A 72,089-nucleotide genomic window follows, 5' to 3' on the forward strand; every position below is an offset into this window, starting at 1 on the left:
CGTTTATGGCACTATTAGTCACCCAAGTGAAGTCTTGGACGTAAACCGTGTCGACATAATTGACTCATCAGTAGAAAAAACTTTTGAGTCATCTTATGGAGATAAATCTAAAATGATGTTTGATGATTTTGAATCTGTTAATAAATTATTGGCTCCTATGGATACTAAACTTCTACCTTCTGTTGTGCAGGCATCAGATCCGAAATTAAAACCACTTCTCGAGCGTTTCAAATTCACATTTTTGGAGAATGATGAAACCATTGCTGACTTAAAAGGGATCAACCCCTTGGAGGAAAGTATGAAACCAAGGAAAGATGCACAAGGACGATTAAACCCAAATATGGTGGATGTGATAAAAAAGGAGAATTTCCAAACCCATACAAATGAAAGAATTCATTTGGAACAATTCCAATTCTAGTTGAGGCGTCAAGCTAGCGACTTTAAACAAGCGCTTGTTGAGAGGCAACCCAATTTTTCTTTTTCTTTTTATTTATTATTTTCCTTTCTTTTCTTTTATTATTTATTATTTTATTTTTATTTTATTTTATTTTAGTTAAATATTAATAAATTTCTCTTCTTCCATCTAGGTGAAATGGAGCGAAAATACAAAGAAAAAAAAAAGACAGAAAGTGTACACCAAAACAACCCTATCCATGGTACCAAACAGTTCTATTCTAGCTTAGAATGCCATATCTCTACAGCCAAACAGTCCTATTCTAGCCCTAGAATCCCCAAAACCTGTAGCCAAACACCCCTTTTCAGCAAATAAAACTCACAAACCTTACATTTTTTTCCCCAAATTTCTCCATAACCGCCGACTCCTTTCTCCTCCACCACCCACCGCCGATTTTTTAGCCACCATGGTGAGAACCCGAAGCTGAATAGCCGTTGCACACGTCACCCACCCCGTCTACACCTCTTGCCGCTTCGCCATCTTCTTCTCCACCGTGTGCGCCAACCGACGATAACTACATGGGGAGTTTTTCTAAAAAATTTTTTCTCCACCTATTTGTTTTCACATCGAGGACTATGTGTTTTAAGTGGGGAGGGGCATTCTTCGTTGTTACTATTATTATCTACTATTTTTGCTGTCATATTGTTGTTGCTGCTATTTTGTACTCGTTTCTGCCCATTTATTTTAAGAATATCCTGCCGCTTTTCATGCCCAAGATTTTACTAGGAATTGCCTACTGTTTGACCTACAAGCATGATTCTTACCTTCTAAGGAAGTTATGATTTTTCCCATAATTGATGCCATCTCTACTTTTTTATTTTTATTAGGCTAAAAATAATTGTGATTAATAGGGTTAATTCTATCTTGCTTTTCATAAAATTGATCAAGTTTAATATAAAGTGAACACTTAAAATGATTGCATGCTTAATTAATGTTCATGTCTATTAGGTGATTATTGAAACTTATTTTTGACACTTAAATTTTTTCTTTCCTGAGTTCTCAAGAATTTTAAATATCGTTTAATTTTTAATAAATGTTTTCCATGGTTATGAGTATAGCTTAGATCGTGACTGACTGAGTAACCGAGGTAGGGTACTTGGGTTGTCATTCTACTTCGCGTCAAAAGATTGTGTGAAGTGACAAGTAAAACTCCGCTAGCCAAGGTTATGAGTATGGCTCAAATCGTGACTGACTGAGTAACCGGGGTAGGGTGCTTGGGTTGTCATTCTACTTGCGTCAAAAGGTTGTGTGACGTGTTGGGTAAAACTCCGCTAACCGGAAATAAATAATTTTAGGAGTATGTTAATGAGTAACCGGGTGGGGTGCTTGGGTTGTCATCTCTCTTCGCGTCAAAAGGTTTAATATATTCCTAAGTAAATAAATAATTATAAAATTTAAAAAAATTAAAAAATCAAAAAGGAAAAAGAAGAAGAAAAAATAAGTACTAAAAAGTTGCACTTGGGGACTAAAGGAAGAAATAATTAAGGTGTCTTAGTAGGTTTGGTAATTTACCTAAATAGCATAACTCAAGTCGATCTTAATTTTGTGTGAATTAATTGGAATACTTTTTCTGCTTTTACTTAAAGCAAGCTTAGAGGTCTCTTTATTTTTCATATGCATTTTAACTAATTTTATGAAACTTTGGAGTGGTATTTCTTTTATGGCGAAATCTAGCTTTCACAATCGATAGGAACCATACTTGAGGGCAAGCATGGGCTAAGTAGGGGAATTTGATAATACTCTAAAATGACGTGTTTTTATATATTAATCATGTGTTTATTTTGAGCTTGAGCCTACTAATTTGAGCTATTTACGTCTTTTTATCTTTTAGGGACTAAATTGGAGGCGAAAAGTAAATTTAAGAAAATAAGCGTCAATTTGGAGATTAAATGGGCCAATATGCAACGTGGGACAAATATGGTGCCAAAAGTGCTAACATGGAAGACACAAGGACTTAAAAGCAAATAGAAGAGATTTTATTTTGGAAGACTCTATTTTATTTTATTTTATTTATATTAGGATAATTAATATTAAGATAAATATTAGGATTATTTAATTTTAGGATTTTATTTTAATTATCTTTAATTAAATATATTTATCTTTTTAGAATTTAAGTTCAATTAGACTATCTCCCTAGCACTATAAATAGGGGGTGAAGTGACTCTATTTGGGATTCATCTTTTCTGTAATCACTCTTCCCCCCAAGAGTCTTTTGTTCTTTCCATTTTTTTTTCTTTCAATAAAATTTCTTTTTCTATAATTTTATTTGCTTTCCCACCATTATCATTAGCCACTAAAACCCTTCTAGCCAAAAGTTGTCAATATTTCCCCAAAAAGGGTTCTTGAGGCCTAGAATCAGTACTTAGCTTTCTTGCCAAGTATTCATCGTTTCTCTGCACTACGGGCTGATGCTTCCGTCCATGGCTCTTAAGAAGTAAGCTTTTTAGCATATGCAAAGGCGGCCGCTTTGTATGTTTTTGAAGGATTGTATAGTCGGTTCGTTAACTTACTGCGTCAGAGGTTGGCGACCCAATGAGACAAAATGGCATGGGATTCGCCATTAAGAAGCATTGCTCTAGCATAGATTACTGGCTAGAGTCAGGTTCCCTAAAAATCGTAAGTCTAATCTTTGGAGCTGGTGGTCGTAGGCGTCCTCTTCCACTATAACTGGCTTACTTGAGTTGAGAAGGATAATCCAAAAGCCAAGGATTGAGCCCAAGGTGGAATGAGACAACCAGAGGCTGGAACTTTCCCATAAGAATTTCTTTTCTCTTAAAACTCTCTTTATTATTTTTATTATTTTCTTAATCATAATTTCAGTAAACTTTAAATTCTGTTTTTATTTTATTTTCGCTTCCAAAATCAATTCTTAAATTCTGTTTTTTTTTTTATTTTTTCCAGGAATGCAGGTTTTCTTGGGCACGATTCTGCCCAGGATTTCGAGAAACAAGCATTCGTATAATCCGGTCCCTGAGGATTCGACCCTACTTCCCCTTTACTATTTCTTTTTCGTTATTTTACAGGGAATAGGATATTTTTGGTGCTCTCAACGACCGCATCAATTAGTGATGGAAATGATCATGTTAATGGTATTTGGTTGAGTAGTTGGATTGCATAGTTTATAGCTTAATTTGTAACTAGGTAAGGTGTGATAAAATAGATGTGCAAAAAGTGATTCTTATACCCATATTATGCTTGAAATGGTTTGGTAGTTTTGGTGTAAATGGGATGAAGTTGAATAGGAGTCAACTTGAGATTGTTTCAAATGGTTAGTAATTTGTTGTTAATTGAATCATTGTTTGAGGTGCCTTGGAGGCATATTAAAATGGTATGCACATAATATTTTAGTTTATTTTGGATTATTGATTGAGGTGTCAATTGTGGCATTTTGGTTTGGAACATAGGTTGGTTGTTCTAAATGATTGCTTTTTTTTTTCTTATTTGATGCTTTTGAATTGGTTTGGATGTGATTAAATGGTTGTGTTGCTTAAGTGAATATAGGTTGAATGGATTGAATTGGAAAGTATTTTTCAGGTACACACGGCCTGAGACGTGGCTTGGCACATGGTCGTGTGCCATACATGAGCTTAGGGCATGGTCATGTGGTCTGTAAAATTTTAAGTGATTTTGGTGCACGCGACTTAGAGAGTTACATGGTTTGCTCACGCAGTTGTGTGACCTATCCACATGGCCATGTGACCCACTCACACGGCCATGTAGCCTATCTCACACAGGCATGACTCTTGTACACAGTTTGGCAACAAGGCCGTGTGGTACATCCCACACGGCCTAAGCATTCACACATGGTCGTGTGACCCCTGTATGCAGATTTCTCCTTCTTTTTAAAACTTCCAATTGCCTGCTTAGTTTTGACCTTCCATAGGCTCAATATTAATTCAAAATTAATTGAATCACATGTTAATTTGATTATTATGAATTTCTATAATTATTTGAGATTTTAAATTCTAATGTGCTTGTAAGTGTTGTAATTGCTTGTAGCACCTTATTACTCGGGTTTGGCGACCGGACTGGGTAAGGGGTGTTACAAGTTAAGTTACCAAAACATAATTTAAAGCATATGTAAATGATTAAATATGTATTTTATCCATATATATAATTTTATATTAGAATGTCACATTTGGCATTTGTACTTTCATAAAATATCTAATGTGGTACTTGAACTATTAATATGTGTTTTATTATGGTATCTATACTTTTATAAAATGCTTAATATGGTACATGAACTATTAATATGTGTTTTATTATGGTACCTAGCGTTAACAACATTAGTGAATTATTAAACTAGACAATGAAAATTCAACTTTTTAAAAGGGTTAGTATGTAGTTTATCCCCTAAATTTGTTCAAAAATATTTAATTTGTACTTGGATTTTTTTTACTTAGTTGGTACCTAAACTTGTATTGTGTCAAACATTGCCCGAATTTGTTAACAATCTTAATTTTTTAAGGGTTAACATGTAATTTTCTGCCTAAATTTGTTAAAAAAGTACCTAATTGGTACTTGAACTTGTCCAAAAACTTCTACTTTTTTTAAAAAAAATTAAGGGCTAATATATAGTTTGCCCCCCTAAACTTGTCCAAAAGTACCTAGTTTGTACCTGAACTTGTGTTCCATCGCCTAGGTTGGTACCTTTGCACTAACACTATTAGTTTATACTGACGTGGCATTGATGGTCAATCCTATAGTGACACATGACAGCTCTCAGTATGACATGTAGCAGATATAAATTAAAAAGTATATTAATTTTAAAAAGTATGATCTTTTTGACAAGTTCAAGCACAACTATGTACTTTTAAGATAAATTCAAGTACCAAATAGGTACTTTTAGACAAGTTAGGGGGCAAACTATAGGTTAACACTTAAAAAATTAATGTTGATAACAAATTTGTGATGGGATACAAATTTAAGTACCAACTAGGTACTTTTGGACAATTTCAAGGGGGTAAACTACATATTAACCCATAAACTAATTTATATATATATTTTTAAAGGTTTTTATATATTTTTTTGATTTATGTCTGCCATGTGTCACTATAGGATTGGGCATCACTGCCACACCAGCACACACACTAACATTGTATCAACCTGGGAGATGGAATACAAGTTCAGATACCAACTAAGTAAAAAAAAATTTCAAGTGCAAACTTGATACTTTTGGACAAATTCATGGGGCAAACTACATGTTAACTCTTTTTAAAATAATCAATTCTTTTTCCACATAAAAAATAGACTACCTCTTGTGTCTTCCTCCAAGATTACATACAGGTAAACTACCTTGTTAATCAATCTAAATATGGTCGTTCCTATTTTGGTCACCTTAAATTATTTTTTATTATTTTGGTCACTCAAATAGAAATTAATCAAATTGGTCATTCCACCGTTAAATGGTAACAAAAGCCTAACAGTGAATTTCCACCCAAAATCTTTTCATATAGATACACTATTAATCTTTCATTACCATTTAACAGTGGGGTGACCAATTTGATTAATTTTATGTCTATATCCTACTAGAGTTAAATGGTAAATAGAATATTCATGCCTTTGGGATGCTTATAACTAACTTTTTATTTTTTATGTTAACAAAGAATATAAAAACAAAAAAATTCCAGGGGTGAAGCCAAAAAATTTTTTTAGGGGAGGCCGAAATGAAATTTTAATTTTTAATAGTCTATATTTTTATAATTTTTAAAATATTAAATTAAATTTTTAGAATTTTAGGGGCCAAAGTATAATTTTATATTTACTAATTTAAAATTTTAAAAAAATTTAAAAGGCCTAAATAATAATTTTCTGGGCCAGAACCTTGCTAACCCCTAGATTTACCTCTAAAAAATTCATTATCTAAATTTACCTTACCATGAATTAAACCTGCAGAAAAAATCATAAATTTCATAATCTAATTTTGCCTTTTACCATAAATTACACATGCAGAAAAAATCATTAAATTATTATGATTGAAAAAAAAAGGTAATATGCTTTGTTTTATTATATTTAAATTGCTCTAAACTTATGCAACAATAAAATTTACTTAGAAATAAGGTATTGGTCGAAATTAAAGTTCTTTTGATTATAAAAAAATAGAAATAAGTATAATTTAAATGTTAAGATAAGTGAATATTAAGATTTTTATTTATTTTTCATTACCAATAAAAGTGGATACTTTTTCATGAGAATCAATTATGGAAATTTAAATTTCATATTTGCTAAAAATAAATTGATAATATGTTACCCAAAGTTATTAAATATAAATAAATTATATATTTTATAACTTTATTACTTAAAATTATAAATTTTTGATTCCTTAGATTTCAAACATACTCTAAGTTAAAAGATCTTCACGGTTATATTAAGCTTATACGTTAAGACTTGCAACTCAAATTAAGTATGCTTTAGTTTGAATGGATGGTGAGATTGATTTTGTGAGAATAAAAATAGCAGTGATGGTGAAATTAATTATGATAGTAGAAAAATTAAATTAATAGTGAAATATATGTTTGGATTCGAACGCAACAATAACGATAATGTGAAAGTAGAAAATGATCATTAAAGACATTAAATTAAAAAAAGTGTATAAGTATAATAAAAATTAAAATGACTGAAATCATATTTATATATTAAATTGTATTTCCGTTAAAGATTAGTATTCTGTCCATTATTAGTGGAGGTTTTTAACTCCATAAATAGAATTTAGTACATGACATATGTCTGTTTTAATTTTTTAATATTCCTTTAAAAATTAGTCCCTAAAATGATAAATTTTCTTTATAATCTCTTTAAAAATTATGGAATAGTGTGGTTATTTTTTTCTCAATCATCAATATTCATTAATAGAAGCAATCAAACAAAGTTCACAAATCAGGGCTTAGCCATCCCCACATACAAAAGAACGAATTACGATCGATCAACCCTTGAGCTGGCGAGAGCATCAGCCCAACAATTCAGGCTTTTCGGAGCATACACGAATATAATTTTAGGAATCAAACAAATGAATTGATCAATATTCTTGAAAGTTTCAGCCAACTTCCATGGTCTAAGGGCCGAATTAGAGCACCATGGCATAGACAAAGCAGAATTCGACTCCACAATCTTTTTTTTTGTGCCCAACAAGCTAGTCTTTACGAATGTTTCTAGAGCAATACAAGTTGCCATTAATACGATACAATGATAAATTTATATTATAATCTCCCTGCATAAATTGCTACCTATTTATTTTATTTTTCCTTACCTTGGTACATAAATTTATTTAGTCATAATTAATACATAAATTACTTCTTCTTTTTTTCACGTTGGTATCTCCATTCGTCAAACCGGTGAGTCTAATGATTTTAAAAGAAAATGCTTAACCCATAAATTGATATTTAAAATATGTATTTTTCCCATTTTGACACCTAAACTACATTTTTCAAATTTTATTTTTCTGTTAGTTCAATCATTAGTTAAATCGTTAATTCTATTTTTAAAAAGATAACAAGTAAAAATTAGCATGCGACAAAAAAGTAAAATTAATCATCAACCTCTCAGGAGAGTGAAATTGGAGCATAAAGGAAAACATAAATAATAATAATAATAATAATAATAATAATAATAATAATAATAATAATAAAAAAAGAGGAGAAATAATGTAAAAAAATAAATAAATAAAAGATTTAGTTTTCTTTTTAAGTTTATATAATGTGGCAGTAAATTATTATTGACTAGATTTTTTGACGGATAAAACATTGTGGTGTAAAATGAGTAACAAAAAAATAATTTAAGTATCATTTACGATAAAAAAATTTAGTGGTTTGATTAACGAATATACCAACTTGAAAAAAATTATCCAAATACCATTTGTGACAAAAATATAATTGAAGTATGCAATTTAATTATTTAATTTTTTTGTTTTCTATTTTCTTTATAATTTGATGGATATAAATATTAAATTAATTAGCGAATCAATGTTTAAATCAATCAATTTAAATATATTATTTTAAAATTAAATTAATTAATACAAAAGTTTTCTCTAAGATGGATTACCTAAAAATTGAAATAAATAAGAAACACATTTTTTTTAAATTTTATATCTTTCCTTTTTCTCTTTTCTTTATTTCCTCTTTCCTTCTTGGCCATCCAGCAAACCCTCCTATATAACAAAAAGGGGGAAAAAAAGGCAGGCGTTGGCAGCTGAGGTAAGCACATCTCCATTGCTTTGCTACAGTACAAATGTTTCTTACTTTTATATAATGTTGATAGATATAGCATTATGTGGTTGATTACTAATTTTCAAGAATGATTGCATTTGACTGTTAAAATTAGATTCCAACAATATTTGTTCTTTTCGATACAATATTCATAATTATTCATAATTCTTCTTCAACCCATAAATAGAAAAATAATGCATTTTAATGCGCTCAAACTCAAATCTTCCTACATTAACAACAATACACATACCAATCGAGCCAATACTCTATCAACAAATTTAAAACTATTTTTAAACTTAACATTTCTTTTCTTTCATATCATCTTTATGCATACATTTTTAAATTTTTATTTGAAAGTAACATTTTTTTCATATCTTTATGCATACATTTTTAATTTTTTTTATTTGAAAGTAACATTTCTTTGCTTTTTTTTTTTATATCATCTTTATGTATGCATATTTAAAAGGAAAACGATATGCTGATAATTCGTACTCACAAACAATTGCCAGTTGTAGATTTTTTTTTAATATCTTTAATTAAGCTTACGATTTTTTAGGGTCTAGAATTTAAGATGGTAGGGTCCAGGATTTTAGTGATTTAGAATTTTATAAAAATATTAAATTAACTTTTAAATATGTTAAATCTAAAATAATAATACTAATATTATTATAATCCAAGGGCTTAGGATTGTCTGCGATTGAAGGGACTGTGAGAAAAATTCACATGAACAGTAAACTACACTTTGTGTCTTCCACCACCACCAATGCTACCAGCCCATGGAGGCTTCATTGGAGGGTTATGTAGTCTTTGAGGGAGGTATAAAGGATTTTTAATTTTTTTCTTTTACTAATATATTGAGTTTGATGGTTTTGGAAATCATCAAAATTATTTCTTTTTTAATTTTTAAAAACATATAATCGTAGATAAGAAAGTAAGGTTGATTTCACGGAGATTGAGATTGAATTAGATTGATCAATGTTTTGATATCTTGCAACCAAAATTTGTGGTGAGCAGAATCGTGCCCATGACTTATGCAAACATGTGAAAATAAAGATAAGAGATTTAAAGTATAATGAAAATAAATAAATAGAATCAAAACACGATGAAACAGAATTTAAATAATAATTTGAAATAAGTAGAATAAACTAAATTAATAAAACCTTTAGCCTCAAACTACCAATCCTTCCTTAATGGTAAATTAATTGCGGGAATAACTCTACAATTAACTCTTATCAAATGAATAACTTTAGGAGCAATTCTTGCAATTTAATCCTTTGACAACCTTGCGAAAATAAGAACTCAACTGTCATTAACGATCTCAATTGAACAAATCAACTCAATTAGATTGCTTGATCTCATGGCTTTACTCAATTGAACCACACTAATTTATTCTTCAGTGAAATAAGAAGGCAATTACTAATCAAATTATTTTTACCTATTGTTTATTATCCCAAACAGTGAATAAGGGATCATTCTCAAAACAATCTCGAGAACAATATTAGGAGACGATCTTATCTATTTAGAAATCGGAGAAAAAAATGAACATCAAAGTGAAAAGAAGACAAAATGTGATTTTTTTAAACATTAATCTCATTATAAGTTCTTATCATATCTGTTCTTTTTTATAAGATGCCTAGAACTACCCATAGCCCCTCACCAACTTTTAAGTAGGATAATAATGTGTTTCAACGCACTTGAACTTACGATCTCTACCAATGCCAAAGAAAGAAAAATAACAATAAATACTCACAATTCAAACACTGAATTTCTATCCATCCTAACAAGATTAGAATTTGACTGCTTGTAATAATGGAGAATTAAAAAAATAATAAACAGAAGCCTTTTATTGAAATTGAAAGTAAGGAAACAAAAATAAAGGTAGTCCAAAATCAAAAGCTAAGTCAAAAAAGAAAACGAGAAAAAAAAGAAAACGAAAAAAAAGGTAAAATGAAAAGCCAATTCCCCCTTCTTACGATTACTTTTTTTTTTTAAAGGAAAGTGTTATTTTACAACTATAATTCCACTTAAATAATTAGCAAATAAAAAAACAAAATAAAGATAAAAATAAAAAAGAAATCTAATGTTTGATACAATCTCATCCCACAAGATATTAACTTTAAGTTGTCTTATTCCAAAAAGAGTCCAAGCCATGCAAATGCAAATCACTCTTTATGCGGCCACTTTTTATCTTTCAGGTTGTGCGACACAATGTCTTGCTTTCAGAGTCCCAATTGCCCTGTAATTCAAAAATGATGCATGTAGTGCCTACACATGATAGCATATACACATTTGCTTAGTGACAAACAATTCCAAATGAAGTAAATTTAGCACGGGTATTTGATGAATCGAGTTTTGGGTCTCTTTTAGTGATCTGGGCACAAATAGAGGATTGTGTAGTTAAACCCTTTAATTGTAGTGTTTGGTGAATGAAGGTTTGCAAGAGCTTGTTGAGCTAAAATCTCCAAAACAAAAAAAATAAGAAAAAGACTTTGAGATGATTGAGAATAAGATATGTGGAATGACATATATGATCATATTTGCTCAAAAATTACTCCCTTTGCCACATGTAACTATTTCTTGAATATTTATGTTCTCGTAATTTATTTTCAATTTACTTGTATAAAACGATTTCTTATGCAATTTTATATTAATTGAAATATGCTACTTGACAAATTTATTCAGAGTGTGACATAATTATCACTAAGAATATAGTTTACAATTATATTGATACACTATTAATATTTATCAATTTCCACAAGGTTAATATTTGCGAATAAAGAACTTAAGAAATTTATTTATTTAAATTTTAAATATATTCACTAATTAATTTTCGTAATGAATATTTTAATTCCTTAGTAATAGTGTTTTATTTCAATAATTTCACCCAATAAAAACTAAAGTATGATAAACAAATAAATACATAACAATAACATGTGTCATGCCCTTAATTGTTATTTTACACATATTAACTTACAACTATCAGTTAAGTTTTATCAAATACTTTTATAAAATAATTAATAAAATTAATTGGTCAAATCAATTAATAGAATTAGTTGATCAAACTAGTCACTACAATCAGCAATCAACTATCAAGTATCAATTATTAATCAATTGTTAGTACACACGATTTATAGTTGAGATGAAAAAATTTAACCTGCTAGAATTTTATATCAATGCGTGAAAGTTGATAAGAACAAAATTTATATGAAAAAAAATTAATACATTTGAAGTTAGGGTTAGTTCTCATGCCTTTGGGATGCCTATCACAAACTTTATCAACAGGAAATATAAGAACAAAATTTTCATTATTTAATTTTGCCTGACGATGAATTGCACCAACGGAAAAAAATCATAAAATTATTATGATTGGAAATTATAAAAAGGTGATACGATTTGTTTTATTATATTTAAATTGTTCTTGATGAAAAGAAAGCTTAAGAAATGAGGTATTGGTGGAAATTAAAATTTAAGATTATTATAAAAAAGTTTAAAATTCATTATTTATATTAGTTATAAAGAAGAAAACTTTTGCTCCTTTTTCATGGTCAGAGTGGACACTTTTCATGAGAAAGAGAATCAATTATTGAATTCTTATTTTTAGTAATAATAAATTGGTCATGTGTTATTAACATTACAAAATCAATTATTATTCCTTCGATGCCAAACAAACTCATGTTAACAACCTTTGTATGACCATGTGCACCCTTTAATATTATCGTCATTTATTAACTTTCGATCATGTTTAAATAAATTAATTTTATCGATATCAACTGCTTAAATTCGATTACACTCTTTGACAAGTAGATCCTTATATGGGATGTATTATGATATTTGTATTGGTATTTGTAATAATCAATATTATGAGGTGAGGTTTGCAAATAGACAGTTTAGTTCTTAAATATTTAGTAAATTTAAAGTTAAAAATAAATTGTTAACATTTAATATTTTTAATACTTTGCTTTAATCATAAAATCTAAATGTGAATTTTGAGTCATCATACATCATTGAAGTAAAAGAGATGTGTTGTGCATGTATATGATTTGAAAAATAGATTTGTTATCTCTGTCTCTGTTATGATTGAATCCCTTTATTATTTTCTTGATCATCTAGCACAGGAAGATAAAATGTTGGGAATATTTATTAATTGAAACCTGGAATATTCAATTCAATTCTTAAGCTAAAATCATTAGATTAGATTAGATGTTTATCTAAAATCTCTGCAATCAATTTTCATTTCATATTTAATTCAATTTTCATGTAGCAGAGGTTAATTTCTGATGTTCTTAAATAAAAAAACTGAAAAACTTCCTATCTATTCCTAACAGCTACTTCGATTAGATTTTAGGTCTCACCCCTGATCATCATTCTATAGTGATGAACTTAGGATCTGGATTCTGTATATTGCCTTTAATATTAGCCATTTGCTGGCTGGCTCGTGTCACCGGAATCAACTCAGGTTCTGGATTCTCAATATGACCATTAATTATAGCCATCTGTTGATCAGCTCGCACCACCATGATGTCCGGTGTCGATTGAGGTTGGTCCTTGCTCTTACCCCATAAGACTAGATACAGGCCGATTACAATAACAATGCTTCCTAGTACTCTGCAAAACAACAATACCATAGTTCCAAAAACCTTCAAAATTGCAAAGATTTTAATTGGATTTATATATTTTAGAAGAGAGATTGATTCGAACCTTCCTAGATACATGTCTTCAGCCAAGAAAAAGGAGCCCAAAATTGCAACAATAACCATGCTTAATGGATTAAAAGCACTCACAAAAACTGGTCCTCTTCTCTTCATTACTGACCCCATTGCGTATAATGCGAAGGCAGTCACCAACCCCTGCACATACATCAACTGTTACTCCCTGAAACACCCGTGTTCAACGAATATGTACTCGAAAGTCGAAAGAATTTCTTACGCCATAGAGAGAAGCTATCAATTTGGAGTCGAAGCCAATGAGCCAGACTGAAGGGTTGCGCCATTCGACCGCAAATGCGAGAATGGTGCCTTCAAAGGTGCCCATGATGCATATAAGAGCAGTAAGGGAAAGCTTAGCTGGGTATGATTTTAGGATCCTTGCCTGTTAAAAGGGCCATTTAGCTTTTGATTATTGATTTTATGTGAATACGAGAATAAATTTTAACGAGTTCTTACTTGTGAAATGACGAAACAAGCCCAACAGCAACAACCTGCAAGGAGCAAAAGAGCACCCATCACCATATCTTGTTTGTGAGCTCCACTTGCACCATGTTGACCCAAGTAGTGGTTCCTCCCTTTTGTCCATGGTAATTCTAGGACAGGCCCCTTGATGAGAGTCATTATCATCGCTCCTCCCACCGCCACCGCAGTCCCGGCTACCTTTGCTTGGCTACGAACCTTCCCGGTCTCCACTCTCTCAAGCCTTACAAAATCATCGTCACGACAGTTCGTACAAGAAATAAAAAGAATCTAAACCAAGTAAGAGTAGGAAATTACTTGACGATGCAAGCCAATGCAAAAGTTAAGGCAGGTAGAATGTTGCACATAGCAGTCGTAAACGTTGCCGTCGTATACTTCATCCCGGTGTAAAAGAAGTTATGATCAAGCACCGGCCTATTAACAAGTATTCACCAAATGATTATTTGATCATAATGAAAACTTTTAAAAAGGTGATGGATTCTACATTACTCGAGTAAGCTGATCAACATTATCTTGATAAAGATATTGAATGTCATCTTCGGCCTCGTTTTCCTGCAAAAGAACCAAGCCATGATTCATAAAAACCGGCGACAAAAAGATCCGGAACTGCAAAATAACAAGCATAACAGAGGAAGGGAAAGGGAGACCTTTCTAAAACAATGGCAAACGGCGTAATGATAACAGCGGCAACAGCCAACCGATAAGCTACCAATACATGTGGACTCATCCCTTGATTTAAAGCATATTTCGCGATAATCGACATCACGGCATAACTAGACTGCATTAAAATCATAGCCAAAAATGGTTTCCCATGGTTGAAAAGTTGAGTCCAGGACTCCATTGATTGTGTGTCTCTGTTTTGATATTTCTTTTCATTAAAGCTTTGCTGTTATTGAACATATAAAACTAATGAAAAAATGGAACAGTCATGTGCGTTAGTGTAAATTACGTGGAGAGCATTCTTTACTTTTTTGCAGGTATATGAATCTATCAATCAACTCGACAAATGCCACTTTCTTTGTGGCAAAAATGGATAACGTGAACTGTAAAAACATCCTTCAATATAGTACAAAAACAGTTTCATGCAACATCACAAACTTAAAACTTGCTAAAAGTGTCGGGTAATCATACTTTTGTCATGAATAAGAAATATTGCTTGGTGCTAGTTTGTTTATGTTCTTCCGAATTTTCATTTTCTAAAAAAACGTCTTGTTTGATACATATTTCGATTTGAATTTAAGCATAAACATGTAGACAATCTGATTACGTATTTTGGTATTAAATTTAAAATTTTCGGAAAAATTGAGTTCAAAATTTTTGGAAAGGTTGAAAATATATTTTCAAAATATTGATGAACTAATTAAATTAATATTCCAATTCCATCCATTTCATTTTTAACTTAAAACAGTGAGCCTTTTTATGTAACATATTTTGGGTTTCTAGTTATGGAAGCATGAGTGCACTACAAACAAATCCACGTTAACCCATTTGTAGTCATTTTGCATCATTAAGTGTGTACGACAAATAAAAAAAATTGTTGGTATTAATATCGTCGTAAGTGTAAAAATATATGAATTAAAGCATATTTATCCTCTACAGATTATAAATCGACCATTAAACCAACATTCCAACTAAATTTGACGTTTGTAAGTATTGTATCTAAAAGTGTATATTAAATTAAAATTAAAATAATATAAAATGATATAAAAAAAAATATAAAATACAAAATTTTCTTGTATTCTTTCCTCTCATAACCCTACGACACCAATAACAGAACCACCAAAAACAAAGACGATTGCCATTCTTTAAGGGCAACATATCCACAACACGTCCCTCATGCATTCTCCTTTAATATATGTTATAGATTTTTTGCTTAGAAGAAATAACAAATCTAATCTTCTTTCTTTTTTGTTATTTGTAGTTTGATATTGTTGGTTTTTAGGTACTCCAATTGTTTGAATATAACTATAAAATCTGTGAACCTCTAACAAATATATCTACAATTATGTTACTAAATCAATAATATAAAAACAAGAATCAAATTTTGGTTTGTGAGCTTTTTCTCCAAAAATAGATGTAATTTTTTTTCTTCTTAATATAAACCAAACAATGAGTCTAAAATGACTTCAACTAATACCCCTCGGAGAGGTTATTCAAACAAAACTAAAACGTCCTCATTACTACGACTCACTTTTGCAAGAAGATTTACAACTTTATTTTTTTCTCTGAGTATTTGTTGGATTCGTCATCGTGTCGTCTTATCCAGCAACTGATGTATTCATCTGACCAATACTGAATTCAAGTCTCTTGCTTTGTTGTCTTGAATAATCTGAATTGCTTAAAAATAGATATAATTTTGATTTAATAGATAGAAACTTAAAAATACAAATAATGAAAAGTAATAATAAGTATATAAAAAGTAATTAAGTATTGATTTAACGGTAAGGTTGAGACCTTTCGAGTCCCACCTTATTTTAATGGGTAGTTTTTTTCTAAATTTATTTCGGATAATTAGCTAATCAATGACCAAAATTTGAATAAGTAAATATAAGTATACAAAATTTGATAAGTAAATATAAGTATGCAACTAAGAAATGAATCGTGGAATTAGAATTTTGGGAAGCACGTACAAGTATGCAACAAAATAAGACATTAAAATTTTTAAATGGGTTTGATAATATATTCACTTAATTCAAATTTTTCAATAAAATGTTAAATTCAATAGTTATGTAGATAGCTAATATTAAAAGGATTGTGTTGATTTTATTTTTAAAATTTGCTATATTTAAAATAAATTATCTTTTTTAATTAAAAATTGAAATACTCATGGATTGAGTCTTAATTTGACTGGCGTGGGTATTATTGTTAATGTAGGAAGATCTGGGTTTGAATGTATTGAAGCCGATTATTCTTCTATTTATGGGGATGGGGAGGGGTTATGGGTAGTTCTAGGCATTATGTCAAGAAGAACAGATATGACCAAAACATATAATAAGATTGTTCAAAAAGAATTATCAAAACTATTTAAAATAATATAAAGTATTATATTAATAAAATTATATTTATGAAATAAGTAACTTTTAATAACAAAACAGACAATTTTATAATATAAATTAAGCACTTATATAATTTTGTACTAAAAATTCTATACTGAGGCCATTGTACTAGAAGCTAGATTGCATGTTACTCCCTCTACTCAAAAAATAGATAAATTTCTTTATACATTAGATCAAAGAGCAAACTGGTCTTTTTATTAAAAGATCCTTTCATTTCTACTATTAAAATCTTATCTTTGTACATCAACATGAGGTATATGTAGCACGCTATATGTCGCTACTTAATTATTCCGTTAGCCAATTAGTTTTTAATAATACAAATTGAAGAAAATTTTAACAAAAATGATTGATTTACTCTTTGATCTAACGTAGAAAAACTAATTTACCCAATTTTCAAATAGAGAGTAAAATACAATTTAACTTCTGAAATAAGAACCTTCATAGTACTTTTATCGAAAGTTATCAATTACTTATGGCACACTTTTTTCCTTTTTGAAAGAAACACTTTTTTCTTCCACTTTAGAGAAAAGGAAATCACAAATGAAAATATTAGGGGTATTCAACCTTCATGATTGTCGTGGTGACATATCTATGTTTTCTCAATATTATGTTATAACAAATTATTGCTTTCCACGTCTCCTTCCTGGACATTATGTTTTTCCTTTTAATAATACAATTAAAATAGGAAAGGTTTAATGGTTAAAGAAAGCTTTTAATAAAAAATAAAATATAATTATTGAGCCTAAGAAAAGTACACCATATTAAATCTTTAATGATAAAAAATAATTAAACCTTTCAGTAATTGGTTAAATTGGTAACGGAAATTGTTAATTGACCAATTTGATCATTAATAATACTGATACGATTGACAACAACCACCAAGAGATGACACATGGTGTGCTACATCAGCAATTTTTCTTAATTTTTTTAAATTATAAAAATAGTTAATAAAAATTACATCTGAATTGAATCTGGACCTAGACAACCGATTGTCCATATTTATTTTAGATGAGTTCAAAAATATAAAAAATTAATAATTATTTAAAAATTTAAAATTATAAAAATTATTAATAATTTATAAAATTATAAAATTAATAAAATGCACATATGAACTTAGACAAATATTGTCTAGGTTCATTTGAATGTAACAACCATTTGTCCATATTCATTATGAATGTAAGACTATATAAATTTTAGAAATTATAAAAATAATTCTAAAATTTATAAAAACATAAAATTATAAACTCATTTATCTATTAAATATAGTAAAACTTATTTTTATTTGTATGTCAATATTATCAATTTGCATGTTTGAAATTGGAATTGAAAAAAGCTTTTAGTTCGCACTCAGAAAATAAAACGAACAGAAAGGTTAAATGCAAAGGAGAGATAACATACAACGTTTATTAATGCAGTTTAGACACAAAAGTCCTACACCTGCGTAGCCTTGCTCAGTGAATGATTTTATTCTACAATTGTCCAGATCACCTATTGGTTTAATAATAATACTCTAGAACGACATATTTTATGTCCTAATTGCATGGTTATTTTGAGTATGATCCTACTAATTTGGATTATTTTTTGGTCTTTTATCTTTTAGGGACTAAATTGGAGGCAAGAGGAAATTTAAGGGCAAAAATTGAAAATTTGAATATATAATGGGCCAACATGCAAAGAAAGAGAGAAGTTGTGCCAAAAATGCAAACATGGTAGACCCAAGGACTAAAACGCAAAAGAAGAGATTTTATAGCACAATATTCTATTTAATGTTTAATTATATTAGGATAATTATTAAGGATTTTTATTTAGATTTAATTTTAGGATTTATTTTCATTTATCTTTAATTATCTTTATTTATTGGTATTTATCTTTTAGAATTTCATTAAGAATAGACTAGGTTTTCTAGCACTATAAATAGGGGATGGAGTGGAACATATTTGACATCTCTTTTTCCTGTAAACACTCTCTCTCCCAAAAACTCTGTCTTTTTGTTCTCTCCATATTTTCTTCAATAAAAAACCTATTTATATTATATTTCTTTCTTTTCTAAAAATCATGAGCCACTAAACCAATCTAGCCGAAGGTTGTCAAAATTCCCTAAAAAGGTTCATGAGGCTTAGAATCCGCGCTTAGCCTTCTCAACAGGGTATTCATCACTTTTTCGTGTTACGGGACTGACGCTTCCTTCCATGTCCCTTAATAGGTGATCTTTTCAACTTGTGCAAGGAACAGCCGCTTTGTACTTTTTGGGAAGGTTGCACAGTCGATTCGTTAGCTTTCTGCGTCAGAGGTTGGTGAATCCAAGAGACAAAACGGCATGGTATTCACCGTTGGGAAGAGGTAATCTAGCAGAAGATAGTCCCACAAAAGCGATTATTGGCTAAAGTCAGGCTCCGCCAAATTTTAAGTCTAAATCCTTGGAACTAGTGGTCATAGGAGTCCTCTTCCACTATAACTGGCTTATCCTGCTCGAGAAAGGTTACTTAAAAGTCAAGGATTGAACCCAAGGTGGAACGCGACAACCAGAGGCTGGAATCTCTCCACATAAGAAACTTTCTCTATTTTCAAACTCTGTTTATTTTTTTTTTAATTTCTACAATTTATTTAATTTCACAATTTCAATTCACTTTAAATTCTGTTTTTATTTTTCCAGGTTCTTAATTCTATTTTTATTTTATTTTTCAGGAACGCAGGTTTTCTTGGCCAAGAAATTGTCCAAGATTTCAAGAAACGAGCATTCGTACAATCCGGTCCCTGAGAATTTGACCCTACTTCCCCTTTACTGCTATTTTTACTATTTTGCAGGGAATAGGATATTTTTGGTGCTCTCAACGACCATATCATTTAAGCCCACTCTATCCTTACACAAAAAAGTAATTGTAGCCTAAATCTACCCTTACACAAAGAAGAGATAACACGCAATGTTTATTAATGCAATTCAGACACAATAGTCCTACATTTGTGGAGCCTCGCGCAATGAATGATTTTATTCTAAAATTGTTCAGATCATCTATTAATTTAAGTCCAATCTACCCTCATACAAAAAAGTAATTGTAGCCTCAACACCAATCCCAATTATCACAAATCATTCACCCAAATACCTCACAATACAAACAATAAACTCTTCAAAGAATATCAAAAAAGAGTGTCACAAAATAACCACAAAAGAGAGCAAAATTATTGACAAAGATACTCCAAAACTGCTCTTTAAGTGACGCCACAAGCAGCCTATTTATAGGCTAATACTAAGAGTCCATCCAACAAAGTTTTGCTAAGCTTTAAACTCCTATTTAAAAGTAGAAATTATCTCATTAATTATCTTGAGTATTTATCAAACAAAAGTCTTCATAACTTAGTCTTCCAACTGCTCCAAAACACTGTTAAAAGATAAAGATAAACATTGTCTTCACTTTGAACTTCCAATATGACCAATTAAAGGACTGAAGAATTTTAACCAAAAATCAACTATTGTTTTGTCAAACATGTCACTCCTTAGTCGGCTAGAAAAACATCAAACATGTATGGGTTGAAACAACTCACGGCCAAAGTAGAAAATTTGTTCTCGTTTTAACAAAACATGTAACAAGCAAGTCAACCCCCCCCCAAACAAAAGCTATTTAAAATTATATTTTTAATTTTTAATTTTAATTTCTTTCATATTTTTATTTTTAGAATTTTTAAATAACTATTTTCATGTCAATATTTTTTTATAATGTCATGTGTAATCTTCGTGACTACTATCAGCCATGTCAATATTATTAATAATCAAATTGATCAACTAACGATTTCCATTCACAGAAGGATCTATCTAATTGATTTTCTTATCATTAAGAACTCAATAGTGTGCATTTTTTAAGGGCACAATTGGATTTTTTTTATTTTGTTTTATTAGGAAATAGAAAATAGTAAATAGAAGTATTTCATACTATTTAGAGTTTTAACGAGATAATAAAAATACTAAAAGTTTCAATAAATTTTGCCAAAATCTCCTGGTCCAGTGATAAGGATATTATGTTATAGACATGAGTATTATATTGTTTCATAAGTGCTTGAATTTGATCTTAAGTAACCTCATTCCTAATTATAAAAAAATATTCAAGGCTACCCAAAATCCGAGTAACAGTCATGCAAATAAAATAAAGTTGTTATTCCTAATTCTTAAAATGATATTCAATTTTATTGAAAGTATATCTTAAAATCACTTTTGAATTAATTAAAATACGAATTTCGGGTGATTCATTTTTAACTTAAAAGAGTTACTCTTTTTGCATCAAATGTTCGGTTTCTAGTTATGAAAGTATAAAAGGTTCTTCTCATGAAGAGAAGAAGTGCTACAAACAAGTAAACTAAATGTATTGAAAGTAGATAGAGAGGAAGATAAGAGAAGATCCGATAGCATTAAGAGCATGTAATGGTTAGTAAGGTGAAGAAAGACAAATTTGGTTAAAGATAAACCTAAGAAAAGGAACAAGTGTGAGAGACTCTTACTTATAGTGTTTGAAGAATGAGAGTTATAAAGTTGGCAATTAATAGGAGTAATGAATGATATTTTTCAATTACAAAAACATGAATTTTTTTTTAATAAAGGTTTTTGTTAGAAATGGCGAATAGAGAATTTTTATTCGTTATATTTCCAAAAGAAGGGAGAAGCACTCAATGTTACATGAAAATGTTAAAAGAAAACTTCTATTACCTCCATATCCGATCCACCAAGTCAAGCTCTCCAGAACATCTCAAGAATAAAGATAACCCAAGAACTCTGTCATATTCTGGAGTTACTTCCACTTCTACTTTGGTGAAGTAGTACCATATAAAATATTTTTTACAGAACATCTTTTGAAATACAAGACAATGGTTATTCCTAAACATGGGTTATTTTGACTTGTTTCAATCATGAGTTGTTCTCAACATAGAGGTTGATCCGAACAAGAGTAGTTCTATGGAAATGATTTTTCTTGGAAGAGCTCGTTCTAAATAATGGCTTTCAAAAAAACACAACTATTCTAAATAGAAGTTGTTTCAAATAACGGTTGTTAATTTTAAACTTAATTATTCTTAAAACATCATTATTCTAAATAGGAGATGTTCCAAATTTTAACTTTTCTCGACAAGAGTTATTTTCAAATAATACCTACAATAGATAACAGTTATTCTAAACTGAAGTACTATTCTGAGCAAAAAAATTTCAAACGTAACTATTTTCAAACAAGGATGGCTCTAAACAACTATTTTGAAGAAGAGCAACATTTCTATTGCTTCGAATTTGATAACACAAATTCTTAAAACCATAGCGAAAATTAAATATCTATAGGAAACATAAGAGAAAATTTATGCACTATTGACAAATCGACCTGTCAACCACCATGCAGTCATTTATTGTAAAACATAAACAAAAAAAATACATTTCAGACTCTTTGACACAAATTAACATAAATCTATAAATGTCAATACAACTATTGGTTCTCAAATCAAATAATTTGAAAGGAAAAAAAAAACTCAAAACTTATGGGAAAACAAGAGAAGCGAAAGTTACCATTTGCTAGGATTGTTGAATTCTAACCTGAAATGAGGCTTTAATTGTTATAATAATTAGATATTAACAGGCTTTGAATGAGCTGCTTTAGTAAGGATACTTGATTGGTTCAGATTGCATTGCAAGGTTTATAATATCAGCCTGTTCATTTTGATGAATCTGCAATAAACCGGTGGCGGTGGCGGCAGACGGTAGTCTTCCGGCGTATTTGATGTCTTCTGGGGATCCCCTACCTAAGTTCCTCATGGCAGTCCAAAGGCGAGGAGCAATGTGGGTGTATGCACCCATGTTCATTGGCTCTTCTTGGCACCACACAATCTCAGCATCTGTTACAATATAGAAATCAATGTTAACAGATTCAAATTAATGACAAATAACATTTTTCTACCTTACCCGGATTTCAAAGTCAGTTATAAATATATGTTTGATCAGGGTATGTTTGATTTTTCTATTTCTTTTATATATTATGAGTTTTTAGAGTATCATATCCTTATATCGGACCAGTCAATTTTGATTAGAACACGAAAACTTGATTTGATTAATCTAAACCCAAATTGATCTAAATTAATTTGATTGTAAAGAAAGTTAACAATTCAAACTCTTCCAAGTCTAACCCAAAATGATAATAAAAAAAAAACCTAATTCAAAATGATCAAAATCAAAGTAATCTGAACAAATAACCTAGAATGACTCGAGCTCAAAGTAATTAGAACTTAAAATAAGCTGGACCCATAATGACCAAATTTGAAATACTCAAATCTTAAACTCAAACGAGCAAAACCTAAAATGACTTAAATCTGGAATGGATCAAACAGAAAATAATTAGAATTTAAAATGACTCGAATTAAATTGACTAAAATACAAAAATAAAAACTAATGTTTTTTTACCAGTAAAGCTTCATTACTCGAACTTAGGAGTGAGTACTCAATTACCATAATAATAAGGGTATTTTGATTTTTCTTTTATGTATTTTTATTGTGCGTAGAAGATATTATTTTTATACTAGATCATTCAATTTTGATTCAAATATAAAAATTTGACTCGATCAACTTAAATCCAAGACAATTCAACCCTATGTTATCATAAAAGTCAACAATTCGAACCAATCCAATTCAAACTTATAAAAAAACTCAAACTTAAAATGATTAAAACTTAAATTGACTAAAACATGTAATGATCCAAATTCATAATGGTCCAACTTGAAACACTCCAACCTTAAACCTAAATGATACTCAAAATGATATCAACTTGAAATCAATCATGCCTTAAACAACTAGAATCAGAAACTAACACAAATCAATTTTACCCAAAAATTTTAAAATTCAAATTGTGGCTATCCATATTAAGCCCTCCAACCCAATTGACAAGTCTTCCTTACATCCATACTCAAATATATGTAACACATAAATGTTAAATGCATTACTTCAATCTTTTCTACTAATTAGACGATTATACTCATATCTCATATCTATGTATCCAACTCAAAAATCAGACACCAACACTTAAAAGAATGAAGTGCCGAAGCAGCACACCCATAAAAGGACTGAAATTTTCACATAAATTCACAGTACATACTTGGATAACGCTTAAGCTCTCGTTGGATGAGATCAAAGGGGAAGGGACAAAGCTGTTCCACTCGACAAATCGCAATATCATCGGCCTTAAGCCTTTGACGCTCCTCATCAAGCTCATAATATATCTGGAAAAAAAAAATACAAACATCAATTATAAACGACTTTTCAAATGCTTAATTAGATACGAGTTAATATGAAGAGTTAAACGTTGTTACCTTTCCAGAACAAAGAACCAGTCGCCTAACACCTTTCTCGAGATCCGAATGGTTGCTTTGGTCCTTTATAAGACGTTTAAATCTGGTTCCTTGTTTGTCAAATCCTTCATGGCCTTGAACGTCATCGAATTCCGATAAGTTTGATTTGCAGTTCTTGTAACGGAGCAAGTTCTTAGGTGCCATTACAATCAATGGCTTACGGAATTCCCTGTGCATCTGGAAATGAAAAACTCTATTATTATTATACTATGATGCTTGAATGCAGAGTAAAAATGCAATTTCACTATTACTCGAGTACTTCTTTTTCTCTTTTTTTGAAATACTAGTGTCTGATACATATTTGAGCACGAATATGGGATATCATCTTGAGAAACATGGAGAAAATTGAATATGCTAATGTCAAACATATACTTGTATGCAAGGTTGACGATCGGATTTGAATATATCTAATCAAATTATGGTTTTGATTTCTATAGTACACTCAACTAGAGGATTTAGCTTTATACTTTAATTCGATATACTCATGTCTTTTATTATTATTAGCATTACACTTTAGTCCAAATAATTAATACTATTAAAATTTTTCATTGCCGATTCATGTTGATTTTTTTTTAAATTGAAACTTGAAATTTCTTATATCATTTAGAAGTTCAAATGAATTTTTTGAAGGTATTGTTTGATTGATCTTAATAACATTAATAATAGACAGATGATTAAATTATATCAAATTAAAATATATGAATATATTTGGTTAAAAATATAGGACTAAATCCTCAAGTTCAATATAGTACAAGTATTAATACTAAAATTTGACCTTTTAAGTAGAGTAAAGAAGAATGATCTAACTCACCTGTCGCCTTATAACATGGAAGTAATTTGCAGGAGTTGTAGTATTCACAACCTGCCAATTGCATTTCTGTATTTGTTTTCGATGCGTTGCATCCATTTCTGGAATTTCGTAAGGATTCTCATCGCTCATCTGCCATTATCCATATCAAACACATACCCGTATTATATATATATATATATATATTCAACATTACTCGAATCTGAATAACATAGATCCTTGAATCCAAACCTGTAAGAACCGTTCGAGCCTTGCGCTCGAATGCTCGGGGCCTTGACCGTCATATCCATGAGGAAGCAGTACTACAAGCCCCGTTTGACGAAGCCACTTAGACTCTCCACTGCTTAGGAACTGATCAAATATAACTTGTGCACCATTAGAGAAATCACCAAATTGAGCCTCCCATAGAACAATAGCGTCTGGATTTTCCATTGAATATCCAAGTTCAAACCCGAGAACACCGAATTCCGAAAGCGAGCTGCCAACAATGATATATATTCCTCCATTAAAGCACCATATATGATGAATAAACCGGGTTCTCGAGATTTGACCATTGCCCCTATTTGCCCTTAAATCGAAGGACCTTGGCTCGAGCCAAGCCCATACATGGGAGAGACGTCTTAGAATACATATAGGACATCTAAATAGCAATTATAGTCCATCTATGTCAGTTTGTCTTTTCGTTTTTCTTGAAATATTCACATCTAACACGTACTTAAATATAAATAAGGAGATACGACCCTTCAAATAACATACCCATGTCAAATACGTACCAATGTCAACACACCTAAATTCGAGTTAATGGACAAAAATAGTACTAAAGGTTAACAAAATTTTTGTACCTGTTACTCACTGTAAACATCTCATCATTTTGGTTCTCCATGATATGGTCTAACGGGCAATAAATTTTGCCTGTTTCTTGATCATGAACTATTGCATGCCGATGACTAAATGTGCCTCTTTCAACATCTTGGCCACTCAATCTAACGTGCTTACCTTCCACCAACAACGTCCCGAAAGCCAGTGCCTCCCCCATCGCCCAATCAAGGCCCTCCCCGGTTTCAATCATCTTCGCACGATCTTCGTACACCTTCTTCACCGCTCGATGCGGCTTGAAATCTTCAGGCAGAATTGTAATTGCTCTCCCAACCATCTTTAGTACATCCGGACACACTCTATCGAAAACAAATGAAAATTAAAAATTGTAAGAGAACTTGTGACGGAAATTGTGACGGAATTTCAAAATTTTGCGACGGAAAACTGTCACTAAATTAGTAACAGTAGTATTAAAAGAAAAACTGCCACTAACTCCATCACTAAATTTTAACCATGACGGGTTCTCCGTCACTGCTCAAACCCCAGAGTTTGAAAAACAACTACATCAATAACATATGTGCCCAACCCGGTGTTTCGGATTCGGGAAAGCTGTTCGGGCGATTTGAATCCTCTCCAATTAGTTGAAAGCCAGTCCCTTCTTTGTTGAACATAATCTTTACTACTCATAAACTCTTCATTGAGAATGGAATCAACTTTTTTATGCATCCTATCAATGTCTTCTTCAGTCACCTCTCCAGATTCCAAAAGCTTAGTTTTATAGATTTCAAGCGCTGAGGGATGCTTTTGGATGACCTTATACATGTTCGGTTGGGTGAAAAACGGTTCGTCGATTTCATTATGTCCGAATCTCCGATAACACACGATATCGACAACTACATCCGAATGGAAAGTCTGGCGCCATTGTGCTGCAAGCTCGCATACGTGAACGACTGCCTCTATGTCGTCACCGTTAACATGAAAAATGGGAGCATTTAAGGCCTTGGCAACGTCAGTACAATACTGCGAAGATCGCCCAGCCCTTGGATCGGTCGTAAACGCCACTTGATTGTTCACTACAACGTGTATGGTTCCGCCAGTAGTATAGTTTGGTAGTGCACTAAGGTGTAGAGTTTCATACACTACTCCTTGTCCAGCAAAGCTTCCATCGCCATGAATCAATACTGCCATGTTCTTAGTCCGATCCAAATCGTCCGAAAAGTATTGCTTTGCTCGAGTCTTTCCGATGACAACTGGGTCTACGGCTTCTAAATGACTCGGATTTGCAACCAGAGACAAATGAATCCTCTTCCCACCCCTAGTGGGACGATCATAAGAAGTTCCTAAATGGTACTTAACATCACCGGTGCCTGTATATAGCCCGCTTTCATCTTCGAACTTTGAGTTCTTATCGAACTCACTGAATATCTGTCGTAACGGTTTCCGAAAAACATTACCTAAAACATTTAATCGGCCTCTATGAGACATTCCAACACATATACACTCGACCCCTAAATCCGCAGCGCGATCGAACATCTCCTTCATACCGGGAATCAATGTCTCCCCACCTTCGAGCCCGAATCTCTTGGCAGTTTTCATTTTTGTTGCCAAGAAACTCTCAAATTGTGTACTCCACATAAGTCTATCAAGAATTAGAACTCGGCGTTCCTTATTGTAATGCATAGGCGTCGGAGTTTCAATCTTTTCTCTTAACCAGTTACATTTCTCCCTTTCCTCGATGTGCATAAACTCGTACCCGATGCTCCCACAATAGGATTGCTCGAGACGGATCAATATCGACCTGAGAGTCTGAACTGGTCGGTTTTCGGATAAAAATCCGGACATACTCCATACACCTATGAAGAATTCACGGTCAAGATCACTTTCGGTAAAACCGTAGAATGCAGGGTCTAATTCATCAGGGACTTCCCTTTCTTCCAAGCCAAGGGGGTCTAATTTTGATTTCAAGTGACCATTAACTTGGTAGCCCCTTACAAGCAACATCAAGCGCATGCTTTCTTGTATTGTTTGGCCCGAAACTCTTGCCGGTCCCGATGCTTGTCCGACGAAATTCCTGAAGAAATTATCCCAAGATTCATCGACACTGTTCGGATCAGCTTCCCAAGCTCTTTGAAGTTCTTCCAAGTACACACTACTCGTCCCGTCAAGAAAGTTATCAGCTAGCCTCGAAAGCGGCACGGATCGCGGAACAGGTGACGTTTTCTGCTTCGGATTGAAGACGGTGGAACGAAAACATCGACTCCGTAGATGAAAGATTTGGCTTCTTATTGCATATGATCCACTATGGGAAAGGGTTCTTTTGATTGCTAACTTTCCTAGATATGAACTTGCTCTAAACCAAGCCATTCCTTTTGCCACAAGCAACCCCAAAAAGAATTGCAAAAAAAATAAATCTATCAGCAAAATCACTGAAGGAAATCAAGAAAAAAAGTGATATTAATGGTGAAGTAATAATTTAGAACACTGAAATCACTGACATTTTTCAATAATTCGGAAAAAAAAAAAAAGAACCCAGTAATTAACTGAGTAACATTGAATGAGTTAATTTCCTTTTTCTAAGTATGAAAAATAATAATAAATTGAAAATTATAGTTCAAAGGATTAAGGAGATAAGTATGGGGTTGATAGTTAAGTGGTGCGTTTTCCTTTATAAATGGAGACAGTTAGGGTCAAATGGTCACTTCTAAACTTAATTACCTTTTTATTTTTTCATTATTTTTAACAATCAAATAATTGAATTTTAATTTTATAAACGAGGTTAAAATATTGATATTTTTAATGGGTATATTACATCCATGGTCACTCAACTATTAATAACTGTACACTTTGATCACCCAATTATGAAAAGTATAATTTGATCAATTCAACTATTTGAAATTGATCATTTAAATTATGTCAATATAGGTTGTCAAATCACTATTTTTAAATATATTTGAGAAAACTACACAATTAATCACTCAATTATTATTTATTAATAAGTTTTTGTTTGTTTATTCAACTATAATTTAATTCTTGAACTATAGCACGTAACATAATTATAATTATATTAATTTTTTATCGATAATAAATTTACATTATATTAATTTTTTATCGATAATAAATTTACATGAGTTATTGTTGATCTAATGTAATTAATAGTTGATTCTGATTAAACATTAAAAGTATATTTATTTTCATTAATAGGCGAAGAGATCTTTTATTGAAGGGAATCATTAGCGTATGATGTGAACAAAATCAATGAACAACAAGAATATATGATGAAGACTAGGGCACGGCAGAGGAGCAGTTTTAGAAGAGTGCCATGTCAAGACACACTAAAAGCTAACGGCTTGCAGGAAAACTGCAAAGTGCTAGAATGGTAAAGAGCTACTCATGGGAGAATATATACTAACTTATAGATACATAGGTACCACTTTTCACTACATAAGAGCTTCTTGCATTTCCTCTACTGTAATTGAATTATAGAACTTCTTAATTCCAATACATAAAAAGCAAATTACAATTCATATGAATGGAGCAAATTCACTTATTGAAAGATTTGCACCTTACATCCAACCTCACAACATATATATGACATGAATTAATGACTTCTGAAGACATTTCGAAGCATCACAACATGAAGCACACACATATATGTAACATGAATTAAGAAATTCCAGATTTTTTTATTTTTTATTTTCTTTTCAAGAGGAAAAAAAAAACTTGAATTTAGATTATCTTACATAAAGCAAATACTTTTTTTTTTCAAAGCTATAAAGACAAATACTGAAATACAAAACAAAGGGTCATTTGAGTTCAAGAAGAATAAAGCCTAAGCCTGGTAGTTGGAAAAAAAGAATCAACAGAAAAGTAAATACATGAATTCACCATAATGTCGTCACAATTCGATTTTACATTTGAGGGACTGCCAAAAGCCGAAGCTTCCACCAAGAATCTGGCATATTTTTGTTAATTCCTTTTAACCTCCGCAGCAACCCGACTTTTGAGCAGCTTGATCAACACTTGCTGCAGAGTCTTGTTGATTAATTTTTAGTGCCATGGGCTGTAACCGAAAAACAAAGACAAGGAATCCATCATTTCGAACAAGCAGCAGTTGCAAGGGTTTATAACATTCCCATTTGTGTTGCCATCGACGGGGTTACTTATGGTGAATAAAGAAAATTAAAAGTCTTTTAGAAGAGAGAATACCTCAGCCTTATTATCAGATTCGGTGAGCCTTTGTTTAATATCCCGGGCTATTGAGAAGAAAACCTCCTCAACATTCAAATTCGTCTTTGCACTCTGCAAATACATTATTTATCTTTTAGCCTAAAATAATTATCTGCAATACAAATATCTGCACAGCAGCTAACATTCGACTTACAGTTTCAAAGAACTTGATACCGTACTCATCAGCAAGAGCTTGACCCTTGGATGTAGGCACGGCCTGGAAAAGAGATCATTTCGAATTATTACTAGAGAAATGTCAGGCTCGTGTGAATGTGTAAAGGATATATAGATTCAGCCACAACTCGTCTTTTCATAGCACTTTATTATTACAAGAAGCAAAGTCAGTACCCAAAGTCAACAACAAAGAACACACACTCTAAACCCATGAACATAAACAAGAAAAGCAATTTCTATAAATAATCAGAAGGGAAATTCTAACCCTTTTGCTCTCATCCATGTCAGCCTTGTTCCCAACCAGTACCTTGTTGACATTGTCAGAAGCATGTTGTTCAATGTTGCGAATCCAATTCCTAATATCTGTACATGAACAGAAGCAGGTTTTATAAGACTCGCAAGAGACATAGGAACCATTGAAAGAAACTCCATTCCAACTGAGGGAGATCCTAAGCCATCCATCGCAACAAAAGCACTGATAAAGGATGATCGACAATTAATTTCACTGCTTAAACCACTGAAACACACAAGGCATAGAAATGACGGAAAACCTCACAAAAAAGAAAAAAAAAACAGAATAAAGAAATTTGAGAAATTACTGTTGAAAGATGACTCATCAGTAACATCATAAACCAGCAAAATCCCCATGGCTCCACGATAGTAAGCTGGAAGAGCATGAATCCATCAGCAAAGTCAAGCATCAAGCTTAAATATACTTTTCGTACTAGAATGAAAAGAAAACAGAAATGCAACCTGCATAGACTTAAAGATACCTGTCGTAATAGTTCGGAATCGCTCTTGACCAGCTGTGTCCCAGATTTGTAATTTGATCCTCTTACCATCAAGCTCAATGGTTCTTATCTTAAAATCGATGCTGTCAAGGAAAATAAAATAGTTGAAAAGAGAAATATATATATTCAAAAAAGTTTTGAACCAAACTTCTATAACTTAGTATCGAATGAGTAGATGCCTCGACCATAAATAAGGCAGAGAAACGAGTGAAGCAGCAGAAGTGCCATAATAGTTCAAAAAGCACCCCCTGGAAGAGTATATACTAGTATTCACATCGAATACCAATTAACAAGGGATTGCTTAAAAGAGATAAATAAAAAAACTGAGATTATGGTACTGTAAACTCCACTCTATCCCTATAATGTTGCAGTTCTATTGGAATGAAACCAAGCAAAGCAAAACATCTTGAATTCTCCCCTGTTAATAAGGCCTTTAATGCTACATGGTTAAAGTGCTCCTCTCTGCATTCACGCTTCTCAAATCCTGAAATAATTTTAGAATATAATTTTCAAGAGTTGCCAGGGAGACAAACCCAATGGTCGTTATGAAACTAGTGGTAAAGGAGCCATCAGAAAATCGTAAAAGAAGACAACTCTTTCCCACACCTGCATAAACATAAGAAAGGCACAGTCAGGAAAATACACAAAAAACATAGCATATTATTTGCCTACCATGCTGGAATTGATAAATGATGCATGAAAACGAAATCCAGAGGAAACTCTAAGAATTCACCTTCAAACTAAATAAAATTTTGTTTTTGACGAAATTCATATTAAAAAGTAGCTTTTAATGCATGAACAGAAATGATCAATTTCATCAGTGTAAGGTGTAAGGTGCAGATTCAAACAAGAAAGCCTACTATCTACCACATTGCGAGTTTACATGTTAGCATACACCATTTCGCCTAGGTGTTCAGTGAACTAACCAGAGACATAAATGAGCATAGCTCACTGACACCTCGCATTCAACAATGCAGCCCATTTACAACTACGCCAATTTCACATGTTAAAGCACAAGTTCACAACAAATAACCATAAGCAAGTCTCAGCATCAAGGTTCTATGTCACAGACACTAGGATTAAGAAAATCAACGAAGCCTGCCCCTGACTTTTACCATACCAAAACTCATGAATCGAGTCTATCAATTCAAGCCAGCTAATTCCCATTTCTGCGAAGTGCAGAAGACTTGCCAACTAAACATTTACTATAGAATCCTAAAACAGCCCATATGATCAAACACTATTTACACATAACATGGGCCATGGCTAGTGAGAAGCATAAATTAATTACTCAAAAAATCCCCTACCCACTGATCAGAAGGCAAAAATAAAAAATAAAAAGGACCCTACTAAACCAGAATTTGATAGTTTTCTATGTTACAATCAAACAAAGCCTCCTCCATGTTATTCCAATCCAAACTCACCATATCTAATGTATAGTGAAAATGTAGTCTAAATCAAAATTAGAATAAAACCCAGTTCTTAGAAACCAGAGAAAAGCTCAAAAACAAAAATCAAAGCAATCTGATCTCAAACCAAGAAACGTATAGTATCTAGTCTATTTGACAATAAAAATTCTAAATACCCATCGAAAACTAACAATAGATTTCAAAAAATTCTGAGTACCCATGTTTTATTTTCCAATTATAACAATAAAAATCATTACTTCAACAAAAAAAAAAGGAAAAATAAAAACAAAAACTTACCACTATCACCAATTAAAAGAAGCTTGATGAGGTAATCATAATCAGCACGAGCTCTAGCTGGTGGTGCAGCCATTGATCCTCAAAAACCACGCGCAAAAAACCCAATTCAAAAATATATAATAATATATCCTCTTATCTGCATTAAAAAATATATATCAATTTCAAAACGAAATAAAAGAAAATTGTGAAATCAGATCAAGAAAAGGAAAGGAAGCGAGAGAAAGAACCTGAGACGCTGAAGATAGCAAAGCACATGCGAGAGAGAAAGAGAGAGTCCAATGAATACGGGGAATTTCCTTTTCATGTTTCTTCACTTTTTTTTTTTTTTTGATACTATTGTCACTTAGTCACGGTTCGGTTCCTCCAATGTAATTGGTTGGAATAGCTGGTTTATATAGGTTTGGCCTCATTGGATTTCAACATTCAAATATTAGATTAGGCCCGAAAATAGTCCCAAACAAAAAATTAAACCCGGGTTCATCTTTTAAGATTTATAATATAATATATTATAATATTTTTATATATTATGTGATTAATAATATATAAAATTATTAAATTTATAGTAATATAATACTACTATATATAAGGTAAACATTAAATATTTGTTAAGTCGTGGGTAGATATAAATATTTTCAAAATAAATTTAAAAATAACATAACTGGTTAAAGTGGGTTTGAGTTAATCATTTACAAATATAAATAGGTATAGGTAAAATTTTAGACTTATATTTGGACTAAATCAAGCTTTTGCAAGCATAAAGCGTATTATTATCATATAAAACTTAATCCAAACCCAAACACAAATCCAAACCAACCTCATCCATGAACACCTCTAACTATTAGTGAATTAAATAATTTTCTTAATATCAATATGATTAATATTTAATGTATTGTCGTTGAAATATTTTAATTCCACAAATAAAATTCAAATAATGCCACATGTTTCGTTTTATTTATAAATTTTTACTTTTTTGCATTTGGTTTACAAAAACATATCATCAATAATGTTAAAATATTGAAATATAGTGGATAATCTCAATGTCACATTTTCCTTAAATAAAGCTTCTAAAATTTTGGATAATTTTATCTTTTGCTTTTATTATTTTAATTAATTTCATGCAAATAAAAACTACTATTTTAATTTTCCCAAAAGTCATCTTTAATTCTATTCAAAATTTATTAGTATTTTATCAAAGCACATTGCAAGTTTTAATATAGATATGTGTATATATATATAAAGATAATATTTTTTTAATTTTGATTTCACTTCCATTTTCATAAATAAAAGTTGCCAAATTGTCTAAGACATATAAAAATTTATTATAATTAGGTTAAATTGTTAAATAAAAAATTCAATTGTTGTTAAGTGGAATTTAATGTAATAAAAATGAATTTTATAATTTATGATCATTTATGAAATTTGAGATTAAAAATATTAAAAGAATTAAATTAGTTAAAATTAAAATAAAATATATAATAAGAACAATTTAATAAAATATGCTTTTAGGTATTTTTTTTCTTTCGTCAATTGGACACTACTGATAATGTACCAAATAAGTTTTTATATCAAATATATTAAAAAAATTTAATAGAATAGTTTTAAATTTTAAACTAGACAAATAATATTTTAAAGAAAAAAATTGAAGAATGGTTACAAAGAAGAAAAATAATTCATTAACAAAGAGAGGGTTACAAATTTTCAATGAATTAGATTTCGTGATATATTCCCAAAATCTTGATGAAATCTAACCTAACTTCAATTTTATAAAATTCAGAAAATTATTTTATAATTTTTCAAAAAAAAAAAAGAAATTAGTTCCTACAATCCCTATATGTTTGTGTATTAAAGGGCCATAAATGGGCTTGAAATTTCCTATGGGCCTTTAAATACTTGAACTTTTGTTCTTGATGTCATTTCCTTGCATGTTTTCTATTTTTTTTGTTGTAATTTGTTAATAACTTTTATATAATTTTCTTTTCTAATAGTTTTCTAATCTTTTTACAATTTTTTGTCTTCTCTATCATTTTTATTATTTTTAAAATTTTAATAATTTTCTATAAATTTCCTATATTTTTTATAATTCCTAACAAAATTTATAATATTTTAGTAATTTTTATTAACAGTAATAATTTATCTAGACTTTTTATAATTTTTAAAAAATTATAACTTTTTTAAAACCCAAGTCAAACACCTTATCAATAGTTACATGGTCACTTAATAACTCATCAGAGATTTTAACATAAAACTATATTTCAAAAGTTTAATTAAATGTAAACATAATTCGAGAGATAATTAAATATTATTATTTATTAAAAATTTAATTAATTTTAATAATTTTATTATTGCTTTTCATTTAAGCCAACTTTTTTGTTAAAAAATGTTTGAATTAAACACTTAATTAAAACTTTTTAAAAAGAACTATATGAAAATAAGCAATAAAATACCAAATATTTGCATCTGGAATTGAAAAATGGATTTTTTTATTATTTTTATTCTAAGATAAAATAATGGAATGTTAATAAACTTAGAAGGAAAAAAAAATGTTGCGCACACAAAAAGAAAATTTCACAACCAAAACAATGATAACTTGGAAAATGGAGATTCAGGAACCACCATAGCATTAAATTGCACTCATTAATTAGTGATAACATTTATAAATCATATAATTGAGATCAGTACAAAGTAAATTTTATTATGCAAACATTTTGTACATTATTAAATGATGATAATAAAATAAGGAAATTATATATATTTACAAAGAAGACGATGAAAAAAACTAAACAACTGATAATTTTTTGCTCTGATCATCAGCAATCTCTGCATCGATTGACTGTCAAAGCAACATTATTTATTATGTCATTCTAAAGCAATTGGAAGCTTGTGCTGCATTTCCAGTGGATAATGTATTTGCATTCTGCATCCAAACACTCAAGAGCCAAATCCATGCAATGATGACCACATTTGTGACATTTAGGATAATCATAAACCTTCTCCACAAACATGAGAGTGTGTGGATGATCACTTTCTTTGATTTTGATCCCACGCTTGAGAAATAGATCATCATCTCTCGAAACACAAGAAAAGTGTGCTGAGTTATCACAAATTGGACAATGGTAAAACCAAGTATTGGGATTTCTTTCATTTTCACAAATATCACAATAATGATATTGTGAATAATCATTATCTTCATGGTATGTGAGGATCAAACAATGTCTGTCTGATTTGTGCCAAGTTGTTTTTGGTAGTAAATTGACACATCTACCATGCACATAAAAATTGCAAGCCTTGCATCTATATATTGCAGAATCACGAGTACTGCGACCACAAGCATTACAGCACCGCTCAAAAGACTTGAGGTAAAAGAGAAGAAGGTGCTCGTGTCCTCCACTCATGCAAGACAAAGGAATTTCAACACATCGAACACATACAAGTTCTTCGCACAAATAAACCTCACATTTGTAGGCAAAACCACTACATAGGAAATCACAAATTGAGCATCTAAAAATGTAATTTGGAGTGAGGACAAAGGGATCTTGGTGAAAACGACCCCAAATTTGCTTCTTCTTAGGTAACTCAGCACAAGATTTGTGGAGAAAGAAATCACATTCTAAACAACCATAAAAGGAAGTCAAGATGAGTTGACTGCAGCCACCACAATACCTTCGTTCCTTCACTTCATCACTTAATACTAAATTATGTTGATGGCTAAAATGTTCTATCTCTATATTTATCAATTTTTCTCCGACTTTGATCATTTTACGAACAGAAAAGCTTGGATTCATAGTACCCACTTCCAACATTGCATTAAGCAGCTTATCAAAATCATCTTTTGACTCTATTTTGTAATACCACTCAGTATCCTGTAGGGCACAATTCACGTGGATAATGAGCTTGCACTTAGAACAATAGTAACTCCCGCACTCTATATTCACCTCCTCGTGACAAATTAGACAATCATGTGTTGTACACTCATTGTCTACCACAAAGTATTTATGAGAAATAGGATGGTCGTGCCATACACTTTTGATAAAGCGTGGCAAGGAAATGCATTTCTTATGGATGATTAGGCTACATGCCAAGCAAATATAAGAAACATAATTTCCTGAAGTGCCACACACATCACAATTGAATGGCAATACTCTTAGACACCTTGTGAATAGGTGTTCATGACTACTTAGATCCTCAATAGTAGGTGGTGGAGAAACACATTCAATATGAAGGACAAACTTGCAAGTTGAACAACAATAAACCAATCCTTGATGTTGGGTTTCTTGGCATATTTGGCAAGGGAGATGATCACTGTTAAATTGTAAGAAAAGAGAATGGTAACGGTGGGAAAGGTGACTAATTTCTAGAGGTAACTCAAAGCATTTCTTATGCAGGTAAAATCCAGAATCATGAGAAATGTAATCAGACTCTAGTAAGGACTTTTGACATGCAAAACATTGAACTCTTTTGAGTTCTTGAGAATGACATTCAGAAGAGATGGGTTTGTCTTGATGAACAAGCTCTCTAGAGTTTTTCACAAGAAATTTGTATGATAGAAAAGCACATTTGATGTGAAAGTCTAAATTACAAGAACAATGATAAACAAACCTCTCACATATGTTATTGCAGAAACCACAAATAAGGTTACCTTCAACATATGGAGAGCTTGTCATAAGCTTAAGGTTATGTTTGCGATGAAAGGGGTGGTTCATCTCAATAGGTGCCTCAGCACAGTTCTTGTCAAGATGAAACCCACAGTCCATGCAACTAAACCTTGGACCTGACACCAACTCCCCACATGCACAACAATAAACCTCCTCACTTTCATGGCTTCTCCCATCATTGAAAACTAGAGGATGAACATGGCTAAAATGAGGAAGAACTTCCATCTCTCTCTCTCTCTCTCCTTTCTTTCTTTGTAAGTTTGTAGGTGTGATAGTTGTTGATGACTTTGCAAAACCAGAAGCCCACATATATACTTCAAAATTTTCTTAATCCTTATATTTAAACTATAAATTATTTTTGAAAGAAACTTCTAACCTATGTTTCTTTTTTTTTTTTTCAGATTACTATAAAGTATCAAGTAAATGATTTATGTTTTCAATTGGTATAATTTATTATTAACTTCTTAGCATATCATTGTCACCACATAGTCTTCACCATGAAAAGTAAATTCAAACCAATTTAAAGGATTATGTACATGTTAATCTAATGTTTAAGTAAATTATTTATTTAATTAGCGCATACTATTAAATTTTTTAACACTAATCTCATTATAAATTATTATTGTATCTATTCTTTTCTAGACAATACCTAAAATTACTCATAGTCTCCCCCACCCTTAAATAGGAGGATAAAGTACTTAATCGCACTCAAACCCACATCTTTCTACTCTGACAAAAATACCAATGCTAATTAAATTAAGACTCAATCAACGCGTATATAATTAGTTAAGTTTATAAATTTCATCACTATAAAACTATGACATATTAATATTTTATCATATTTTACATTTAAGAGAATAAAATGTGAAAAGAAAAAGAATTTTACTTTTATCTTTTTTTGGAATAATTTTACATTTAAGAAAAGAATTTTACTTTATTCAATCTTTAAGTTTATGTTTGTACTAAATAATTAATATAAACTATCATAAACTTGTTATGTATCCTTTTTATAGGAATAAACTTTTCTCTATATGTCTAAATAGGTATAACTTGTCAAAAACTATAATATGATTCTTTTTACGCCTATTTTGTGGTTGTTAAAAGTAAAGTAACAAGAAAAAAAATATATGAAAAACAAAATACAAGAGCAATTTTTTTTTTTAATTTTGTATGCTTTTGTCTTTTGTCAGTTAAGTAAAAATGCTCAAATTTTGTTCACTTCTTATCTCATTATTGCACTCCCTTAATTAATCTTAGAGTTGGCAAAATAAGTTCCAGCCCAAAAGTTCATCCGTGTTGATCTGAATCTGTAATGATTCAAGTTCGAACTCATAATAGATCCAAGCCTGATAGAATCCGAGCCCAATACTAATATGGCTTGAGCCCAAGATAACTTTAACTCAAAACCTAAAAAAATAGATTTTATAACTGAACAATATAATAAATATTAATAATTAATATAATTTTATGATATTATTTAAAATACAAATAAATGATAATTCTTTTTTAAAATGTATTCATAAATATTGCATATTTATATTAAAATTTTATTAATAGAAAAAGTAATTAATAATAATTTTATGTTAAATTATAAAACGAAATAAATTTTAAAAATATTACTTTAATATAAAATATTTTTAATACTAAAATTATATATGTATAATAAATATATAAATCTAATCTTAAATCTATAAAATTAAAATTTAATGGTATAACATAATAATATATTATATAACTATTATCAAAATCGAAATTGATTACCTAACTTGACCTTAAGCCAATTTACTAAATTAGTATATAATTAATACATAAATTAATATACTATTACCAAAACTATTAATACATATATAACTATTATTATAACATGGATTATAATAAAAGATATAATATTACATGATATTATAATGTTTAATCATCGATGCATATATATAAACTATTAACATATTATATGTTATGATATAGCATTATATAATATAGTAAGAAGGTTAACTTTTAAATGTATGAAAAGTATAGAGATTTAGAGTATATTTCAACTAATATAATAATAAACAATAATATATAATATACTACTATTATATATAACTATTATTATAATATAGATTATAATAAAGGATATAGTATTACATTATATTTTAACGCTTAATCATTTATGTATATATATATATATATAAGCTATTAATATATGATATGATATATCATTATATAATATAGTAGGAGGGATAATTTTCAAATGTAAGAAAAATATAGGGCTTAGAGCATATTTCAACTAGTATAATAAATAATAATATATGATAATAATTAATATATTATATATTACCCTATTATTATAATATGTGATATAGTATTAATGAAATAATACATTTTATCTTTTTATTATTTCTATTATCTTTTTTTTGCTTTTTCTATTTTATCTTTTAGTAAGAGTAATGTTTAAATCCTCAAATTGTCTTCCTTTCCAAGTAATCCTTTTTTATTTTTTCTTTTCCTTTATCCCTTTCTTGCTGTTTTATTTTTGAAAGGCATAAATTCTTTTTTTCTAAGTTGGAATATAAGAATATGGTATTGAATAAATTAAAGAAGAGATTTTCATTAAGTAGGATTGAAATTAAGATTTTAAAATTTAAATTTAAATTTTAAAAATAGTGCAAATTGAGTAGTAAATTATTTAGGAATATAATATTTATGATAATTTTTTGAATTTATGGATTTGCTAGAGACATGTTTAGCAATGAATTTGAAATCCTTAAAATATGTTTGAATTTCATAAATTCATGTGTTTATATGTTATTGATATATTAGATTGAATACCAATTATTTTATTCATAATATATGGATTTTTTATCGTTTATATAATAAATGAAATCTAAATCTAAATTTACAACTAGAGCATGTCTTTTTATCTAATAATTTTCTCTCAAATTACATTCTATGAAAATAGAAATTTAGAACTTAAAAATTAAAAGTATTAGGTGAATAAAATAGGACCTAAAATTATGATATATTGAAAGAAAAAATGGATAAAAAGGCAAGATTAAAATGCATTCAGATATAAACATTCTCAATTATAATAGATATATTAAAAAGTTATGACAAGAGGACGGGTAGCTACTAAAGGGGGAAAAAGTCCTGATCCATTTTCCATCAAGGGAGGGGGTATTTATAGCAGTCATTTTGTCTTATAGTGTGATGTGATAGGTCGTTATAATGGACGTACTGATACAGCGTAGTCAAATGCGGACGTAATGGGCCCAAGCAGTACAAAGTTGTTATTATTTAGTGGGGTCCAATCGTTGTTAAAACATGTTCACACTTAAAGATATGTTTGTGCCTAAAAGACGAGTGCCTAATAAGATAATTTGTTGAGCGAATGGCCTTATTGTGAAAGTGGGTGGACAAGGCCCACTCAAGGAGGAGTAAGAGGCCTAAGTCCTTTGCTGAGAGCAAGGGGAGGGCTAGGTGGAGAGAGACCGGGAGACTCGGCTTGAGAAGATGTTCGGGTGAGGGGGACCCAACTAGGGGGAGTTGAGAGATCAATCCTAGTAGCTCATTGTGTTAACACATGTCCAAGTTTTGCAGGGTATAACATATTTTTAGGTAGTACTATGCGCCTAAACTTAAAAAATTAAAGAAAAAATCTGTAAGGATATTAAGTTAAGAAAAAATCATAAAAAATTGTAAGTATCGGGAGAAAGTTTCAAATCTCCAATGAATATTTAAGCTTAAATAATTAACATTTAAAAAATGAGAATATACATTTATAAATACATATTTAAGAAATTATACTAAATAAAACAAATCTAAAGTAACTGCAAATTTTGATATTTGAATTATAATACCTAAAGATAAAAATTTTATTATTGGCAAAAAAATAATAGTAACATTTTAATTTTGTCAACTAGCGTATATAGACCTACTCATGGGCCAAGTTACTTGTCCAAGCCTGAAAATTCGTCTGAAATTTAAAAGAGTTTAGATAAAAATATTAGGCTTGAAAAATGAGTTTAGGCAAAAAATTAGGCCCGTTTGAAATATGGATCAAGTTTGGGCTTGAACATTTAAAACCCGAGCCTTGCCCAAGCTGTTTTTAACTTTATACTACTTTATATTATGTTATTTTAATATATTTATAACACATTTTAAAAACAAATCTATACTAAATATAAAATATTACTCTAATGTAAACATTAAAATAATGTTAAGATAATTATATAAAAATTTCAATAAATAAAAATATTTAAAATTATTAAATATTAAATTAAATTAATATAAATAATTTTTTTAAAAAAATTAAAAACAATATAGGCGAGTTTAAAATGGATTTAGGTTAATCTTTTACAAATATGGACAGATTTGGGTAAAATTTTATATTTTTGTTCCGGGCTGAACAGAACTTGAACAAACATAAAATTATTAATATTATATTTAGATCCGACTCATGAGTAACTAAGCGTATATCTTATGAGATGAGAATGGTTTATATGATATTTTCTTTGCTATTCTTTCATGCCTTTCGGATGCCTATAACTATAATTATAACTGTCAATAAAAAAAATAAAAAGCAATTGTTTTTCATTATTTAATTTTTCCCTTTTCATGAAATACACGTGCAGTAAAAACCACTAAATTATTATGACTGGAAATTATAAATAGTTGTATGATTTATTTTTTATACTTAAATTATTTTGCAATTCTTTTTTTTTCGCTTAGAAATGAGGTATTGGTGGAAATTAATTTTCAAAATGTTTCTAATCCTTCTTTATTAACCTCTACTTCAAATCCTGCTATAAGTTCATACCTATACTATTAATCTATAAATTAGTTTTTATCTTCACTCTCTCAATATAATAATATATATAATAGATATTATAATGATAAAATATATAATATAAACAAAATTAATTTATAAGTGCCTAAACTTTTATTTTCAGTAGTGATTCTTATTATTATACAATTATAGTAAAAAGATTCGAACCTGGGGTCTAACCTAGAATCCGACCCGAACTCTCTCGAGGAACTCTATTTTGAGGGGTTTGTCCTTATTCTTCTCTGTAATGGTGCGGTGAGTGTGGAATTAACCCGTGAAGAAGATTAAGGAACTCATTAACTTTAAAAGGACCAAAAATCACTTTCAGAACAAGGGGAAAGCAGCGATGGAATCATCAAACAACAACAAGAGAATCTACAGAATATTTGTTGAAATTCTTCCAAGGCTCATGATTTGCACCATAAATATCGCACGCCATCATCACACCAGAAGCTACGGAATCGTGGTTGGTGATTAGTTTAATGTAACTTCTTTGGTAGAAAGAAATCGAAACCCCAAATCTTATATACCTAATTGGGGTATTTCTAATATTAGTTGCAATGGTTATGTGTATTCTCTTCTTCTTGTTTCTTGCTTCTGCTTCTTTTCCAAATAAACTTCTACCGTTAACAAACCTGGAAGCTGAAATCATTCTGTGTAACTATTGAAGCTAAAATCAACATGCAAAAGAAAGTTTTTAAAGAATTTGATAATAGATTTCATTTCTGTGTAACTATTAAATAATTTTTTTTCCCAGCTATGGTATTTGAGTTTTATTCTGTTGAATTAATTTGTAATGATTAAAGCTGCTTTTTATTGCTTCAAATGATTTTTTTTATTTATTTACGCCCATTCTTTATAAAACCTTACGTGTGCTTAGGTCTTGAATTAAGCATTTAATTAAAACTTTTTTTAAAAGAATTATACGAAAAGCAATCTGGATTTGAAAATGGCTTTATCTTATATTTTCTATTTTTATATTTAAAAGAAATTTCATTTTGAGATTAATATATCCAACTTAGTGGTTAGCCTCCACCTGTCTTTAATTTTTTTTTATATTTTTCTTCATTTTATAATTTATATTCTGATTTTCAACTGCATCTTTAATATTCTCATTTCTCCAATTATCTTTATAATTATTTTATATAACTCATCCTCTTTTGTACCAAAAAATTAAATAAAAAAACTTATAAATCATATAATTGAGATTGCATTAAAGCTGTACAAAGTAAATTTTATTATGCAAACATTTTGTACATTATTAAATTATGACTTAAAACAAGGAAATCATATATATTTACAAAGAAGACGATGAAAAAAACTAAACGACTGACTATTTTTTGCTGTGATTATCAGCAATCTCTGCATCAATTGACTGTCAAAGCAACATTATTTATTATGCCATTCTAAAGCAATTGGAAGCTTGTGTTGCATTTCCAGTGGATAATGTATTTGCATTCTACATCCAAACACTCAAGAGCCAAATCCATGCAATGATGACCACATTTGTGACATTCAGGATAATCATAAACCTTCTCCACAAACATGAAAGTGTGTGGATGATCACTTTCTTTGATTTTGATCCCACGCTTGAGAAATAGATCATCATCTCTCGAAACACAAGAAAAGTGTGCTGAGTTATCACAAATTGGACAATGGTAAAACCAAGTATTGGGATTTCTTTCATTTTCGCAAATATCACTGTTGTGCGGAAGCGTGTGAAAGAGTAAAATTATTGTACTAAAAAATCACACTAAGTTCAATTCCCAGGAAAGAGAGGTGGATCACGAGGAACACTTAAGTACCAAGTCTTTCCTAGCCAGAATATCCCTCTATTGTAATTTAATAGCACAATAAATCACTACAATCACATTCACAAAATATGAACAATAAATAGTAAAGAACACGAAATTTTAACGAGGTTCGCAAATCTTGCCTACGCCCTCGGGCACTACCAACTATATTTCACTCCAAAATACAAGTGAAACTTTACAAATAGGAGAGAGAACAATGCCTTAAGTAGAGAATGGCAAATGTGGGATGATGAGAATGAGCAATGGTTGGCCTATTTATAGTTGAGGTTTAAGGGCCACCTTGCAAATTCCCTATTCACTTAGGGACCAAAAATTGCTATTATCCCATGCCCAACACTAAATAAATATTTGGTGCCCATAACTTTGACCTTTCCAAGGTATGGGTAGGTATGGGAAAGGTATGGGCAAGGTATGGGATATATTCTAATAATCTCCACCATGAAGATTTGATTAGGATAATCTTATCTTCACACAATTCTTTCTGCCTTTGACAACAATACTTGATAGTGCCTTCTTCAACTGTTAAACTTGCAGGATATTGATCAAGTTCAAACAATGTTCGAACTTGGTTGCTGTTACCACCTTGGTCATCATATCTGCGGGATTATCTGCAGTCTTGATCTTCTGAAGACAAATTTTCCCCTCTTCAATAATTTCCCGCACAAAATGGAATCGTACGTCGATATGCTTTGTACGTGCATGATAGACTTGATTCTTTGCTAAATGAATAGCACTTTGACTATCACAATACACGTTAATATGCTCCTGAACCAACCCCAAGGTTTTAGCCATACCTTGTAACCAAATAGCCTCCTTTACAGCCTCTGTTACAGCCATGTACTCGGCTTCTGTGGTTGACAACGCAATCAGATCGTAATGTAGACTTCCAACTTATTGGTCCTCCAGCAAGTGTAAACACATAACCGGTGGTTGATCTTCGCTTGTCCAAATCACCGGCATAGTCAGAATCAACGTACCCAATAACACCTTTACCAAGTGTATTATCCTGCTTGAATAGTAATCCAACATCTACGGTCTTCTGAATATACCGTAGAATCCATTTCACAGCTTGCCAATGTCTTTTTCCAGGATTATGCATGTACCTGCTCACTATACTAACTGCCTGTGAAATGTCGGGTCTTGTACACACCATTGCATACATTAAGCTACCCACTGCATTAGAATACGGAACTTGTAACATGTATTCTCGTTCCGTATTCGTCGAAGGAGATAGTTGTGCAGAAAGCTTGAAATGAGAAGCCAACGGGGTACTTACAGGTTTTGTATGCTCGTTCATGCCAAACTGCTGTAGTACCTTTTTCAAATACTGCTTCTGAGTCAAGCTAACTCTATCATGAGCTCTATCTCTCCATATTTCCATGCCGAGAATCCTTTTAGCTTCTCCTAGATCTTTCATCTCAAACTCGAGATTGAGTTGAGCCTTCAATCTTTCAATCTCAACTCTGCTCTTAGATGCTATTAGCATATCATCAACATATAAGAGTAAGTATATGAAAGTTCCATCTTGTAGCTTCTGAAAATATACACAATGATCAAATTTGCTTCTTGTGTACCTCTGCCCTTTCATGAACTGATCAAATCGCTTGTACCACTGCCTCGGAGATTGCTTCAATCCATAAAGCGACTTTGTCAGTTTGCAAACCCAATTTTCTTTTCCAGCAACCTTGAATCCATCTGGCTGAGTCATATAGATTTCTTCTTCCAAATCACCGTGTAAAATGCGGTCTTCACATCGTTGAACTAGTTCAAGATCATATTGCGCAACCAAGGCTAGCAAAATCCGAATAGACGAATGCTTCACAACAGGAGAAAACACTTCATTGTAGTCTATTCCTTCTTTCTGAGCGTAACCCTTTGCTACCAATCTAGCCTTGTATCGAATTTCATTTTTACCAGGAAATCCTTCCTTCTTTGCATATACCCATTTGCATCCAATTGCCTTCTTTCCCTTGGGCAGTGTCACCAACTCCCAAGTCCTATTTTTATGAAGAGACTGGATTTCTTCATTCATTTCTTGCTTCCATTTTACACCATTAGGGTTACTTATTGCTTCTGTGTAAGTAGAAGGAACATCATCATCTGCAATTGGAAGTGCATAGGCCACTATATCATCAAAGCGAGCAGGCTTACGAATCTCTCTTCTTGGCCTCCTATATGCAATTGAATCTTGTTGCTGTAGAGGTTCTTGGGTAGGAACCTCTTCATCATTTGTCCCTCCAATATTAGCTGGATCATCGTTAACCTTTTCAAGCTCCACCTGCTGCAAAGTACTACTGGTTTTGTCTTTCTTTTGTGAATCCTTGTACTTTAACATGGTTGATTCATCAAAAGTCACATCTCTACTGAAAACAATCTTCCTTGTATCAGGACACCAGAGACGGTATCCTTTTACTCCATCAGTTATACCCAAGAATAATGCTTTCTTTGCTCTTGGGTCTAACTTTGATTCTTTTACATGATAATATGCAGTGGAACCAAATACATGTAAAGAATCATAATCGATAGTGATTTACTACCACGTCTCCATAGGAGTTTTTCCATTTATTGCGGTGATGGCAAGCGGTTAATTAGATGGCACGCATATGTAATCGCCTCACCAAAATTCCTTGCCCAATCCAAAGATTGGACAACATACATCGAACTTTCTCGGATAGTTCGATTCATGCGTCTGCCACCCCATTCTGCTGTGGTGTATCCCGAACGGTGAAGTGTCGTACAATGCCCTCATCTTGGCATACTTGTAGAAATGGATCGTTTTGTACTCGGTACCATTATCCGATCAAGTCGTTTGACCTTTCGACCGATCGAGTCTCCACCATCTTCTTCCATTTCGTAAATGCATCCAAAACTTCATTTTTCTTTCCATTAGATACACCCATACTTTTCTTGAATAATCATCAACAAAAGTAACAAAATAGTGCATACCTCCCAAAGAAGCCACTTTGGTAGGTCCCACACATCATCGTGAACGTAGTCCAGAATTCCTTTTGTATTGTGAATTGCTGGACCAAATTTTACCCTCTTCTGCTTGCCCAGAACACAATGTTCACAGAATTCCATTTTGCAAGAATTTGCACCTTTCAACAAGCCTTGCTTCGCCAATGTCTGCAACGCTTTTTCACCAAAGATGTCCCAATCGCATATGCCATAATCTGGTAGCCTCTGAATCTACATCTTTTGTAGAAACTGTTGATGTTGATCCAATAACTGTACTTCCATTTAAAAAGTACAAGTTATTTCTTCTTGTGCCTTTCATCACCGTCAATTGCCCAGCTACTACCTTTAGTAATCCATCTCTCAAAGTGATTGTGAGCCCTTTAGATTCTAGGGCCCCTAATGAGATGAGATTTTTCTTCAGGCTAGGTACATAGCGAACATCTGTCAAGACTTGGATTGAGCCGTCGTAATTCTTCAATTGGACTGTACCCACTCCCATTGTCTTACAAGCACTATCATTGCCCATAAGAACAATTCCACCTTCTAGCTCTTTAAGACTAGAAAACTAGTCCTTATTAGGACACATATGGTAAGTACATCCTGAATCCAAAATCCACTCATCCGTTTGACATGCCATTGCCATGCCAACCAAACTAAAGTCTGACTCCTCATCATGCTCCGCTACATATGCATTAGAAATAGCCTTGCCCTTTTGTAGCTTAGGACAATTCTTTTTCCAATGCCTTTTTTCACGGCAAAAGGCACATTCATCTTTGGCGGGTCTCCCTTTGGACTTTTCCCTTCTACCAGATTCTTCATTGTGTGAACGACCTCTTCTTCGTTAAGACTTCTGCAGCTTGTATCTCGTGATCTCTTTTATCTTTCTTTCGAGTCTCGAGATCTATACAACGACTACTGATCGCATCAAATGTGATCGTGTCCTTCCCATGAAGCAATGTGGTGGTAAGATGATCATATTCATCGGAAGGAATTCAACAACAATAATGCCTTGTCTTCATCTTCAAATTTCTCATCCAAATTTATCAAGTCTGCTAAAATTTTATTGAATGAGTTCACATGGTCATTCATCGACATACCGGTGCATACGTGAATCGATAAAGTTTCTTTTTCATATAAAGCCTATTTTCAAGACTTTTCGTTAGAAACTTTTCTTCCAGTGTATCCCATAACTTCTTCACGATGTCTCCCTCATGACAGAGTACTTCGCTCTTTGGCCAAACATAGGCGGATTGTACCACACTTTGTCTATTGATCTTGGCCCACCTTGTCATCCATCTTGTCAGGTTTTTCTTCAAGGGCTATATCTAGCTCTTGCTGACATAAGACATCCAGGATTTCACATTGCCACATACCAAAATTATTGGTACCGTCAAATTTCTCTACTTCAAATTTTGCATTTGTCACAGTAGTCCTTGCTGATGACGATGCTGCTGCCATTTTTTCTCCTCAATCCCAGCTACTGTATATGTGAACAGTACCGTATACGTGAATAGTGTAGTAAACGGTCGTATTCCCCAAGTACGAATCTAGCTCTGATACCAATTGTTGTGCGGAAGCGTGTGAAAGAGTAAAATTATTGTACTAAAAAATCACACTAAGTTCAATTCCCAGGAAAGAGAGGTGGATCACGAGGATCACTTAAGTACCAAGTCTTTCCTAGCCAGAATATCCCTCTATCGTAATTTAATAGCACAATAAATCACTACAATCACATTCACAAAATATGAACAATAAATAGTAAAGAACACCAGAATTTTAACGAGGTTCGGCAAATCTTGCCTACGTCCTCGGGCACTACCAACTATATTTCACTCCAAAATACAAGTGAAACTTTACAAATAGGGAGAGAGAACAATGCCTTAAGTAGAGAATGGCAAATGTGGGATGATGAGAATGAGCAATGGTTGGCCTATTTATAGTTGAGGTTTAAGGGCCACCTTGCAAATTCCCTATTCACTTAGGGACCAAAAATTGCTATTATCCCATGCCCAACACTAAATAAATATTTGGTGCCCATAACTTTGACCTTTCCAAGGTATGGGTAGGTATGGGAAATGTATGGGCAAGGTATGGGATATATTCTAATAATCACAATAATGATATTGTGAATAATCATTATCTTCATGGTATGTGAGGATCAAACAATGTCTGTCTGATTTGTGCCAAGTTGTTTTTGGTAGTAAATAGGCACATCTACCATGCACAATAAAATTGCAAGCCTTGCATCTATATACTGCATCATCACCAGTACTGCTACCACAAGCATTACAGCACTGCCCAAAATACGTGTGGTACAAGAGAAGAAGGTGTTCATGCCCTCCGCCCATGTAAGACAGAGGAATTTCAACACATCGAACACATATATGTTCTTGGCACAAATAAACCTCACATTTATAGGCAAAACCACTACTTAGGTAACCACAAATTAAGCATATAAAAATGCAACTTGGAGTAAGGACAAAGGGATCTTGGTGAAAACGACCCCAAATTTGCTTCTTCTTAGGTAACTCAGCACAAGATTTGTGGAGAAGGAAATCACATTCTAAACAACCATAAAAGGAAGTCAAGATAAGTTGACTGCAGCCATCACAATACCTTCGTTCCTTCACTTCATCACTTAATACTAAATTATGTTGATGGCTAAAATGTTCTATCTCTATATTTATCATTTTTTCTCCAACTTTGATCATTTTACAAACAGAATAGCTTGGATTCATAGTACCCACTTCCAACACTGCATTAAGCAGCTTATCAAAATCATCTTTTGACTCTATTTTGTAATACCACTGAGCATCCTGTAATGCACAATTCACATGGATAATGAACTTGCACTCAAAGCAATTGTAACTCCCACAAGCCATGTTCACCTCCTCGTGACAAATTAGACAATCATGTGTTGTACACTCATTGTCTACCACAAAGTATTTATGAGAAATAGGATGGTCGTGCCATATGCTTTTGATGAAGCGTGGCAATGAAATGCATTTCTTATGGACCATTAGGCTACATGTTGAGCAATTATAAGAAACATAGTTTCCTAAAGTGCCACATACATCACAATTGAATGACAATTCTCTTAAACACCTAGTGAATGGGTGTTCATGAGTAATTGGATCCTCAATAATGGATGGTGGTGAAACACATTCAATATGAAGGACAAACATGCAAGTTGAACAACAATAAACCAATCCTTGATGTTGGGTTTCTTGGCATATTTGGCAAGGGAGATGGTCACAGTTAAATTGCAAGAAAAGAGAATGGTAACGGTGGGAAGAGTGACTAATTTCTAGAGGCAACTCAAAGCATTTCTTATGCAGGTAAAATCCAGAATCATGAGAAATGTAATCAGACTCTAGTATGGACTTTTGACATGCAAAACATTGAACTCTCTTGAGTTCTTGAGAATGACATTCAGAAGAGATGGGTTTGTCTTGATGAGCAAGCTCTCTAAAATTTTTCACAAGAAATTTGTATGATAGAAAAGCACATTTGATGTGAAAGACTAAATTACAAGAACAATGATAAACCAACTTCTCACATATGTTATTGCAGAAACCACAAATAGGGTTACCTTCAACATATGGAGAGCTTGTCATAAGCTTAAGGTTATGTTTGCGATGAAAGGGATGGTTCATCTCGACAGGTGCCTCAGCACAGTTCTTGTCAAGATGAAACCCACAGTCCACGCAACTAAACCTTGGACCTGACACCAACTCCCTACATGCACAACAATAAACCTCCTCACTTTCATGGCTACTCCTATCATTGAAAACCAGAGGATGAACATGGCTAAAATGTGAAAGAACTTCCATCTCTCTCTCCTTTCTTTTTATGTAAGTTTGTAGGTGTGATAGTTGTTGATGATTTTACTTTGCAAAACTAGAAGCCCATATATATACTTCAAAATTTTCTTAATCCTTAGATTTAAACTATAAATTATTTTTGAAAGAAACTTCTAACCCATGTTTCTTTTTTTTTTTTCAGATTACTATAAAGAAACTTTACTTTATTTTATTTTTTTTAGAATTTTACTTTTAAGAAAAGAATTTTACTTTACTCAATCTTCAAGTTTATGTTTGTACTAAACAATTTTAAGTAAACTATTAGTAACATGTTATGTATCCTTTTATAGGAATAAACTTTTCTTTATACGTCACAATAGGTATAACTTGTCCAAAACTATAATATGATTTTGTTTACGCCTATTTTGTGATTGTTAAAAGTAAAGTAACAAGAAAAAAATATGAAAAACAAAATATAAGAGCAATTTTTTTTTTTAATTTTGTATTGCTTTTGTCTTTTGTCAGTTAAGTAAAAATGCTCAAATTTTCTTCATTTCTTATCGCATTATTTAACTCCCTTGATTAATTTTAGAGTTAGCAAAATAAGTTCCAGTTTGAAAGTTCATTCGTGTTGATCCCAATCCATAACGATTCGAGTTCGAGCTCATAATAGATCCAAGCATGATAGAACCCGAGCCCAATACCAATATGGCCTGAGCCCAATATCAATATGGCTCAAAACCTAAAAAAATAAATTTTATAACGAACAACCATAATAGATATTAATAATTAATATAATTTTATGATATTATTTAAAATACAAATAAATTATAATTCTTTTTTTAAATGTATCCATAAACATTGCATATTTATATTAAAATTTTATTAATAGAAAAGTAATTAATAATAATTTTATGTTAAATTATAAAATGAAATAAAATTTTAAAATATTAATTTAATATAAAATATTTTTAATACTATAATTATATATGTATAATAAATATATAAATTTAATAATTATTAAGTGTATAAAAATTAAAATTTAATGTTAACATAATAATATATTATATAACTATTATCAAAACCAAAATTGATTAACTAACTTGACCTTAAGCCAATTTACTAAATTAGTATATAAGTAATACATAAAATAATATATTATAATGTATTACTATTATCAAAACTATTAATACATATATAACAATTATTATAATATAGATTATAATAAAAGATATAACATTACATGATATTATAATGTTTAATCATCGATGCATATATATAAACTATTAACATATTATATGTTATGATACAACATTATATAATATAGTAAGAGGGTTAACTTTTAAATGTATGGAAAGTATAGGGACTTAGAGCATATTTCAACTAGTATAATAATAAACAATAATATATAATATACTACTATTATATATAACTATTATTATAATATAGATTATAATAAAAGATATAGTATTACATTATATTATAACATTTAATCATTTATGCATATATATATATTGTAGCACTCAAACCCGCCCGAAGTTATGGCGGATCCGCATGCCACATCAAAACGTTAAAAAAATCCATTCTAAGTCCGAAAATCGTACTTGATGTTCAAAAGATTAATTCATTAAGGGTTAAAGTGAATGGAAGTCATGCACCGGTAGGAAACCGGAAAAGAGGTGGTGAGTCCATTGGATCGCTAAGTACCAAGCTCCTTCAGATCCAATCCTAGACATGCATACTTGCCATTGCCACACCTTAACGTCATGGATATTTCTAGGAAACCGATTTGATTAAGTCATTTTTAGGAAAAGTGATTAATTTTGGAAAATACTTTCATTGGAAGCTTTGCTTGTTGTCGTGTTATTTTGAAATCAACTGTTGTTTTTGAAAACGCTACCTAAAGCTATCCAATTTCAATAGTTAAAATAAGTATTACCTATCTTAGTAATACATATTAAAACCATCAAAAATAAATAAGCGGCCTTATTACATTTAAAAGCCCAAAACCTCAAACGTAATTAAAAGGATGTCCAGTTCACGGAAGAAAATCAAACTTTCGTAAAGGGTGGCCACTCAATTCCCTCATGACTCCAAGCCCACTATGGTTGGGGATTACTGCGTGGATGAAAATAAAAGGGATGAGTTTGGGGAAACTCAGTGTAAAATAACCCAACTATAGTCTAAATCAGCTCAACCCACGTAAATGAATAAGTTGGTCTTAGCCTGAGCGAATTGAATAAAGCCTATAGGCCCATAATGTAACGTAATGATATTACATGTTTATGCGAAACCCAACCATATCCAACCGTATACACCCGTACCAACCTTACACCGTGGGGGAGACAACTCGACCCACCCAACCGCTACACACCACGTAATTTGCAGCATGGCTGCTGAGCAGAATAATGTGACAGAGTCACCAGATATGAATAATCGTGGCGAGCCACCGAATAGATATATGTGGCAGAGCCACCAGATCAGATATTTGTGGCATAGCCACCAGAACGCTTCCTCCATAATATAACAATGTCCCAATGCAACAGATATATAATCATGGCATACATCATACAGAATCAGATCGTCATGCTTTTCAGTCAAAATTAACCCTAGGGGTATAACGGTAATTTTGCACCTAGGGGTATAACAGTAATTTTTCATACATAGGGGTATTATAGTAATTTAGCTACTTTTATGGTTTTCATGCATATCCTAACTATTTACGTACTATCAGAACACTTACCGCACATACTTACCGAATTGGGCCCGTTGGCCCATGAACCCGATCTTTGGCCCATTAAGCCCAAATTATCAAAATGTACGAAATCGCGCGTACTGCAGTTTATTACTTTAGATTACCAAATATACAAACCCAACTATCTTACGAGCATTCACACACTCGCAAATTCCCAAAATACTAACTTTTCGGCATTTCGGCTTTTCGGCTTTTGCCAATCTAGTCTATGAGAGGGTGTCAGTTACACACCTGTTTGCGATGATATGCTGACGAGATCCACACACGAACCGCCTACAATTGGATTACTAACACGTTAATCTAACTATTCAAATACAAACTACGATTAACCCCTTACAATATTCGCCAACCACACCTACAGATCATAGTAAGCTTATAAGAAATCAATAAGCAACTCATTAACAAATTTTTGTCAATGTTTACCACATAATCATAATTTCACTGCAAGCTGTCTTCCTGAGCAACAGTCACTAAATTATTTATAACTGGAGCTACGAAACTCCAAATCAAGTGTCGTTAATTTTCCCTGAAAATAGACTCATATATCTTTATCCATTAAATTTTTAGAATTTTGGTATGGCCAATCAATACCAGATTTTTCTTAAAGTTTCCCATGTTTCACTGTTTGACTAATCTGACCACTCTTCATTACGAATCAAATTTCTCATTGTACAGAATTTAAAATATGTTCTCGTTTATTCCATTTGAAACTAGACTCATTAAGCTTTAATTACATAATTTATGCAGCTTCTAACTCATCTCTCACAATTTATGGTGATTTTCCAAAGTCACGTTACTGCTGCTGTCCCAAGCAGATTTATTACCAAATCACTCTTTCACACCTAACTTGCATGCTTGTTATTTAAACATGTATATCACCAATCAATCATCACATATCTATGATTTTACTTAAGTATAATCTCCATTTCATCATTTTAAAGCACAACATGTTAGCTGATTTTTCCCTTTAACATCTAAGGCACATGCATGCTCATTTGTTTGGCTCAACTTCACCTATCTTCCATTTTTCATCAAAAGAACATGAAACAACAACCATTTCCTACATTTTAATTCATGACTAAATGCTCACAACACAACTAAAAACCAAAATATGCTTCAAGAGTTAAGGTAGAATCAAGAAGAACTCATGAACATCAAGATAGAAGCAAACTACCATGAATTTACCTTCAATTTTCTTCCCCAAGTGACCGAACATTCAAGAGCTTTCTCCTCTCCTTTCTCTTCTCTAACTTTAGGCTATGATGAACAAAGATGGACAAAACTTTGTTCTTTTCACCCCTTTTTCTTTTAATAAAATTTCATATTTCATCCATTTAATTCTTTAATACAAAAGACATGAAATGCCCATCATGAAACATTTACCTAAACCATTATCATGGAACATTTACCTAACCCATTATCATGGAATATTTACCTAATCCATTATCATGGAACATTTACCTAACCCGTTATCAATTTGTACCATGAATTATGGATATCAAGTGCTCATATTGTCTACAACAACATGATGGCTAGCCACTTCATGTAAAATGGGAGGTTTGTCATGCAAATCCTCCTATTTTGCACTCCTATTTATTTGGCCATTTCAATTTAGCCTATAGCATTTTCAAACATTTTCACATAGGTCCTATTTCATAATTTCACTCACAAATGACAAAATCAAAGCATGAAATTTTGCCAACATTCACAGAATTCCTGAAAATTAGGGCGTTACAAATTATTTAAAAATATAATATTTATGATAATTTTTTGAGTCTATGGATTTGCTAGAGACATGTTTAGTAATGGATTTGAAATCCTTAAAATATGTTTGAATTTCATAAATTCATGTGTTTATACATTATTGGTATATATTAGATTGAATCTCAATTTTTATCCATAATATATGGATTTTTTTTACCGTTTATATAATAAATGAAATCCAAATCCAAATTTACAATCAGAGCATGTCTTTTATCTAAAGATTTTCTCTCAAATTACATTCTTTGAGAACAGAAACTTAAAAATTAAAAGTATTAGGTGTATAAAATAGGACCTATAATTATGATATATTAGAAAGAAAAAATGGATAAAAGACAAGATTAAAATGCATTAAGATATAAAAATTCTCAATTATAATAGATATATTAAAAAAATCATGACAAGAGGATGGGTAAATACTAAAGGGGGCAAAGGTCCTGATCCTTTTTCCATCGAGGGAGGGGGTATTAATGCTACATGGTTAAAGTGCTCCTCTCTGCATTCACGCTTCTCAAATCGTGAAATAATTTTAGCATATAATTTTCAAGAGTTGCCAGGGAGACAAACCCAATGGTCGTTATGAAACTAGTGGTAAAGGAGCATCAGAAAATCGTAAAAGAAGACAACTTTTTCCCACACCTGCATAAACATTAGAAAGTCACATTCAGGAAAATACCGAAGCTTGAAGACAAAAAACATAGCATATTATTTGCCTACCATGCTGGAATTGATAAATGATGCATGAAAATGAAATCCAGAGGAAACTCTAAGAATTCACCTTTAAACTAAATAAAATTTTGTTTTTGACGAAATTCATATTAAAAAGTAGCTTTTAATGCATGAACAGAAATAATCAATTTCATCAGTGTAAGGTGTAAGGTGCAGATTCAAACAAGAAAGCCTACTATCTACCACATTGCGAGTTTACATGTTAGCATACACCATTTCGCCTAGGTGTTCAGTGAACTAACGAGAGACACAAATGAGCATAGCTCACTGACACCTCGCGTTCAACAATGCAGCCCATTTACAACTACGCCAATTTCATATGTTAAAGCACAAGTTCACAACAAATAACCATAAGCAAGTCTCAGCATCAAGGTTCTATATCACAGACACTATGATTAAGAAATCAACGAAGCCTGCCCCTGACTTTTACCATACCAAAACTCATGAATCGAGTCTATCAATTCAAGCCAGCTAATTCCCATTTCTGCGAAGTGCAGAAGACTTGCAAACTAAACATTTACTATAGAATCCTAAAACAGCCCATATGATCAAACACTATTTACACATAACATGGGCCATGGCTAGTGAGAAGCATAAATGAATTACTCATAAAAAATCCCCTACCCACTGATCAGAAGGCAAAAATAAATAATAAAAAGGACCCTACTAACCCAGAATTTGATAGTTTTCTATGTTACAATCAAACAAAGTCTCCTCCATGTTATTCCAATCCAAACTCACCATATCTAATGTATAGTGAAAATGTAGTCTAAATCAAAGTTAGAATACAACCCAGTTCTTAGAAACCAAAGAAAAGCTCAAAAACAAAAATCAAAGCAATCTGATCTCAAACCAAGAAACGTATAGTATCTAGTCTATTTAACAATAAAAATTCTAAATACCCATCGAAAACTAACAACAGATTTCAAAAATTTCTGAGCACCCATGTTTTGTTTTCCAGTTATAACAATAAAAATCATTACTTCAACAAAAAAAAGGATTAAAAAAAAACTTACCACTATCACCAATTAAAAGAAGCTTAATGAGGTAATCATAATCAGCACGAGCTCTAGCTGGTGGTGCAGCCATTGATCCTCAAAAACCACGCGCAAAAAACCCAATTCAAAAATATAAAATAATATATCCTCTTATCTGCATTAAAAAATATATATCAATTTTAAAACGAAATAAAAGAAAATTGTGAAATCAGATCAAGAAAAGGAAAGGAAAGAAAGAACCTGAGACGCTGAAGATAGCAAAGCACATGCGAGAGAGAAAGAGGGTCCAATGAATACGGGGAATTTCCTTTTCATGTTTATTTTAATTCTAAGATGAAATAATGGAATGTTAATAAAAGTAGATGAAAAAAAATGTTGTGCACACAAAAAGAAAATTTCACAACCAAAACAATGATAACTTGGAAAATAGAGATTCAGGAACCACCATAGCATTAAATTGCACTCATTAATTAGTGATAACATTTATAAATCATATAATTCAGATTACATTAAAGCTGTACAAAGTAGATTTTATTATGCAAACATTTTGTACATTATTAAATTATGACAATAAAACAATGAAATTATATATACTTACAAAGAAGACGATGAACAAATACTAAACGACTGACAACTTTTTGCTGTGATCATCAGCAACCTCTGCATCAAATGACTGTCAAAGCAACACTATTTATTCTGCGGTTCTTAAGCAATTGGAAGGTTTTGCTGCATTTCAAGTGGATAATGTATTTGCATTCTGCATCCAAACACTCAAGAGCCAAATCCATGCAACGATCACCACATTTGTGACATTCAGGATAATCATAAACCTTCTCCACAAACATGAGAGTGTGTGGATGATCACTTTCTTTTATTTTACTCCTGCGCTTGACAAATCGATCATCTCTCAAAACACAAGAAAAATGTGCTGAGTTATCACAAATTGGACAATGGTAAAACCAAGTATTGAGATTTCTTTCTTTTTCACAAACATCACAATAATGATATTGTGAATAATCATTATCTTCATGGTATGTGAGGATCAAACCATGTCTGTCTGATTTGTGCCAAGTTGTTTGTGGTAGTAAATAGGCACATCTATAATGCACATTAAAATTGCAAGCCTTGCATCTATATACTGAAAAACCATCAGTACTGCCACCACAAGCATTACAGCACTGCCCACGATACTCACGGTACAAGAGAAGAAGGTGTTCGTGTCCTCCGCTCATGCAAGACAAAGGGATTTCAGCACATCGAACACAGAAATGTTCTTTGCACAAATAAACCTCACATTTGTAGGCAAAACCACTAATTAGGACACGACAAAATGAGCATATAAAAATGCAATTTGGAGTCAGGACAAAGGGATCTTGGTGAAAACGACCCCGAATTTGCTTCTTCTTAGGTAACTCAGCACAAGATTTGTGGAGAAAGAAATCACATTCTAAACAACCATAAAAGGAAGTCAAGATGAGTCGACTGCAGCCATCACAATACCTTCGTTCCTTCACTTCATCACTTAATACTAAATTATGATGATGGCTAAAATGTTCTATCTCTATATTTATCATTGTGAAAAATAAAATAGAATAAAATAAATAAAAATAAAGAACACATAAATTTTACGTGGAAACCCTTTCGGGAAAAAAACCACGGGCAGAGGAGAAGAAAATTCACTATGTCGAAAAATTTTTACTCAAATACAAGAGGAATAGACTATGTCTATTTATAGGCTTGCAAAGCCATATTCTAGTAGGATTGAAACACCTTATCCTAATCAATATAAAATAGATGGAGTTTAATAAGGTTTAAAAACCTTATTCTAAAATAAAATAAAAGAAGTCTAGTTCTATATGGATTTTACTTTTATTTTATTTTCCATCGTATTTTATTTAAATAAGAATTTGGGTCACTTAATTCTAACAATCTCCACCTTGACACAAATTCTCAATGAACAAGTTCTTCATCGCGAACTTTCAATAAACAAGTTCTTCACCTCTTCCAAAAAACCCCTTAAGGGTTTAACTTCAACAATGAACACCAACCAAGTCTAAGCAATGCTCAAACTTGGTTATAGGAAGTGACTTAGTCATCATATCTGCAGGATTTTCATGAGTGCTAATTTTGCTCACAACAATATCACCACGAGCAATAATATCACGAACAAAATGATACCGAATATCAATGTGTTTTGTTCTCTCATGAAACATTTGATCTTTTGTAAGAAAGATGGCACTGATCCGTCACCCTTTGCAACAAGCCTTGCTTTATATCCGGGTTCTTCAACTCCCAGAGTCCCTTCTTTCTTTTTAAACACCCATTTACAACGAACAGCCTTTTTACCTTTAGGAAGTTTTACAAGATCCCATGTTCTGCTTTTTGTGGAGTGATTCCATCTCCTCTTGCATAGCAGACATCCACTTTTCTCGAGTCTTCACACTAATCGCCTCGTAATAATTAAATGGCTCTTGATTCGCATCTATATCTTCACCACATTTAAAGCATAAGCAACTAGATCAACCTCGGCATACTTCTTTGGAGGTTTAATTTCTCTTCTTGTCTTGTTTTTGGCGATAGAGTATTGCGGTGAAGAAGCAACTCTATTCTCAATTTTGTATCGGCTTGAGGAGTTGATTCTATTAATCGATGCTCCACCGCTTTTGGTTTTCTTTATTGGAAGAGTCTTTAAGAGATAAGTTAGGTAGCATAGCGCTTCATCAAAAACAACATCTCTGCTAATCACAACTTTTCTATTTTCAGACACCATAACTTATAGCCTTTTACACCACTTTATAACCAAGAAAACGCATTTAATGGATCTCGGTTCCAATTTTCCATTATCAACATGAGCATACGCAGGACACCCAAAAATCTTTAAATCGAAATAATTAGCGGGATTACGGACCATACCTCTTGTGGAGTCTTTTTCTCAATGGCAACGGATGGAGATCGGTTGATCAAAAACATGCAGAGAGGTCGCTACGCCCAAAATGACTTCGTAAGTTGGCATTTGACAACATACATCGAACCTTCTCCATGATCGCTCTGCTCATTCGCTCGCAATGCCGCTTTTCTTTGTGGAGTATGACGAATCGTCAAGTGTCTCATGATCCTTCGACTTGCACAATCTATTAAACTCATCGTAATGTAACTCTAAGCCATTGTCTCAGACGGAGGTATTTTATCTGCTTTTCCGTCTGCTTTTTCAATCATAATTTTCCAAGACTTAAATGTGGAAAACACATCGCTTCGCTTCTTGAAGAACGCCCAAACTTTTCTCGAAAAATCATCAATAAAGGTTAGCATATAATTAGCTCCACCTCTCAAGGCACTCGGACGGCCCCACAGATCGAATGGATATACTCCAACGCTTCCTTCGTGTTATGGATTCCTCTAGTGAATCAAACTCTCTTTGCTTCCCAAAACACAAAGGCTCACAGAAATTCAGTTTGCAAATTCCTTGCCCATTAAGAAGTCCTCTTTGCTTAATTCGCCATGCCATTCTCACTCATATGCCCTAGGCGATATGCCAAAGTTTAGTAATATCATCATCCGACAAGGAAGAGGAAGCGACAATTGCATCACCAAGAATGAAAGAGAACCTCAGAAACATATAACTTGGCAATCTTTCTTTGCCCTTTCATCACAACAAGGGACCCTTTGAAATCTTTAAAACCCCACTTTCAAATTGTGTATCTGCACCTTTTGAATCAAGAGTACTCAACGAAATTAAATTTCTTTTCAATTCGAACATGCCGCACGTCACTAAGTGTTCGACAACCCATCAAACATCTTAACTTTAATTGTTCCAACACCGCGATTTTACATGAAGCATTATTTCCCATCAAAACAACACCTTCAGACATCGTTTCATAAGTTGTAAACCAATCCCGATTGGGACTCATGTGGAAGGTGCACTGAATCAAGTATCCACTCTCGCCACTTTAGAATCATTGATGAAGCAACTAGAAGTTCACCATCGCTGTAGTCTTCTACAACATCACTTCACCGAATTTTCCGGTCAAGTTTTCCTTTTGATTCGCAGCCTCCTTTTAATCTTATTTTGTAGCTTATAGCATTCAAATTTAATGTGCCCTTTCTTCTTGCGAAGTTGCAAGTTTTACCTCTGCTTGAAGATTTCGATCTACCCTTAGATTTACCACGAGGATTCCGCTCTCGTGTTCTACCACGATCATCATCAACATTCCGGTCTTGTCTCCCACTTAACAATGAGACCCTCTCCCTGAGAGTTGGGTTTAACCACAGGATGCTTCATCTTATCATACGAGGTTAAAGAATCATAAACTTCATCAACTGTGAGAGACTCGCGGCTATATAAAATCGTGTCTCTAAAGGTTGAATAAGACGGGGGCAACGAACAAAGTAGAATCAACCCTAGATCTTCCTTATCATACTGAACCTCCATGGCCTCCAAGGTTGAGAGAATTTCTTTAAACACTGTTAAGTGTTCGTGTACAGACGCACCTTCCTCCAAACGATGAGCATAAAGACGCTGCTTCATATGCAACTTGCTTGTTAGAGTTTTCGACATACATATTTGTTCTAGCCTCTTCCATAATGCAATGGCGCTTTTCTTTTCATCACATCCTCGCAAAATTTCGTTGGACAAATGCAGATGTAATTGTGTTAATGCCTTTCGATCCTTACGCTTCTTCTTTCACCGTTAATGTCGAAGGCATCTTATCTATCCTCAGGGCATCCTCTAGATCCATCTCGCAAGAACGCTTGCATCTTAATTTGCCACAAATAAAACTGGTGTTGCGATCCAACAATGAATTTCATACTTCAAAGACGCCATTACCGTGATCGAGATGAATAACCCTAAGCTCGATACCAATTTGTGAAAAATAAAATAGAATAAAATAAATAAAAATAAAGAACACATAAATTTTACGTGGAAACCCTTTCGAAAAAAACCACGCAAGAGAGGAGAAGAAAATTCACTATGTCGAAAAATTTTTACTCAAATACAAGAGGAATAGACTATGTCTATTTATAGGCTTGCAAAGCCATATTCTAGTAGGATTGAAACACCTTATCCTAATCAATATAAAATAGATGGAGTTTAATAAGGTTTAAAAACCTTATTCTAAAATAAAATAAAAGAAGTCTAGTTCTATATGGATTTTACTTTTATTTTATTTTCCATCGTATTTTATTTAAATAAGAATTTGGGTCACTTAATTCTAACAATCATTTTCTCTCCAACTTTGATCATTTTACGAATAGAAAAGCTTGGATTCATAGTACCCACCTCCAACAATTCTTTAAGTAGCTTATCAAAATCATCTTTTGACTCTATTTTGTAATACCATTGAGCCTTCTGTAGTGCACAATTCACATGGATAATGAACTTGCACTTAGAGCAATTGTAACTCCCACAAGCCATGTTCACCTCCTCGTGACAATGTAGACAATCATGTGTTGTACACTCATTGTCTACCACAAAGTATTTATGAGAAATAGGATGGTCGTGCAATACGCTTTTAATGAAGCGTGGCAATGAAATGCATTTTTTATGGACCATTAAGCTACATGTTGAGCAATTATAAGAAATATAGTTTCCTAAAGTGCCACATGCATCACAATTGAATGACAATTCTCTTAAACACCTAGTGAATGGGTGTTCATGAATACTTGGATCCTCAATAATGGGTGGTGGTGACACACATTCAATGTGAAGGACAAACTTGCAAATCAAACAACAATAAATCAATCCTTGATGTTGGGTTTCTTGGCATATTTGGCAAGGGAGGTGATCATTGTTAAATTGTAAGAAAAGAGAATGGTAACGGTGGGAAAGGTGACTAATTTCTAAAGGTAACTCAAAGCATTTCTTATGCAGGTAAAATCTAGATTCATGAGAAATGTAATCAGACTCTAGTAAGGGCTTTTGACATGCAAAACATTGAACTCTTTCGAGTTCTTGATAATGACATTCAGAAGAGATGGGTTTGTCTTGATGAACAAGCTCTCTAAAGTTTTTTACAAGAAATTTATATGATAGAAAAGCACATTTGATGTGAAAGACTAAATTACAAGAACAATGATAAACAAACTTCTCACATATATTATTGCAGAAACCACAAACAGGGTTACCTTTAACATATGGAGAGCTTGTCATAAGCTTAAGGTTATGTTTACGATGAAAAGGGTGGTTCATCTCAACAGGTGCCTCAGCACAGTTCTTGTCAAGATGAAACCCACAATCCACGCAACTAAACCTTGGACCTAACACCAACTCCCCACATGCACAACAATAAACCTCCTCACTTTTGTGGCTTCTCCCATCATTGAAAACCAGAGGATGAACATGGCTAAAATGTGGAAGAACTTCCATCTCTCTCTCCTTTCTTTCTATGTAAGTTTGTAGGTGTGATAGTTGTTGGTGATTTAGCAAAACCAGAAACCCATATATATACTTCAAAATTTTCTTAATCCTTAGATTTAAACTATAAATTATTTTTGAAACTTCTAACCCATGTTTCTTTTTTCGTGAGATTACTATAAGTAAACTTTACTTTTTTTTTGGAAGAATTTTACATATAAGAAAAGAACTTTACTTTACTCAATCTTCAAGTTTATGTTTGTACTAAAAATTTTAAATAAACTATCACTAACCTGTTATGTATCTTTTTTAGAGGAATAAACCCTTCTTTATATGTCTAAATAGGTATAACTTGTCCAAAACTATAATATGATTCTGTTTACGCCTATTTTGTAGTTGTTAAAAAAAGAAAATATAAGAGCAATTTTTTTTTTAATTTTGTTTGCTTTTGTCTTTTGTCAATTAAGTAAAAATGCTCAAATTTTCTTCACTTCTTATCTCATTATAGCACTCCCTTAATTAATCTTAGAGTTGGCAAAATAAGTTCCAGTCTAAAAGTTCATCCGTGTTGATCCGAATCCGTAATGATTCAAGTTCGAATTCATAATAGATCCAAGTCTGATAGAATCCGAGCCCAATACCAATATGGCATGAGCCCAAGATAACTTTGACTCAAAACCTGAAAAAATAGATTTTATAACTGAACAACATAATAGATATTAATAATTAATATAATTTTATGATATTATTTAAAATGATAATTCTTTTTTAATGTAATTCTTTTTTAATATATTCATAAACATTGCATATTTATATTAAAATTTTATTAATAGAAAAGTAATTAATAATAATTTTATGTTAAATTATAAAATGAAATAAATTTTTAAATTATTAATTTAAAACTATAATTATATATGTAATATAATTATATAAAATTAATAATTGTTAAACCTATAAAATTAAAATTTAATGATAACATAATCATATATTATATAACTATTATCAAAACCGAAATTGATTACCTAACTTGACCTTAAGCCAATTTACTAAATTAGCATATTATTAATACATAAAATAATATATTATAATGTATTACTATTACTATTGCTAAAACTATTAATACATATATAACTATTATTATAATATAGATTATAATAAAAGATATAATATTACATGATATTATAATGTTTAATCATTGATGCATATATATAAACTATTAAGATATTATATGTTATTATATAGCATTATATAATATAGTAAGAGGGTTAACTTTTAAATGTATGGAAAGTATAGGGACTTGGAGCATATTTCAACTAGTATAATAATAAACAATAATATATAATATACTACTATTATATAAAGCTATTATTATAATATAGATTTTAATAAAAGATATGGTATTACATTATATTATAACGTATATAAGCTATTAACATATGATATGATATAGTAGGAGGGATAATTTTCAAATGTAAGAAAAATATAGAGGCTTAGAGCATATTTCAACTAGTATAATAAATAATAACATATGATAATAATTAATATATTATATATTACTCTACTATTATAATATGTGATCTAGTATTAATGAAATAATACATTTTATCTTTTTATTATTTCTATTTTTTTTTCTATTTTTATCTTTTAGTAAGAGTAATATTTAAATCCTCAAATTGTCTTCCTTTTCAAGTAATCTTTTTTTTCTTTTTCTTTTATGCCTTTCTTGCTGTTTGATTTTTGAAAGGCATAAATTCTTTTCATCTAAGTTGGAATATAAGAGTATGGTATTGAATAAACTAAAGAAGAGATTTTCATAAAGTAGTGATTGGAAATTAAGATTTTAAATTTTAAAATAGTGTAAATTGAGTAGTAAATTATTTAGAAATATAATATTTATGATAATTTTTGAATCTATGGATTGGCTAGAGACATGTTTAGTAATGAATTTGAAATCCTTAAAATATGTTTGAATTTCATAAACTCATGTGTTTATACATTATTGATATATATTAGATTGAATCTCACTTATTTTATCTATAATATATAGATTTTATTTTACCGCTTATATAATAAATGAAATCTAAATCCAAATTTACAACCGAGCATGTCTTTTATCTAAAGATTTTCTCTTAAATTACATTCTTTGAAAATAGAAATTTAGAACTTAAAAATTAAAAGTATTAGGTGTATAAAATTGGACCTATAATTATGATATATTAGAGAGAAAAAGAGAGGATAAAAGACAAGATTAAAATGCATTAAGATATAAACATTCTCAATTATAATAGATATATTTAAAAAATTATGACAAGAGGACAGGTAGATACTAAAGGGGGCAAAGGTCCTGATTTTCTTTCCATTGAGGAAAGGAGTATTTATAGGAGTTCGTTTGTCTTATAGTATGATGTGACAGGATGTTATAGTGGATATATTGATACAGCATAATCAAATGCAGACATAATGTGCCCAAATAGTATGAAGTTGTTGTTATTTTTTAATAGGGCACAATCTTTATTAAAATATCTCCACACTTAAATATGCATTTGTACATAATAAGGGTGCCTGATAAGATAACCTGTTGAGCTAATGGTGTAGCACCCCAAACCCGGCCCAGAAGTTATGGCCGGATCCGGCATGCCACATCAAAAACGTTAAAAAAAATCCATTCTAAGTCCAGAAAATCGTACTTAATGTTCAAAAGATTAATTCATTAAGGGTTAAAGTGAATGGAAGTCGCACCGTAGGAAACCGGAAAGAGGTGGTGAGTCCATCGGATCGCTTAAGTACCAAGCTCCTTCGGATCCAATCCTAGACATGCATATCGCCATTGCCACACCTTAACGTCATGGATATTTCTAGGAAACCGATTTGATTAAGTCATTTTAGGAAAAGTGATTAATTTTGGAAAATACTTTCATTGCGAAGCTTTGCTTGTTGTCGTGTTATTTTGAAATCAACTGTTGTTTTTGAAAACGCGCCTAAAGCTATCCAGTTTCAACAGTTAAAATAAGTAATACCTATCTTAGTAATACATATTAAAACCATCAAAATAAATAAGCGGCCTTATTACATTTAAAAGCCCAAAACCTCAAACGTAATTAAAAGGATGTCCAGTTCACCGTAAGAAAATCAAACTTTCGAGCGGGTGGCCATTCCAAATTCCCTCACGACTCCAAGCCCACTATGGTTGGGGATTTCTGCGTGGATGAAAATAAAAGGGGTGAGTTTGGGGAAACTCAGGTGTAAGGAAAACCCATTCAAAGTCCAAGTCACTAAGCCCATTGGGCCTAAGCCCATTTAGGTAATGATGGTACTGGGCCGAGCCCTTTTCAGACATAATAAACCGGGCCTTAGCCCCTTATTCAGATAACAAGATGGCCCATAGGCCCATTTCAAAATACATGCAACATCAATAACATATGCAAGCCCATTTGGGTAATGGTGATATCGGGCAAAGCCCTTTTCAAATTACAATAAACCGGGCCTTAGCCCTTATTCAGATAATGATGGCCCATAGGCCCATTTCAAAATACATGCAACATCAAGAAACATATGCAAGCCCATTTGGGGAGACTACTCAACCCACCAACCACTACACTCCACCGCACCAGCCATACACTCCATGTGGGGAATAGCTCAACCCACCCAAATTTCACACTCCACAATTGCACCTTTGTCGCTCGGTTATCAAAGAATTGAGGCAAAGCCTCCAAGACGTGGACAAGCCACTTTCAGTACTTCCTCCGTCAATATCCCATTCCATGCATCAGATAATAACAACATGGCATGCAGTAAATAACAATAGTCAAACATGCATTTAGGTCAATTTAACCCTAGGGGTATTTCGGTAATTTATCTACTAGGGGTAAAATTGTAAATTTTCCACTTTTAAAGGTATTTCAGTAATTTATCTATTTTAGGGTTTTTCATGCATATTCCTACTTTTCACGTACTAACAGAATCACGTACCGAGTGTTCTTACCGAATTGGGCCCGTTGACCCATCATTCCAATTTTGGCCCATTAAGCCCAAAATATCGAGGGCATAGAAATCATGCACTTTGCAGTCCAAACATTGCAACTTACCAAAAACATTAATCGATTTACCTCACGAGCATTCGCACACTCGCAAATCTACAAAATACCAGTTTTCGGCATTTCGGCATTTCGGCTTTTGCCGATCTAGACTAAGAAAGAGGGTGTTAGTTACACACTGCTTTTGCGATGATATGCCTTGACGAGATCCACACACGAACCGCCTACAATTGGATTACTAACACGTTAATCTAACTATTCAAATACAAACTATATTAAACCCCTTACAATATTCGCCAACTACACCTACAGATCATAGTAAGCTTATAAGAAATCAATAAGCAACTCATTAACAAATTTTTGTCAATGTTTACCACATAATCATAATTTCGCTGCAAGCTGTCTTCCTGAGCAACAGTCACTAAATTATTTATAACTGGAGCTACGAAGCTCCAAATCAAGTTCCGTTAATTTTCCTTGAAAATAGACTCATATATCTTCTATCCATAAAATTTTCATAATTTTTGGTTTAGCCAATCAATACCAGATTTTTCTCAAAGTTTCCCATGTTTCACTGTTTGACTAATCTGACCACACTTCATTACGAATCAAATTTCTCATTGTACAGAATTCAAAATATGTTCTCGTTTATTCCATTTGAAACTAGACTCATTAAGATTTAATTACATAATTTATTAAGCTTCTAATTCATCTCCTACAATTTATGGTGATTTTCCAAAGTCACGTTACTGCTGCTGTCCCAAGCAGATTTATTACCAAATCACTCTTTCATACACCTATCTTGCATGCATGTTATTTAAACATGTATATCACCAATCAATCATCACATATCTATGATTTTTACTTAAGCATAATCTCCATTTCATCATTTTAAAGCACAACATGTTAGCCGATTTTCCCTTTAGCATCTAAGGCACATGCATGCTTATTTGTTTGGCTCAACTTCACCTATCTTCCATTTTTCATCAAAAGAACATGAAACAACAACCATTTCCTTCATTTTAATTCATGACTAAATGCTCACAACACAACTAAAAATCAAAATATACTTCAAGAGTTAAGGTAGAATCAAGAAGAACTCATGAACCTCAAAATAGAAGCAAGGTACCAAGAACTTACCTTCAATTTTCCTCCTCCTAATGACCGAATACTCAAGAGCTTTCTCCTCTCTTTTCTCTTCTCTAACTTTCAGCTATGACAAAACTTTGTTCTTTTCACCCCTTTTTCTTTTAATAAAACTTCATATTTCATCCATTTAATTCTTTAATACAAAAGACATGAAATTCTTATCATAAAACATTTACCTAACCTATTATCATGGAACATTTACCTAACCTATTATCATGGAACACTTACCTAACCTATTATTATGAAACATTTACCTAACCTATTATTATGAAACATTTACCTAACCTATTATCAATTTGTATCAATTTGTACCATAAATTATGGATATCAAGTACTCATATTGTCTACAACAACATGATGGCTAGCCACTTCATGTAAAATGGGAGGTTTGTCATGCAAATCCTCCTATTTTGCACTCCTATTTATTTGGCCACCTCAATTTAGCCTATAGCATTTTCAAACATTTTCACATAAGTCCTATTTCATAATTTCACTCCCTTTTTCTTATGGAACAAAAATTAACTAAAATTACCGGGTTCTATCTTAAGCTTGGGCCTTCTAGAGGCCCACAAACATAATTAAACCTATGCCAACATTCACAGAATTCCCAAAATTGGGGCGTTACAACTCTACCCCCCTTAAAGAAATTTCGGCCTCGAAATTTACCTGATCCAAATAGTTGAGGGTATTGTTGACGCATAGTCTCTTCTGATTCCCAAGTAGCTTCTTCCTCCCATGATTACGCCACAAGACTTTTACCAACGGAACCGACTTCCTTCTTAGAACTTTAACCTCTCGATCTAAAATTTGTATGGGTTCTTCCTCAAAGGTCAAATCAGTCCTTACTTCAATCTCCTCTACTGGCACAACATGTGAGGGATCCAATCGATATTGTCTTAACATAGACACATGAAAAACGTCATGGATTCTGTCTAACTCTGGTGGTAACTTTAACTGATACGCTACTGGCCCTACTCGCTTAAGAACTCGATAAGGCCCTATAAACCGCGGACTCAATTTGCCTTTCTTGCCGAATCTCAAGATCTTTTTCCAAGGTGAAACCTTTAAAAAAACCATATCCCCAACCGCGAACTCTATCTCTTTGCCCTTTAGGTCCGTGATACGACTTCGTCTATCGATGCCTCTTTTAATCGATCTCTTATCAACTTAACCTTACTTTCAAGATCTACCACCAACTCCGGTCCAAGCACTTGTCGTTCACCCAACTCGTCCAACACGTAGGCGTCACGACATCTCCGCCCATAAAGTGCCTCATATGGAGCCATCTGAATACTTGCTTGGTAGTCATATTGTATACAAACTCCGCCAATGGCAAGTAGACCTCCCAACTCCCACGAAAATTGATGATACAACCCCTTAACATATCCTCCAAAATCTGAATAACCCTCTCCGACTGTCCATCTGTTTGTGGGTGAAAGGCAGTACTGAAATCCAAACGTGTACCCAATGCCTCCTGCAACTTCTTCCAGAACCGAGATGTAAACCTAGGGTCTCGGTCGGAAATAATCGACACTGGCACTCCATGTAGTCGTACTATCTCTGCCACATACAACCTAGCCAACTTTTACAGGGAGTAATTAGTACGAACTGGTATGAAATGGGCAGATTTTGTTAACCTATCCACTACTACCCACACAGAATCTTTCTTGGTGGGTGTCAAAGGTAGCCCACTCACAAAGTCCATAGTGACTCTCTCTCACTTCCACAATGAAATTTTCACCGGTTGCGTGAATCCGTAGGAAATTGATGTTCACTTTCACTTGTCGGCATGTCGACATTTCCCCACGAACTCACATTTCTTCTCGTTTAAGCCTGTGCCACCAAGATAGTTCTCGCAAGTCGTGATACAACTTATTCCCTCCGGATGCATGGCACAAAGTCCTCCATGAGCTTCCTTCAATATTGACTTTCTCAAGTCGAGTCCTTCGAACACAAATTCTTCCTCGGAAGCATAAAACTCCTTCAAGATTCAGGTCCAAAATCCTCATTCTCACCCTTCTCAACTTGTTTGAACCAAGAATCAACGAGTTATCCTTCAACTATTTTTCTTTAATTTGTTCATCCAAATAGGCCTCACTTGCAATTACGCTAATGACTTCCATCATCAAACAGACTCAAACGTGCAAACAAGGCTCTCAAATCGAAACAACCTTCGACTCAACGCATCACCACCACGTTAGCCTTACAGGTGGTACTCAATCGATCAATCGTAATCCTTAAGCAACTCTACCCATATTCGTTGCTCAAGGTTTAACTCCTTCGAGTTAACAGATACTTTAGGCTCTTATGGTCTGTGTATATGATACACTTTTCTCCATATAAGTAATGTCTCCAGATTTTCAACGCAAAGATCACCGCTAGCTCTAAGTCGTGCGTAGGGTAGTTCGCTTCATGAGACTTAAGTCGTCGGGAAGCATAGCGACCACCTTACCCTCTTGCATCAAGACACATCCTAACCCCGCATGTGACGATCATTGTACACAAAGTGAAGTCCTTCCCAGACTCGGTTGAATCAACACCGGTGCTTCACCAATACCTTTTCAAATGGTCAAAAGCTTTTTGTCGACTCTCGGTCCGAGATAAATGCTACCCTTTCCTTAATGATTTAAATCAATAGTGCGAAGAATCGAGAAAATCCTTCTACAAACCTTCGGTAATAGCCGCCAAACCCGTAAAACTCCGAATTTCCGACATCGATTTTGGTGGCTTCCATCCTGAATCGCCTCAATTTTCGAGGATCCACTCTAATTCCTTCAAAGAAACCACATGACCTAGAAAAGCCACTTCGCAACCAAAATTCACACTTACTAAACTTTGCATACAGTTCCTTCTCTCTCAGCACTTGCAGCACAATACGTAGATGTTCCTCATGTTTCTCCTCAGCTTCTGAGTATACCAGAATATCATCGATGAAAACTACCATGAATCGGTCCAAGTAAGGTTGGAACACTCGATTCATTAGATCCATGAAAGCGGCAGGTGCATTCGTCAACCCAAACGGCATAACCAGAAACTCATAATGACCATATCGAGTCCTGAATGCTGTCTTATGAATATCCACTTCCTTTACCCTTAACTGATGGTATCCAGATCGAAGGTCAATCTTGGAAAATACCGAAGCTCCTCTAAGTTGGTCAAATAAATCATCAATCCTTGGCAGAGGGTATTTGTTCTTTATCGTCAGTTTGTTCAACTGGCGGTAATCGATGCACATGCGCATTGTCCCGTCCTTTTTCTTCACAAATAGCACTGGTGCTCCCCATGGAGATACGCTTGGCCTAATGAAGCCCCTATCAAACAACTCTTGAATTTGAGCCTTTAACTCCACTAACTCCTTCGGTGCCATTCTATACGGTGCGATGGATACAGACGCCGTTCCAGGCAACAAATCTATTCCAAACTCAACTTCTCGGTTCGGAGGTAATCCTAGAAGCTCCTCCGGAAAAACATCTTGGAACTCCTTTACGGTCCTAACCTT

General features: G+C 32.2%; 5 protein-coding genes across 6 annotated transcripts; all 5 read right to left on the reverse strand.

The window, feature by feature from the left end:
• Positions 1-12,858: 12,858 nt before the first annotated feature.
• LOC108463044 (WAT1-related protein At5g13670) lies at positions 12,859-14,795 on the reverse strand. Its single transcript, XM_017762983.2, has 7 exons — positions 14,489-14,795; positions 14,331-14,393; positions 14,139-14,255; positions 13,818-14,064; positions 13,582-13,743; positions 13,354-13,502; positions 12,859-13,260 (listed from the first exon to the last, which is right to left on the reverse strand). The coding sequence occupies exons 1-7, from the start codon at positions 14,680-14,682 to the stop codon at positions 13,017-13,019; spliced, it is 1,176 nt and encodes a 391-aa protein (XP_017618472.1). The 5' UTR covers positions 14,683-14,795; the 3' UTR covers positions 12,859-13,016.
• Positions 14,796-22,221: 7,426 nt separating this feature from the next.
• Positions 22,222-28,424, reverse strand: LOC108463589 (uncharacterized). Its single transcript, XM_017763513.2, has 7 exons — positions 26,470-28,424; positions 25,910-26,242; positions 25,299-25,545; positions 25,071-25,199; positions 24,221-24,436; positions 24,007-24,130; positions 22,222-22,756 (listed from the first exon to the last, which is right to left on the reverse strand). The coding sequence occupies exons 1-7, from the start codon at positions 28,245-28,247 to the stop codon at positions 22,518-22,520; spliced, it is 3,066 nt and encodes a 1,021-aa protein (XP_017619002.1). The 5' UTR covers positions 28,248-28,424; the 3' UTR covers positions 22,222-22,517.
• Positions 28,425-29,537: 1,113 nt separating this feature from the next.
• On the reverse strand, positions 29,538-57,386 carry LOC108461282 (ras-related protein RABE1c-like). 2 transcript variants are annotated; one of them, XM_017761078.2, is made up of 9 exons: positions 57,296-57,386; positions 57,074-57,209; positions 31,609-31,681; positions 31,058-31,158; positions 30,884-30,949; positions 30,550-30,647; positions 30,265-30,327; positions 30,090-30,182; positions 29,538-29,943 (listed from the first exon to the last, which is right to left on the reverse strand). In XM_017761078.2, exons 2-9 carry the CDS (start codon positions 57,144-57,146, stop codon positions 29,860-29,862), a joined length of 651 nt encoding a protein of 216 aa, XP_017616567.1. In that variant the 5' UTR covers positions 57,147-57,209; positions 57,296-57,386; the 3' UTR covers positions 29,538-29,859. The 2 variants fall into 2 exon arrangements, with proteins under 2 accessions (XP_017616567.1, XP_017616566.1); XM_017761077.2 differs by lacking the exons at positions 57,074-57,209; positions 57,296-57,386 and adding exons at positions 32,782-32,917; positions 33,009-33,143.
• Positions 35,448-37,711, reverse strand: LOC108461995 (uncharacterized). The gene has a single exon (XM_017762007.2). The coding sequence runs from the start codon at positions 37,656-37,658 to the stop codon at positions 35,643-35,645; it is 2,016 nt and encodes a 671-aa protein (XP_017617496.2). The 5' UTR covers positions 37,659-37,711; the 3' UTR covers positions 35,448-35,642.
• A 4,869-nt stretch (positions 57,387-62,255) lies between the features above and the next one.
• Positions 62,256-63,463, reverse strand: LOC108462285 (uncharacterized). The gene has a single exon (XM_053020345.1). The coding sequence runs from the start codon at positions 63,417-63,419 to the stop codon at positions 62,256-62,258; it is 1,164 nt and encodes a 387-aa protein (XP_052876305.1). The 5' UTR covers positions 63,420-63,463.
• Between the last annotated feature and the right edge of the window lie 8,626 nt (positions 63,464-72,089).

This window comes from Gossypium arboreum, chromosome 10 (genome assembly GCF_025698485.1).
Source record: "Gossypium arboreum isolate Shixiya-1 chromosome 10, ASM2569848v2, whole genome shotgun sequence".
Classification (NCBI taxonomy): Eukaryota; Viridiplantae; Streptophyta; class Magnoliopsida; order Malvales; family Malvaceae; genus Gossypium; species Gossypium arboreum.

Excerpts from the sequence above, each read along its gene's own strand:
- LOC108463044 (XM_017762983.2), bottom strand. The coding sequence starts at position 14,682 with ATGGAGTCCTGGACTCAACTTTTCAACCATGGGAAACCATTTTTGGCT. Across the intron at positions 14,394-14,488 it reads TTTGCCATTGTTTTAGAAAG|GAAAACGAGGCCGAAGATGA; the intron begins GTCTCCCTTTCC and ends GTTCTTTTGCAG. Across the intron at positions 14,065-14,138 it reads GCATTGGCTTGCATCGTCAA|GCTTGAGAGAGTGGAGACCG; the intron begins GTAATTTCCTAC and ends TGATTTTGTAAG.
- LOC108463589 (XM_017763513.2), bottom strand. The coding sequence starts at position 28,247 with ATGGCTTGGTTTAGAGCAAGTTCATATCTAGGAAAGTTAGCAATCAAA. Across the intron at positions 25,546-25,909 it reads ATGTTTACAGTGAGTAACAG|CTCGCTTTCGGAATTCGGTG; the intron begins GTACAAAAATTT and ends CATTGTTGGCAG. Across the intron at positions 24,437-25,070 it reads TCCATGTTATAAGGCGACAG|ATGCACAGGGAATTCCGTAA; the intron begins GTGAGTTAGATC and ends TTTCATTTCCAG.
- LOC108461995 (XM_017762007.2), bottom strand. The coding sequence starts at position 37,658 with ATGGAAGTTCTTCCTCATTTTAGCCATGTTCATCCTCTAGTTTTCAAT.
- LOC108461282 (XM_017761078.2), bottom strand. The coding sequence starts at position 57,146 with ATGGCTGCACCACCAGCTAGAGCTCGTGCTGATTATGATTACCTCATT. Across the intron at positions 31,682-57,073 it reads TCTTTTAATTGGTGATAGTG|GTGTGGGAAAGAGTTGTCTT; the intron begins GTAAGTTTTTTT and ends ATGTTTATGCAG. Across the intron at positions 30,648-30,883 it reads TGATGAGTCATCTTTCAACA|ATATTAGGAATTGGATTCGC; the intron begins GTAATTTCTCAA and ends GTTCATGTACAG.
- LOC108462285 (XM_053020345.1), bottom strand. The coding sequence starts at position 63,419 with ATGGAAGTTCTTCCACATTTTAGCCATGTTCATCCTCTGGTTTTCAAT.